This window comes from Eutrigla gurnardus (assembly GCF_963514095.1).
Source record: "Eutrigla gurnardus genome assembly, chromosome: 2".
Classification (NCBI taxonomy): domain Eukaryota; kingdom Metazoa; phylum Chordata; class Actinopteri; order Perciformes; family Triglidae; genus Eutrigla; species Eutrigla gurnardus.
In genome coordinates, this window is record NC_139916.1 from 11,306,349 (window position 1) to 11,378,288 (window position 71,940).

The window sequence follows — 71,940 nt, forward strand, 5'->3', positions numbered from 1 at the left end:
AAAAAAAAAACATTAATTCAGCGAATTGAGGCAAAATGAAGAATATAAAGTATAGGCAGAAAAAGATGACACTGCATAAAACTGGAAAAGAATGGAAACGAAGAGAATAAAACAACCGGGTAAAACACTGGTTTGACAGCATGTAAAACATCTGCATTTCAGGAGAGAAAGAAAGAGAAAATCTGTGGCGCTCGTCGACTTTTGAAACCGATCATTGTTCCAATCTCCAAAGACGAGAGCAAAACATTTGAAACGGCCGTGCAGGGAGAACTGGGACTCAGACCTCCTCTCTGTTACTCCTTTGCAGACATATTGAGTGTGAGAGGAACCTCATGGCACAGCGTCCTGCACCGCTGAATATGAATAAACCATCAAGTGCAGATACTCAAGCCAAGCCAAACTCAGCACGCAGGCATCACAGCAGAACAGGGCAGGAGGCCCTGCAGCTCTTACTGGCAAGCGCAGACGTACTCCACCCCCCCCCCCCCCCCCCCCCCCCCCCCCCTCTCTCTCGCCAGAAACCCCTGTTCCCAAAGTCAATGCCCATCAAAAAAAGATAATGGCTTTAAAAAAGATCCTGCTGTGAATTTTTTTTTTCCTGCTCTCTGATTTTCAATTATCGTTAGGGTGAGAGGACATGCGTTGTAGATACTGTAGGTCAGAGTGAATGCTGGTGAGGCTGGTGGGTTTTTTTTTTTGTTGAAGAGTTTCAGAGGTGAAACTGGAGATCTTGAGGCGGCCTGCTCGTTCTCCGAGGGCTCTGATGTTGTGATGATGATTGGACCTGATTGTTTGGTAGCTGCTGCTTGTGCTTCAAGGGCAGCTGTGTGGATGTCAGAGGGGTTTGAACCTTGGTCTCCGGCACAGTGAGGCAAAGCTAAACCCAAACGTGTGTTAAGGACTGAAGGATGATTAAGAGTGGCGTTTATTAGCCGGCGCTGTCTTAAGGCCAACCAGGTTGGACCGCTACTAAAGTGCATTAGGTCAAGTAGCCTGGCTAAGAGGGGACAAAAGTCACTTAACATTTCTCTTTGTTTTTCAGACAAAGAATTTGTATTAATATGATTGAATTAATTTGGTTATTACGGCAAAATACTGTATCTATTTGAAGAAAATAAACATCTAAAATTAATTAAATGTCCATTGCCATTTCCTTTTTGTGCCAGAAGATCTTCAAAATAATAATAATAATAATAATAATAATAATAATAATAATAATAATAATAATAATAATAATAATAATAATCATTATGCTGGAGCAAAAACCAACATAACAACAATAAGATTCCAACTACTGCTGTCACATTTTACAGATATGTTCATTTGTCTTTTATTCAACATGCAAAAGATGATTTCTAAAATTAAGAGAATGCCCAATGACGTGTTCAGGCAATTAAACATTCTAATATTCACCGAATTAATATATTTAACACAATATGTGTGTAGACAAAAAAAAAAAAAACTGAGAGAAATGTGATGGAAGTATGACATATTTAAGTTTTTTTTTTCTTCCTATTAATCATGCTTGTCTTAAATTAATTTTAAAGCAGTAACTTTCAAATACTTTCCTTTGCAACGTAACTGTAAAAGCAGCATTGAACCCCCTCATTCAGTGGACGAGCTTGTTATCTGCGCTGTGTTTAATTGCCTTATAGGTCTCGAACCTCTGGCCGCCACACCTTGGCAGCAGCAGCAGTGGAGTGCGAGCCGAGAGTTGGGGATCAGTGAAACATTATCCCCAGGACGGGAAGCCAGCTGGGGAGTAGAAAACAGGAGCGACTCGAGGATGTTCTCCCTGCTTACCAAACAGAAACTCAAGAGGATCTGTTCCAAGGGTGAGGAGGGAGGTGTTAAAAAAAAAGTATCAATATCCTGGAACTTCTCCCGTATCTGCAGGACCTTCTGTGTGTGTGTGTGTGTGTGTGTGTGTGTGTGTGTGTGTGTGTGTGTGTGTGTGTGTGTGTGTGTGTGTGTGTGTGACACATAGATGACACTTGATGTTGTCAGAAAGGTAATGTTTCTCTCACATTTCCTCAGCTTACAAATTGTTTTACACCGCCCATCAAAGTCAGTTCGGAGTGAGTTGTTATTTTTTACAGTGTGACCACTAATGATGGTCTTTTGCCAATAAACTCACTGGAGGCGGGAATTAAGTTAAATCTATGTTTTCTTTATTGTTTTGTCTGATGACAGGGAGGTCTAAAAAAAATAATAATTGAATTTTCTTGAGTTAAGAAGAGAAATACGCAGCAATGAGGTTTCAAATTCGGCCCAGTTATTGTTGAATTTTCTCCACAGATGTATTACTTCACCCAAATCCACATGTCACACGAGAGCTTTAACATCCAACTGTTTGCAAATCCGGCAATTATCCACTGTGAGTGTAACGACAATTTGACATCCAATATGCTAATAGAGGGGAATTACACCCGTCAAGAATAAGAACACTGATAATTAAACTGGTCAAAAGGTAACCGTGTCATCATAACACAAGAACAGAAGTCTTGTTATTGCAACCTGAGATGAAAAAGCCATGTAAAAAAAAAAAAAAAACTCTGTCTCTCTTTGCTGTCAATCTTTCTGTCAGGCCGACCTCATTTCTCACACTTTTCTGGACAGCCTGCCTCATCCACAAAATTAGCATCATCAAAAAAAAGAAGAAAAAAAAAAAAGACGACCGCAGGTGAGACCTGTGGCTGTCCGTCGTTATCTCATCAACCCATCAATCACGCGGATGCGCCGCCCCCCCCGAGGGGATGTTTGCCAATAGGCACACAGGTGAACCCTTAAATCAGCTTTAATTGGGCTGCATGACTAACAAGCGCGGTTGAAAGGTGTGGGAAAAAGTGAGACTGGAGTTGGGGAACTTTATGGGGCTCTGACAGATTTCCCGTCAACCACAAAAGGCAGCGAGTGATAATAGTCTCTCTATCATTGGTCATTAATGGTGTAATGTGTTAGATCCGGCTACACATGCTGCTGGGTTCATACAATCTAAATGTGTAGTCGACTACAAACAGCAGAGCGAGAAATCAAATTCATCCAAATAGTGAGTTTCAACATTTCTGCAGTCAAAATAACACAGCTGTCTTATCATCTTCGTGTTGTGTTTACTGTGCCACTAACAGAGGGCTTTCTCATTTTTGCCACTTTTGAATCTAATATACAAAACGCACACAGACCCTGTATACCTCCAACAACCTCATGTTGGACTGCAGGCAGACTGGACGCTACAGTGACAGGACAGGCTGGGTGAACTGCTGAAGCATGCTAGCCCCCAATGCTAATTCATTTTTATAATAACAACTAATATTCTGGCCAAGATCTTACAAATCGCACCTTTAACCTGGCTAAAGAAAGAAAATAAACAATGTCCTTACCATAAAAGTATTAATCTCGACCTCTGTCTTTTCCCTTTCAAGATATGCCACAGACTTTATGAATAGAATCATACAGTATCTGTTGTATTACATTCGATAAGTGCATTTTACTCCAAAATAAACTGAGAAAGACAGCAGCGCATGATGTTAATCTTATTTATACATCAGAAATTACATGTTTGAGATCTTGTCTTTCGGCCTGCTGACAGAATGACAGCATGAAGATTGATTTTTATTTAACTGACCTCTAAATGTCTGCTGGGCTCCGAGGAGCGGAAGGCAAGCATGGATGTACTTGTCAAACGGGGGTGACTTTGATTCTGGTATAAATCTGGCACATTTCTGTCTCATACACACCAGCAGTTTCTTTTTCAAACTATATTTTGGCATTCGAATGACTCTCTCAGCTGATCGACTATTAGCCCGTAGCTTCCACAGAGGAGCGGCCACCCTGCACAGGAGCAGCGATCTCCTTGGCTCCAGCCGTCGATACTTCTCTCAACTCAACGCTAGAAATTTATTGACAGCTTTTAAAAAATATTTACTGCCCCACTTCCTCTCCCAGTGGGCACCTCGCCTGTAATCTCCCGACCCATTTATTGGATCATTTGTCAAAGCCACGAGCTTTTCTTCTCTCTCTTTTCTTTTTGTCATCATCCCCTCCTTTCTGAAGGGGGGAGTGTATGCACTAGTGTATGGTGTGTGTGTGTGTGTGTGTGTGTGTGTGTGGGTGAGACAGAGGGTTCAATGGGCCTTGGAGATTAACTCCTTCCATGCCTTCCTTTTCCTTTTTAAAACAGAATTTACAGCTGATTAGCCTCCACTGTAAAGACAGGCCCCAGTTCCCCAAAGGAACGCTGCTAAACATTTATGCAAGGCCAGACGTAAAGACCCTTATTAAAGACATGTGTTCTTCCAAAGACCCCTCAGGGAGATATCCATAGAGAGGACTAAATAAAAAAAAACGCTGCAGCCTGAAGGCTCATTTCTAGCACGTCGTTTGAGAAACGTGTGTTGTCCTAAACTAGACACACGGATGTGCCAAAAATGATACATCCTACATTTTTTAGAGCATAAGAACATTAGTGTTCAGACAGTTGTGACAGCGAAAAAGAAGTAGCCCAGACTTCTAATACTAGAGGAATAGTTCCACATTTGGGAATTGCTCATTTGTCCGCTCATAAGGAATGTAGAGCGGCTAAGCTAACGGCTGGTTAGCTTAGCTTAGGAAAGAGACTGGAAACAATGGGAAAAAGGTTCACTAATGAACACATTATATTAATTTTGTTTAAATTCAAAGACCAAAGAGAAATTAAGGTTTGCAGGGGCTCATGTAACTTGTAATCATCATGACAATATTTAAAGTTTCTCCTGGCCAAGAAAAACCGAGGCACATCCTTCCGAAAAACCACAACTTCTCGTTTTTAAACTACAGTTTTCTACGTTTTAAATAAAGAAGATATTACGGTCATCCAGTCATCTTTATAGGCGCTAGTAGACGGGATTTTGTTACCTTCAGAGAGAGAGAGGCTAGCTTACTCCATTTTCCAGTCGTTACGCTAAGCTAAGCTAAGCTAAGCTAAACTAAGCTAAGCTAAGCTAAGCTAACGGGCAGTTGGTTGCAGCAGTAACAAACAAAGACTTCAGAAAGTGGCTAAGTCTATTTTACAACCTACAAACTATCACTTTAAAGACTCCGTGAAGTTGGGTGAAGACTCTAAATAATATTTCCACTCGAAATTGATTTTTTTGGACAGCATTCAAATTTAGCGCTGAGCTCATCGTGGCATAGCGGTACACAGAATCAGCCACTGTTTCCCCTCATGTCTGTGTAATATGAGTGTGTGCGGGAGAGAGAGAGAGAGAGAGAGAGAGAGAGAGAGAGAGAGAGGGCATGAGATGGTGAAAGTGAGGGTAAGAAGAAGAAGAAGAAGAAAAAAAAGCGAGAGTGCGTTTTGTTATTGCTGAAGACGTGTATGGTGAGGCGGCGGCTGGCATGGACATCCAGAACCTTAGCTGCCGTCGCTGCCAGGCCTCGGCTGCTACGTGCCGCTTTAAGTCTTCACCACGTGGCCACAGAGCACACGAGGCAGCCGCAGGTATGTCCCCGTCACCCGGGGGCCCGAGCCGATCACAGCCAGGAGCCTGTCAGAACCTTTTGGGTGTCCCGTCAGGCTGATGAGATGTGACTGCATCGGTGCTGCCAGTGCACATGCAGTTGTTCCATTCATATATATATCCTTCGCCTGGTTACAACCATCAAGGAGAGGACCCCGGATCGCATGTGTGTGTTGTATGATTGTCTGCTTATACAGACTGTGAATGTATACATACGGTATCGGGGCAATGTGTGTGTGTGCATGTATCCATTTATCTGTTCGTGGGTTTTGTGTCTGTGGGCGTTCAGAACTGGTTTGCAACAGTGGAAAATGAAAATGATAATGATAAATTGACTGATGGTAAAAAAAAAAATGTGTCCAGGTGTGTGTGTGTGTGTGTGTGTGTGTGTGTGTGTGTGTGTGTGTGTGTGCTGGGGTTTTGGCTCGATGATAAAAAGGTCCCAGTGCTTCATGTAGTTTGTGGTAAATAAAATGTTGAACTGTACACTTCAGTGGCAGCCAAACGGATTAAAACTGTCACTGAGCGGGCTGTTGCAACGAGGGAAAGGACTGGTCTGTTGGAGTAGTCATGGCAACGCCGCTCATGGTTCTGTTCAACAGTGAGATACAGACAAAGATGGATTTTCTTGCTGCTGACTCATCTCAAGCATTTCCCTAATCCAATCGGAATCATGTAATAAATCGTAATCCTCTAAATTTGGAATTTTATCCATATCATGTTATAAACAGATACAATAAAAAACGAAAACTCCGGTTCAAATTCCCTTTTTTATGGCCACACTTCACGGGGCGTGTTACAGTACAAGCTATTAAAAAAAAATCTGTATCAGTAATGTGGCAAAAGCTCCAGTGGGTTAATCGCACGTGCTGCTTGACCAAGAGGATAGAAAAATTAGTTACGGGCAAAATTTCCAACTGACATAATTTCAGCTACGCGAGTTTCAACATAAACAGAAAGAAAAAAGGAATGAGAAAATGATTGTGGTCGACTGGTGTGCGTGGTAACCCCGTTTGCAGTCTTGTGTTGGATCTGGTGCGCTTTTTCCAGGGTTTTGGATTTCTCATTATATGTTAGATACATATGGACTTGTGTATGGCTTCATACAGGCCGAGTGCAGCAGTTGTTCCCCATTCGACTTAAAATCACAAATAAAAATATTCGTTCATATAGCCGTTTTATTGAGGGGGAAATGTTGTGGTGACGGTAGAATTTGCAAATAAATTCAGATACATACGCATTGGTACGGTGTCACTTCATCCACTGCAGTTGTTACAGGATATTAAAGGTCTTTATAAGCCTATATACAGTATATCCCCTTTTATAGGATTTTAATGCTCCAGGTCTAAGCTCTCAGGACTAATTCATAATACTGGTACATTAAAAAGGGATGCACATGTAATGTGGATGTCAAGATCAGGGTTTAAGAGAATAGTCGATCAATCAATTTGTCCATAGTTAGAACAATGACAGCGAAATCAATTCATCCATCAATCAATCTGAAAAGTTTTCCGGTTTTCCCTTGTTTTAATCATGAATTCAAAATGTCTGGGTTTTGCACTGCAAGATGGAAAAAAGCAAGCACTTTAGATGTCACATGGATGCATTTATTCATGGAACCATAGTCGAGATTAAAGATTTATTAAAAAAAAAAAAGAAGAAAGGTCATTAGCTTCCTTCACAGCATGGCCTTAGTTAACAACAATGATCAAATTAAGGTAAAATCTGACAAAAGAAAAGGTTTCACCTCCTCACCAACCCATTGATAATTATAACTGAGTAAATATCCTTCTTCTCTGTTCCAGATAAATTCCTTCCAGCTCTGTCCAGAGAGATTTCAGGGACTATGCGGTTTGGTTTTTCTCCTTCAGAGGACTTTTTTGCTCGGTTGGCTGGAGGGCTAAGGGTCCAGCTCTATCAACCAAGCGCCAATGTAAACACAGCAATTCCTTCCCAATTAGAAACGCTAAATGCATTGGACTCGGTGCACAGCCAGGGCTTGGTCGGTGCAATTAATGCAGCCTTGGGTCTCCACTGGCTGCTTCGGATGGCTGGGATGGTTAAGATGTATACAGTTTCAGTTCAAGGCTAGTCAGTGGAAGTCTGATTGGGCAGGTTGGACTCATCATGGAAGTATAAACATGAGGTTGGATTGGCGCTTGGTGGTTGGGGTTTTCTTTGGGTCAGCCGTGCTGGGTAGCACCACGGCAGGCCAGGAAGATATGTGTGGTAGGGAGGTCAATCGGAGGGGGGGAAGGAAGCTGCATTTCAGCTGTGCAAACTCTTCAGATTTAACTGTAAAACTGGAGCGGATGGAGATCAAAACAGTGGAGATCTAATAAGTACTGGCAGTAACACGGCCTGGCTTAGGATCGCAGTCACTTCAGATGGGAAACCAGTCTGACGCAGGTTACTCTGCTATTTGTTCACTATATGCCGACTGCGACTTTAGTGGGATAGAAATCTGATGATAACGTAATGAAACTACAAATGTTTGTATTTTAATCTATTAGGTTCACATTCATTTCAAAAACAAATGAAATGATCTCTATTTTCTGCAATAAGAAAAAAACAAAACCTTCACTCTCCTCATTCTCAATGTTTTTGTCATTTCAGGTTGCGTCTGCTGTAATTGAGCTGTGACACCACATACATATCTCTATTACATGGATCTATATTAGTGGAGTAAATGGCATTTCTTTGGATTATATGCCAAAACAAGGATGAGTATTTGGATGTAGATATTTGTATTTTCACCTGATATGAGTTCCTTAAAACAAGACTTAAATTTGTGTTACAGCTGATAATAACTTGAAAATGTGTAGCACAGGAGAAAAAATACAAAAATGTGGCTCTGCAGTTTTTTTTTTTATTAAATGGCAGAACATGCGAGTCAGGGATAGAAGCCCATCGTTGTAGTCTCCTTTTGTCCTTTGGCCATTGTGCATTGTTGGTTCCTGAGGTGTTGGTTTGCACTCTCAACCCGGGGCGCTCCACTCTCTCAAAGACAGTTTGCTAACAGAGCTTTTACTCCATTGCCTCTAATGAAAATCCATACTAAACATTTAGCTCTGTGTGAGAAAGGGAGCAAATTCAATAAGACACATAACACAATTTATAAATTACAGGAAGAACCAATCGAACCAACAGGCAGAAATGGAGAAATGTTTCTGTGTTTATATTTGTTGGGGTTTTTTTGCCACATTTTTGGAACCGCAGTAGCAGCTGCCTGCGTGCGGTGGTTAACAGGGTGAAATCTATTTTCTCAGCCAAAATAAAGTCCAACGCTGTGTTTTTCTTCAGTTTTCTTTTCCGCACATGATGATCAGTCTTGCCGCCAGAGATGTCTCCACTGAGGTATTCCCCCAACTAATGGTCGCTCTTGGACAGCGCCATCGATAGTAAACTAATCTGCAGCCTGCAAGGCACAGGAAACAGATCTAATTAGCACTCATTGAACTATCTTCCAAGGAAACTTTTATCTTTAGACCACTCTGACAACAGGCCTGAAAGCCAGACTAATGTCACTTACTAGTCCTAGGTTTAATGGCTGACTGAAAAACATCTAATAGATGGATGGGCACTAAATGAGTGAAGTCATCAGTGTGAATTTTATTAATGTCTACCTGTATGGCTACAGTTTAGAAATTTAACATAATTATAGAAAAGCAATGACATTGAATAATCAGAAGTTATTTTTGTAGTTGCTAAGGGAGTACGCTGATATGACCATCTTTCCACATTCTTCTTTTAAAATGAAACACTTTCATATTGTTATTCTAGTTTTTATTGCATCTAGTACAATTCTAAATTGATTCCCATTCCTCTGGCAGCTCTAATGTTGCTGCTGGATCAGAAACCGATACACTGAAATAAGGGGTGATGCTTCCACACTGTGGCTAACGCTACAAATTGCATCTGAAGTTTTTGCTTATTCGGACCGCTAGAGGGCGACATCAAAATAAATCTGCACATCCCGCGAGCTTTACAGATCTCTCGTTGTTTGTTTACAACCTGGGTACTTCCTGCCTGTGACGAGTTTTGTACACAGTAAGCTAACTCGGTGATTCAACTCCTACAAAGTAGCTTTCAAGATGGGATGCGATGGTGGCACGATTCCTAAAAGACACGAGCTGGTGAAAGGTCCCAAAAAAGTCGAGAAGGTGCGTTGTGCCTATTTATTCTTTCTTTTCGAGTTCATGACGGCTAGCGATGTTGTCGTATGATGGTAATAACGTTAGCTAGGTGGCTAACAGAGAGACGTTCTCCTATTATTAGCTTATGGCTATTCGGCCAATATAAAACAGAGTGGTAAATTCAGTTATTTTAGGTAAGTTATATACTTAACATATAATATCTAAAGATATTAGCCGGTCCCTGGATTTATCTGCTGAGGCGTTGTGATGTGTTAAACGGAAGTTGGCTAACTGTTCGACAGCTAGCTAGCGAACGTTATTATTTAAAATAGAATAGTTAACGTTACGCTAATGATTATAAGTGTATTTGTAGTGGCCTAAAGCCGAAGGTTATTAACTGCTTTTCTGTGTCTGTCTGTGTGTGTGTGTGTGTGTGTGTGTGTTTTTGTGTTTCCACGTTTTTATACACTTGCTCTTGTGTCCAGGTTGATAAAAATGCAGAGTTGGCTGCCAAATGGAAATACTGTGCCTTGAGCCAGGAAAAACTCAGACGCCCCATTGTCTCCTGTGATCTGGGAAGGTAAGAGTTGGAGCGAACGTATTGTGTGTTCATGCATCAAACTAATGAGCTTGTCATGACCAGTTAGCCCTTGTCCATCTAGCTGTCCCTTTTTGGGCACACTTTATCCTAAAGGTCTGGTCCATGATATGTTTCAGGCTCTTCAACAAAGATGCTATCATTGAATATCTTCTGGATAAAACTGCTGAGAGACCCAATGTTGAGACTGTAACTCACATCCGTGGGATCAAGGTATGTTGACACTGAAGTTTATGACACCCCAAGTCAGAGCTATTGTTTGTGGTTGGGGGGTGTTGACACTTGTGTGTACTTGTATTGATATCATATTTTGATTGTATTGTATGTTTATCCACCTACTCCCTCTGCAGGATATAAAAGAACTGAACTTGACTGATAACCCTGAGTGGGAGGGAGAGAGAAGAACTACCAAGGGAGACAGATATGAGGACATCCACTGCGGCATGTTCATTTGCCCTGTTGTTGGTTTGGAGATGAATGGCAAGCACAGGTAACAAACAACAACAGCTTCCACGACTTAAGAATAATAATAAAAAAAAGGGATGTTATTTATTGTGCCAAGCACGATACATCCAGTATAATCAAAAAAGGTTCTATTTTTGATTAAAAGAACAATTTTGCGCATTCCAGGTGACTATAGTTTAGTATGTATCTACTCATCAGGTGATATTTTCTATCAAACAATGTAATAAGAATGCACCTCCTATACTTGTGTTGACAGTTCATTTTATGCAGGAAATGGTACATAATATAACCCAATCTGTCCATTTTCAGGTTCTGTTATCTGCAGACCTGTGGCTGTGTCTTTTCTGATAGGGCCCTGAAGGAGGTCAAGACAGACATCTGCCACAAGGTAAGCAATATTTCATTGTTATTTCCCCCCAGTCACTCTATTCCAACTTTTGTTGATAGGACAATGGTTTGCAAACTCTGATTTTTACTTCCTCTAAACCTCCCATTTACTGATGTCCCAATGTTTGGCAGCCATTCTGCTTCTTTGATTCACACACAGAGATCTCTAGCTATGAATGCTTGGTAAATAAGCAGCATTGTTATCGATGTAGATAACACACCAGCAGTCTGGCATTGGCATGTTGCTCAGATGGATAAGAATGTGTGGAAGTGTTGTGTTTCCCACGGGAGGCCTGGATATCATATAAATTGTGCCAGCTAGCCAGAACATTTTGACAATAAAAGTCAAGTTTGCACCCTTTACAATTTCCCCAAATATTTTTGTTTGCACTATTTAAGGTGTTTGGAAGACTGGAAACACTAACAATTGTCAAAATGTTAAGGAGCAGTACAACATAAGTGTACATATACCTGGGGAAACAGTCCGACCACAAAGGCAGGCTATTAGCAAAAACCCATAAAACGTATTCAAATTTTTGTTGCTGTTTGTAAACACACCATTCAAAATGTGCCCCTCCTCTCTGGTTCAATGAGTGAGCGGGGGGGGAGTGAGAGAGCAGTGGTAGTTGAGCAAGCTGGAGATGGACTGTCATTAGTGAATCAGAAGAATAAAACATTATTTTTGTTTCATGACTTTTACATTCTAAAGCACAAATAAACACACCCACAGCTCCTCAAAAATCATGCGGGATGGTGCAGGTTTTTGAATTAGTGCAGCCCAAGACACGCTTCATCCTGTTGTGTGTCGGGCCTGCAAGTTTTATGAGCATCAGTACGCCGAGGGGCGTGACAAAGCCACATGTTTGACCTGGGAATGAAAATAGGAAGAAATTCATCACGATCATGTTTAATGCACACTAGCGCCCGCCCAATGTGGTGATTTTGAGTTATTCCCTACCATTGCCTGAAAGAAACTACATATTTTATTTTCCTTATTTATGTGCATCTGTTTCATTTCAGCTCATTGTGAATTGTTTATTAGTTCCGCTCCTCTTCTGGGTTTCACTGAGGGCGGAGCTTAGCACTCGTGTGTTTGAGAGAGAAAAAACAATCAGCAGTCCCTTTTAACTTGTTGCACTCGCTACCAGTATTAGCTAATTTATTGTGTATAAAATGGCTTCAGATAGTGGGAATGACCTTATACCCCTCCAGTATGAGCTGTCAGTTCAAGCGCAGCATACACATGTTGTGAGGGTTGTAATCTACTGTCTCACCATCTGATTAATGCAGGCTTAAATAGTAGGAAATACTGCGCCCTTGACCAGATGTTTGTTGGTCAAGTGTCTATCTCCATTCTGCTGCCTCTAGATAGCAATTTGCCAACAATGCGAGTGACCACACCTCATGACAGTTGCTGGGTGTGAAACTGGACCCTTTGTCTTGTTTTTAAAAGGGAAGAAGGGAGGTTTTTTTTTTCAAGTTTTTTTTATTAGACAATAGTTTGACAAACAAGTGTTTTTTTTTAAATATTAAATAAAATAATATGAAATTCAAATTCAGTTCTTTATTCAATACATTGTGTAGTTGTCTAAACTGGTAAATCATGCACATGTATACTTTGCATTGTATTCACTGTACTTTTACTTTAACTGCATTGCTTTACTGGCAAGTTCTGTTGGTCCACACTGTTTCCTGATTATCAAAAAGAACCAGAAATGAGTCATTAATTATATAAATACACAATTGCATCTGTGAACATTAGCCGTGTTACAGAGGAAGTGGTCTCTGCGGCCTCCAGCCATTCTCGGTTGAGTTTTTTTCCTGCCCACATTTTTGACATTCACAGCCACTGAATGAGTGCAAATAATCTGAACTGCATGCAGCCCGACTTTTGTTGAGGATACCAACAGCAATTTCATGCTCCAGCAGGGCTGTTGAAGTAGCTGCTGCTTGAGTTGCTTTGTGTGGCCAGCAGCCATGATGGCTCTATGGAAACAGTTGCCTGGTTCAACACCTTGTCCCTGTGCCACTGCTCCAGGCAGTCCAGGGCCTCAGGAAAGGTATTGCTCTCAAACTTATTGGCAAACATGCTGTTCCTGTTGAGGATCCATGGCAGGTCCTCCACTCCATAGATACAGATGTCCCGTACGTAATGCCCTGGAACACAACAGCAACAGTTTTAGTCTTGTACTCATATATTCGATATTAGGTCTGAGTCTGTTTGGACACTCGTTTTATGGTTACGTAAAAATCCAACTATTTTTAAAAATCTTTTTAAAGGATTGTTTAGAACACAGACTAAACTTACTGAAGATTACGTCATATTGGATAAATCCTCCTATCTGTGACGTTATCGTCTTTTGTTGAGTCAGACTTGTGTTGCCTAAGCATGTAATTTTCCTGTAATCCTCTCTGGAGCCAAAAAAACAAATATAAGAGGAGGTGTAAGCAGCAGACACTGTTAATGTCATAGGAAGGAGAAAGAGTATGATGCAGGTTTATGTTATGGAAACGTTATTAATTAGTGCACGTTTATGTGAGCAGCATTGATTTTTGACCGCAAATTTACAAATTTGATAATTTGTTTGTAAATCGCACAAGACTAGTAGAGTTTAACCTAGACTGTAGATGTGGCACAGTAATGAATCAATAACATGGTTCCTCATTGATATACTTTCACTTCTGTACTGTACCTTTGCAGCCGTTGTGCGTTCTTCCCTCTTGATCCCTCCACTTGATTGCCCGGATCTCTCCTTCCCAACCTCCATCTATGTGGCTGCCTGGAGCATCTTCAAACACATAACCAGAAAGAAAATAATTGGAATTGTGTTACTTAACTGAAGTATAGGAACTGAGTGTGAGACAGGCCTGCATGCTTCCCATAGAAAAGCTTAGGTAAACGGCTTATCGGAGGTGGGGAAGTTTGTTTGCTCGCCAGTAAGCCAGCAACTGTTTCACTTCATAAACACTTCCTAAACTTGTCGTTGTGCAGCTTCTGAGTTTGAGTTATTTATTTATCCACATTTATAGTTAACCATCCTATCTCTAATTCGAGCAGAGCCACTTCCTGAGTGTCTCTATTGGAAGCATCCAAACATAAAGCCAAATGAGGATCATATAACCAAATCATTTCCTTAAGAATATCAATCTATCAAGCCTTATTTTCACACCAGCCTTAAATTCTCTCTCTCTCTCTCTCTCTCTCTCTCTCTCTCTCTCTCTCTCTCTCTCTCTCTCTCTCTCTCTCTCTCTCAGCCTGTGCCCCTGTTTCTTAAGATAAACTCTCTCTTGCATTTTATTGATTTCCCTAAGGGGAAACAAGCCCATTGCATTTCAACCACGCTCTTTAGTAGCACCTGGGGTCTAAACCAGATCATGTCTTTGATCAGTCAGCTCGTTGGTGAAGACTGCAGGATTTCTTAATAACTAACAGGCTTGTGTTGCAACAAAGGGTGCGTAAAATGTAGGGAACGATTGACCTCCTGAGACAATATTGTCAATGATCGATAAAGATATTAATAATGAGTATTAATGTTAATATAATCATATTTTCCAACTTTCCAGTAACTTGTCTAACCTGACATCAACAGAAAAATGTTCCCGTGTACAAAAAGTGCTATTTTGCCTTCTAAAACAGAGCAGGTCTTTTTCCATTACCCTGATATTGCTTTCGATCACCCAATTCATGCAAATATGAAATCCTGCCATTCAAAGCTCGGTCAATGAGCCTTGAAAATGTAGGGAGCAAATATGCTGTTTGACTTTGTTGCATTGATTGTGTTCCTGTCTCCAACATCCGCTTTTGTTTAAACATCATAATCGTGCTAGTTAATAATTAATAGTTTTATTCTAGGATTTGTCCAACACAACGTCTCACCCACGTGGGTCCATTTGAAATCGGCAGTTTACCTTTGATGTGGTTGAGTGTCACCCAGTAGTGCTCGTCTGGACTGAACGTGTCTTTGGACCACTCCAGGAGGTCCTGGGCTATCGGGCTTTTCAGAGCAAATTCGACAAAATCCCTTGTGAGAGCATAGTAGGCTGTACCAAAATAAACTTGGAGATTGTGCGGAGGAGGACCTTTCTTCAGTCCCAACCCTTCCAGAGCTACATGGGAGCCCCTTATCTCCCTGTGCTGGAGCTGTGTCCTGTGTCTCATAGACACCGGCTGCTTGACCCCAGGCGTCATGTTTCTGTCCCTCCACTCTTTGCTCTGCATGTACCGCACCAGCTCCAGGTTACTCTTGACGGGGAAATCCTGTCCACACAGATTCACCACCTTCCTCCAGCCAATGCTCGACTTTGCCAGATCCGCCATGCAGTTAAAATCTGCCTGCAGGCGGGAAAACCCAGCGTATGTCACTGTCTCGCTGCGGCTGGAGAGGAAGGTATTTTTAAAGCAGCTGACCAGCTTCAGTACCGCCGCCTGGTACTCCAGTGAAGCCTTATTATCGACATGAATGCAGTAGACATTTTGGGGCATGTAAATCGCCCGCAGCAGGCGCACAAACAGCTCCAGTTCCTTGTGAACGGTCACAATGAATGCTAAAGGGTAGTTCTCCTCCTCACGACTTAGAGGTCTTGTGATGAAGTGTAGGTCTCGGGTCAGATTGGAACACTGCGTCTGACGATTGAGAATGTAGCTTTCCACCTATAGACAGAGAACAGATGAATTAACATCATGCCTGTCATCAAAGCCAAGCCCCTTAGGATAGCAGCAGGCCATCATATGATGCCATGCGCCCAAAAAAATACTTGAATCAACTTTCCAGTGCAACTACTTGAATAGCTGTTATTTAAAATCACGAGGTGCAAAATGTTGCCAATTGCACTAATAGCCGAATCCGAGTTCTTTTCCATCCTGTGTTCATGTGAAGCGTGAGAACGAGGTTGGACCGGCGAGTAGGCGGTGTTACAGGAAACGTTACTGTGCTTGTTCTATTTGGCCTGTGGATGTGGGACATCGCTTGACAATCTGGGTACATTTATGCTAGTGAGTCAAACTTGTTTCACTTCATTTGCTACTGAGCAAATAAACAGCTTCACTTGTAATAAACAAAAAAAAAAATAGGATCTTTACCCACGTTTCTCAGTACTTAAGTATTATGTATCAAGATACCTGGCAGTCACGGCGGTACCACTCCACTCCTTCCTCTAGTAAAGCTTTACATTCAGTGGAGAATGGCCTGCAACTTGGAGGCTGCAGCGGCTTGGGCTCTGTTGGAATCCTGGTCCTCATGTAAATCACTGAACAGATAATGACACTCATCCCCAGGCACAACAGGAAGCTGCATTTTGTCCCCTCAAACTGGCGCATAATAGCCCCGCTTCACCGTATCCAAACAGCACCACCACGGATAAAACTGCACAAAAAACAGACAGATTATACAGGTTATTTGCAGTAGAGTCTTGGAACCCCGGGGGATATTAAATAGGGTTAAATATGTGGGTTAGTGCTAATTGAGGAAACCAGTTTTTAGATCAAGAAATGTCGTTTAGCGTACATAATGTGTTCTATTAATAACTGATACATGATATGTGAAGCATAACTGACAAACCATTGTGCCTGGTTTGTCTTTCTGAAATGTATATAGGTTCTTCATTTAGTGAGTATTTCAATTCGTGCGAGTATTATGCATTGAAACTGATGGTCAAATGATAGTTGGATAGAAAAGGTATTACTTATAACTTTGATAAGCAGTTATCCAATGAAAATAACAGACAACGTCTGGTTAAAGTGTAATTTCTTTTGTGAATACATATTTTGCAGACAAGAAAATATCTTGAGATACAAGCATTGGTGAACGGGAATGGCTAAAGATTGTTATTTTATAGATTCAAACAACACTTTGATATTAAATTTCATTCAGTGAAAAAACAATTGACAATTCATGTTCAGTAATGATGAAAGCTTTAATTGAAACATGCTATAGAGACTCACTGATGAACCTTTGGCAGACCATCTGACAACTCAGGAATTCTTCAGGAGCACAAGGTACAGCAGATAGCAATAAGTAAACAAACAAGGTTTTTTTGTGAGATTTAAAGATAGGGTTCAGACTGACTGGACATTAGTTGAGAGAAAAGCAGCACCTCGGTAATAAGTGTGATACCCTGCAGGCTATCCGTTTGTCACATAAAACACTATTCCTAAGAACCTCAAATGCTACTTAATAGTATTTTGATATAGAGATATAGAGGCACAAAAAGCCAGTTTCCACCCATGAGGCCAGAACAGAACAGTTACTAAAACAAACTTTGGGTAATGGCAGCTGCCCAGGGGTTGCATGAGTATATATTGTTATAAAGTTGTTGTTGTTGTTCTCAAAATTCTGCACTTTTGAATAGTTAAGTGAAACATATGCTACAACTGAAATGTTGCCATCAACCAGAGAGCTGTTGAGGCTCTTCTCCATGCAGAATACGCTTTCTTGAGCAGACGAGGGACTGTGGAGTATTCAGAGAGGAGAGCGATGTCTCTGAGGACATTTCCTAATCCCATGTCGGCGCAGTGTCCTCATTTGAGTCCCCTTGCTGTTCTTGAAAACAACAACCAAAGATACCCTCGGCCACACAGCATGGAAATAAGGAATAGCTGGTTTCCTGAATGTTTGTACTTGTTGTTTTGTTTTACGTTGTTTAAGATACTAATCATTTCATATTTTGTAACAATTATTGACAGCTTATATTTTCAACTTGTATTTTATTTTTGTAGATCAAACAATTAAAGATATCAATGCGACACACACATACACACACACACACACACACACACACACACACACACACAAAGAGGCAGATACGCTATGTAAAGACAGAATGCCAAAGACGGGGCAAGGTGAGCCAGTTACCTTGGAGGCAGGTCAGTCTGTGGTCCGTACGGTGGCGAAGTAAAACATTAGACATCAGCGCTCGTCCTGATCGTTGATGCATTCACAGCTACTCCAAGCTTGTTACAACAATCCACCCAGAGTCCTCTGGAGAGCACAAGTCATTTCCATTGTCAGCTGCAGGAGTAGTAGTTTCTGTCATACGTTTGACCTCAACTCTATTGACCAAGGACTGTTCCCTAAAGAGAGTAGAAGAGTGTTCTCTGAGCCTGTGACACTGACTGAGTGAGACAGACTGCTTTGAGGTTGTTTTTTTTTGTTCCTCCTCCTGTTGTATTCATAGCTGACTAAGTCGCTCCCCCCACATCCCCACGAGACAGGTCCGTCCTTGCCTGGTTACCAGTAGCGGCACCCATGCATACACGCCTGACGCACCTCACACCTCCTGCACACACACGTTATCTCTAACAGTTTTTCCATTCTCCTCCCACATACAGTTTTCTGCTCACGGGGGTGTAGCATCCTTGTTTTTTCTTGCTTTCCATCGCAGGTTGATCTTTTTTTCTCTCTCTTCAGTTCCAGTTCATCTGCCCAGATGGAGGCGCACACAATGTCTCGCCACAGTGTCTCTCTGCCGAGCGCCGTCTCTCTCTATCTCTCTCTCTCTCTCTCTCTCGTTCACCTGCTTAAATGCTGAAGTGAGATTCCTGTTGACGTGTTGCTCGCTCACTTGATGATACGGTTCTCGGCTCGCTGTGGTGGCCTGTTTCGTTTGTGGTAATGGCAGAGTGACTGACTTCAGAGCAGCACCCGCACGGTTTGTTTGCTGCTTGGTCAGCTTCTGAGATTATCCCTCTTGTGTTGAACAGAGCACATGGCCGGAGTTCACGCCCACTGAGCCCACATTACAGCAACACAATGGATCCCCTGCTGGTTACTCAGGGGTTTAATATTTGTGTTTATGTGGGTGTGTGTTCCCTTTCACTTTGAACGTGGTCACGCTGCTTATGTTAGGACTTTTCAGTGATATAAAAGATGACAAATTGTTTCCTAGTGGGTTTCATACCAAAGTGCCTCTGCTATGTTCCTTTTCTGTCAACAATTTACAAGCCGTTTTGGATTAATCAAATACAGAAGCATATCTAGCGTTTTAGTGCTGAATTAACATGCAAACGGGAAGCTACTGTAAGTCAGTTAGGTCTGCAACGAACACATTTATTTATTTAGTTAATCAATGTACTTTATTGCCATGGTTTCAGTTTATTTTTAAAGGGGAAAACTCAATTATAAATTCCAATGTTATTTTCAGGGCTTGAACATAAGATCCTTTCTCTCACACTTCAGTTTTGGCAGTTTCTGGATTCGTTGTTCATGCATACTCATATTTTTCGACTGCTGCAGTCCATAGGAATAACGTATGTTGTTTGCAAATGTAAGCCCCCAGGATGCAGGTAAAGCACTGCAGTGGCGGGGTGATTAGCTGAGCTATATGCCACTTGGGTGGATAGAGGGACACGGGGGATGGGAATCAAGAATGAGCTTCCATTGAGAATTCTTCCAAGTTGTCTGATTCCTTGGAACATGCATGCACAATGAATAACGGCATACGCACAGCGTATCACGTTTCAGGTCTTTTGGGACTGAAGCCATGCTGGAGAGAGAAAAACGTGCTTAAAACCTTAAAGGGACGCACCCTATTTTTCCGTTATTTTAATGCTACGCTGTGAACAACAAATCTGAAATCAGCAGAAGGGAAACTAGGTAGTGTCAGCGGTTAGCCAGCGCCTTAATAACGGAATTAACAGCTAATGTTAATGTTACATTTTTTCAATATTATGATGCATAGAAGCTCTATTAAGTAACTTAAATAAATACAATTGTTTGGAGGAGAAGTTATCACGATATAAAATAGATAATAGAGATAATTATGACCTATTATAGTAATACCAACTCTAAGCAGCTTATAATACATGACGAAGCTACTGTCAAAATTTCAATCTATTCAAAATCAAGTATTTAGATAGAAATACTATAATTTATTTCCTAATCTTTGGAATTATCTGTTTTTTATGCAAATAACCACGGCAGGCTTTATCAAACTTTTTTGGGTAAAAAATATGTATTGAACGTTGAATGGTGTGTAAAATAAAAACATTTGAGATGTTATTATTGATTTCACACTTTGTAAGTGCATAGACAATGGCACACTGAAAAAAGTGGATTTCAGCACCCGGTTAAGATGTCCAATAATATGGTCGGGTCTAGATGTGAAACCTAGATTTACAAAACTCAAAATGTTTTGCCAATCTAGCTAAGCACCCAATAATATACTGGTCCATTAATGCAGATTTAACATTACACAGTTGTATTTTTGTCAGTAGAATAGACAACATTGTCAAAATGTTTGAAATAGTTAGGGTATCCCTATATGTCTTTAACGACGTGTGTCCGTCTGACTGAGTCTGAGAATTTGCCTGCCTGAAAGTTTGTTTTAATAAACCAAATGCAGCCTGCATGCAAAGTGAAGAGGGAGGTCATGTGACAGGGTGATGTTTTGGATATTTATCTTTCATATTTGTGTTCAGCCTGATTTTGCGTATGAAAATAGGTTGATTCATTTTACTATCTGCCATTTCGTTCTACATATTCTTGCCTCAGGTGCCTCACAAACCCTTTTTAAAGGTTTTCATCAAGCATGAGAGCCAAAGCATTGCTTTGCAAGTCAAAATAAGACTTCACTTCTGTATCTATCGCACGCCTGAACCTTGTTAAACGCTGGGTTTATATACCATCTTTGATGGTATGAGCTTATGTGCTTCAGAGAGGCTTGCACTTTACTGGCACACGCTGTAAATCAGGGGTCCTCCCCCATCTGTAACCTATCGCCCACTTCTGATTGTTAAACAATGTAATGTTCCTAACTGAATAAGCGAAATAACATGACGTATAAGGAGAATAAATGAAATGTGTTATTCCATTGTCGGCTATAATGACCAAACTAAAGTATGAATTCAGGGTGCATATTTCCACATGCTTTGGAACCGTAACAGGTGCCATGCTGTCTCCCACATTTTTTTTTTTAATTTGTAAATCACCATTCACATTTTTATTTCTTATTTATTCTAAACATTAGGCAGTCCCTCTGTGGCCTGCTGGATGAATTTACCATTATTACATTATTAGACAGTCTTACAAAGATAATTTTGTTCTCAAAAATATGAACTCCAGAATTGGAACCATGTTTCACCCAATGTTTTAAGATATTGATGTGTTCTGATGTGGTAAATTTGAAATCAACACCATGATATTCTCCAATATCATTGCATTATCACAAAATATATAACCAATGTATGCATAATCATGTGTAAAAGGGTCAAATTAATGTTCATTACAATCAGCTTTGTTCCATTGTTGTACATCTTCTTCAAACACAAACATAGTGCGTACTTCAATCTTCATTCATTTGTTTGATTTCTCAGTCAGTCAGTCTCTCTGACCACCCTGTCATGTTTGTGTTTCAGTGTGGCGACTCATTTAAATACGAGGACCTCATTGTGCTCAATGGCACCAAGGAGGAGGGAGAGAAGCTGAGGGAGAAGATGGAAGAGAGGCGGAGCAAAGCCAAAACTAAGGTGGGTTTTAATGTTTACAGAATAATGGCTAATCTACAATGATGATGTGATAGAGTACGTTGTTGTCTGGGCTGAAGAAACTTATAAAATACTTCATTGCATTCTGTTTTTAAAAGTAGATTATTTGTGTTCGATAGAAAAAAATGAATCATTTTTGTTAACTGATGTATCCAATCATACATACTGTTATATAATATATATATATACATATATATATATATGAAGTTTAAAGTTTCCCCTCCTGTTTTTAGAAATCAAAGAAGAGCAAAGCAGCAGGAACAGTGTCCACGCCATCGGAACCAAAAGGTTTGTGTAAAAGTGGGTAGAGGAATCACACGTCATGTTGACACAGATCTCTATTTCCATAAACAAAACCAAGCGGCGAACAAAACCTTTAATTCCTCATTAGGATAATGTTTTCTTTAAATGTGCTGTCGTGGAGTCAGCCTTGTTTTTCAAACATTTAAGTTACCCACAAAATCTCCGTAATTACCTTTTTGTATTAACTATTTAGATGGAAAAACACAATAGTGTTGGCTTATACGTGCAGAATGTCACACCATCATGTGCTATGAAACTTAAGACGTGGTTGATGTAAATAAGTTGCCCAAAGCCCTCAGATGAGTCACATGGTCCCACTGAAAATGTGTGGGATTTGTCTCTTCTGTTCTTTTCCTGCAGGTTAATGTTCGTTTGGGTGTTTTCATGAAGGCGTGCATAAAATGCTCTTTGTTTCAGGCACTATAATGCACTGGTGTCACCAGCAGAAAACCTACTTTTTGTACTCCCATGAACAATGTCCCCATTACACAACGTCTTCTGTTTTGTGTGATGTTGCAGTGAAACGTCAGACGTGATCTACTCTGGTCATATTTCATAGGCTCACTTATTAATTTACTGACACTTCTTACATTTTAAGCTTATTACAGGGTTCCTGGGAGTCAGGATATATTTAAAAAAAGTATATTTTGTTTATCATGTTTAAAATGTATTTGCCATTTATCAAAATGCAATATTTCCCACGCTGTACTTTTCTTTACCGTGTTATTTCCCACAAAGGCGACATGTTTTTACCGTTCGTTATAGGTCATCGAAATTCAGCTCTTAGTCAGTGAAAGTCTGGGAATTTGACATTTGACTTCAAGCCGGAGTGTGGGTGCAGTGACAGAAGGCTTAGGGTGCTTTCACACCCGTAGTTCGGTTCATTTGGTCTCGACCAAGGGGAAAAAAATACACATTGTTGTGTTTTAGTTCTGGTCCGGTTACTGTCCACACTCACTTTTTTTATTTTTTTAAACAAGCAAACAGTAAACATGCGGTTCTACAGACCGACAAATAACATCGTCAGGACCCAAATTGTGTTGACTGACACAAGAATATGCAGCACAACGCTTGTGTTATGTATACATTGCCATGCATGTGTGTTGCCATGGTTACTAATTCATATTTAGACCTGCAATTTGATTGTTCGGTAGACACCAGCCCAAGCGAACAGTAATAACCATTAAAGTGGACCGGAATTTATTTTTAACTGAACAAAAGAGGTTAGGTGTGATGGCAGTTTGGAATCTTTTTGTGTAATGTGTGTTACTCCTATCACTATTTGTATTTTCGTTCTTGTGTCTTGGGAATAAGTACATGCAAATCCTGTAAGTGTTGATACTGGAACAGGTACTATGTTTTTACAGTTTTGCATTCTTTTTATTCATCTTGGATCAGAGACCTCCAGTGTTCTGTGTCCTTAGGAGAACATTGGTTTGGTTTCCTGTTTAGTTCTCCAGAAGAGACCAGGCCTCTCACCTCAAGTGAACAGGATGTTTTTCTGAAGAACACCATGTTTCTATGCGTTTCTCAGATCAAAAGATTTCAGTGTAACAGTAAAAAAAACAAAAAAAACAAGCCGCAGGTGCTGCTTTTCTCTTCCTCCTTGTGTAAAGCTTATTTTAGATTGTAAAGGTTTACTATCAGATGAAACTTTGATTATTCCAAACTTTTATTTCCATGTAGAAACATAGGCTCCAGTTAATGAAAAAAATCACATTCATTGTCTTTATCAAAAATGTCTGACTCTTGTTTCTTCCTGCAGAAGACACACAATCTCCACAAGTTGACCCGACAGGAAGCTCACTAGAAAACGGTGATGAAAGCAGCCAGTCAGGTAGCTAACCACACGTTTTCTTTGATACATTCAGACAAACAAGCTCTGAATGTAGCACTTGAAGCTGCTACATTCAAAGCTTTATCGTTGATTGAGAGATTGCGTCCCCATGGCTCCACAACATGGTGACAGCTGAGCCGGCGGCCAGCAGCTAACAGCACCAACAGTCCAAATTACGGCAACAGTACCTGTGTTTGAATGTCACTACATGACAGCGAACACAGAAGAGGAGGAGAAGTTTGACTTCATTCTCTGCTCAGGATGCCTTAACTTCGCTATGGTTTACATAGCAAATATTTGCTTGCTGCTATTAGATGTAAATGTATTGCTCATTTACCCAGCAGGCCTGTTGTTCTTAGCGTTTTCCAGTCATGTGTTCAGCGAATATACACCTCTCCAGTAAGATAATTGGATGATAGAACAAAATGAACATAAACATTATTATTTAACTGTATCAGAACAGAAGAGAGACTGTTTTTTTTTTTTAAATATGATTTCTACTTCTTTGCCTCATTTTTCTTCTTATCTTCATCCTTGCTGTTTTGTTTACCACGTTATTTACCATTTTCCCCACCTAGATGTGGCCGGACCCTCCGGATCCTCCAGCTCCTCGAAGGGCATCGATTCTACAACATCCTCCGCCGCCAAAAGGTCCTTTCAGGAAATGAAAGAGAAGTCGGAGGTCTTCAAATCCCTGTTCACCACCCACAGCTCTGCCAAGCGCACTAAAGATCAGACATCCAACTGGGTCACCCACACCCCGTATCACTTTTAGTAAACTATCACAGTGAACATCACCATTTTTAGATTTCTCCAGATATCCCCACCCATTACTGATTAAAAAAAACAGTTCTCCAACAAACACATTACTCACATGACCTTTAACAATGCTGTTTCCCGTCTTGTCTCTTGGGTCCCCCAGTAGCTCCGTGTTTACAACTAGTGAACATCTTTAATGACTCCCCAAGCTGTCCTGATTCTTTGTTTTGTAGCTTTCCTCCCCCATGTATTCCTCAGCATCTCACTGTTCTCAGTCACAGGTGTTCTGGGAATTCATGTCAGGGTGACACTATCATCTCTGTCACTCTGCTGTCTCCTAGTGGACAGAGTGCTGTTTTTTTCTTTTTTATCTCTACATGGTTGGAAATGTGGTGTCAGACTCTTAAAGCAGCAGCTTGGCCACACTTTGTTATATATTGATATATTTCCCACGTAGCGGAGAACATTCCTTGTATCCATTACATTAGTTATTTGTTTTCTTGAGAAGTTGTTAAAATTAGATTGACAACGTGAAGACAGTTTAAAGCATCGTGCTTATTTATAGAAGCTTCTGACACGAGTCGAAAGGAAAGCGGGCACACAGCAAGAGACAAACATAAGAAGCTCTAATGTAACAAAATAAGGTGCTTTCAACTGTCTGTTTTTCTCTTTTTTCAAAGACATTGGCATGAAAATTGAAAAACGGCTTGCAGCTTCCAGTTTAATAGCAAAATGTAGTGAAATTGAAGCTGATTTTTGGCCCACATCTTCATCCAGGTTGCTTTTTTTAATGGGTTCTTCCTGTTTGCAATTAGACCATCATTTTTATCTTTCTTCTGTTTGCATGTAACGAGCAAATACCAAAATAAATTTCTATTCAGTCCTATCAAGGTGATTTGTTTGTTTGTATTGCACAGCAAGATTGCCTGTAAAAGGAAGCCTGCTCACACAAAGCTCTAAGTGCATGGAAGAGCAGTAATCACCTTTTGATGACAGCAGCAACAACTCCCTGCTGTGCCCTTCAAGGGAAACTTCACACCACAAACATCTGTAACTACAGCAAAAAAAGGGCAAAAACTAAGTAAAAGTAATGCATTTAAGATGTTACTTGAGCTCTGCGGTAATGTGAGCATGCGGCCACTAGGCGGCAGCAGAGTCGTCTTTATGACACCCTTTGATTTACAGACTGAATTGTGGTCGCAGGGTGAAAAAAAAAAGAACTAACAAAAGGGAGTCTGGCTGCTTCTAATTAACGTAAGTTACACCATAAATAATCCAGTCATTGTGGTTAAAATTTAAATAAACAGTGCGTCCCCTTGTCTTCATCCAGCAGCAGTCTGACATGTTTTTTACTCGTTTGTTGTTGATTTATGTCTTTCTGCGAAAGTTGGATCATTAGGTTTACTAAGAACTAATTAATCGATAATAGGTTGTTTTCTTTTCTTTTCAAATTGACTTCTTGTTAGTAACCATGCTACCTATTTACCTTTGAGCAGCAGCAAACACAGCTTCATCTTCTCGCGGCCCTTTTGGTTTGTTTGATATATTTCAGTAGCGTTTAATGGCTTTATGTGGCATCAAAAATCCATTTTTTGACCTGAGTGGAAATTAAAAACGATACATTTACTCAGCCATAGCGAATATGATCAAGAAGATAGAATACATAATTATGGGATTTCCATGTGTTGAACGCATATCTGACCGTTTTCACACAAAAATATGCTGAATTTCTAATAAATTGCCATGGCATTTATATAGTATGCTTGTTCAATATTTATTTCATTATGACAATATATAACAAACATTTACAGTTGAAAACCATAGCCCTAAAGGTATAAATAGTTTGTATGTAGTTAAATAGTGCGATTAGATTTCTTTTCCTTCCGGGATATAAAATAATTCGCACAGCTGTGTTTTTCAATGAAGGCATAATAGATTCACATTGCAAATAGTAATTAAAATATTCTTTTTTTTTTTTGTGTAGAACTGTGGACGTTTATTATAGGCCCGAGACACGCATGTGGTCGTCTCCATTATATGATCTAATTGTTTGACCCCGTATTGTTGGATGAGGCTTTATTTCGTGGCAGGTGTCCGGGCTGCGGATCAGAAGGGAAGATTCGTATAAGCTACATTCTCAACCACATAGCGGAGACACTTTGATCTGATCAGTAGTTTAAGCCAAAGTATTCGGGAGATCAGATAACGAGAGCCGTTTTAGGCCTTAAAAAGCTTCAGTGGCTTTTTGAAAGCAGATTCTTTCGGTCAGCCTGGGGCGATGTGGCTTTGGGGGGGTGGAATTACCTCATCTTGTAATTTCCCCGCGTCTTGTTTTCACCTTTCCTTACACTTTAGCCTCTGTGACATTGTTTCTTTTTTTCTCTCAACAATAGCAGGTAATTATGGAATCATAAATAACTATCTATGTTACAGGCCCCATCCTGTAAACCCGAACACTTTAAAAAAAAAGGAGAATTTTCAAACAGTTTGCGCGCTCTTTTGTCTCACCTTAATCCGATTTAATACACATCGTTATATGAAACTATCAAACTGGAGGGGGTTTCACCCAGGAACAGTTAGATGGATTGTTTTGATTCATCCCCACTCAGGTGTATCGCACTGTGAAGGCGCATGCGCGTTGCGCGTCCCTCAGGTGAAGTCGGCAACAACGTGAACCTCTGGTGGTTTCAGTCATTCGCTGCGTGTCAGTGGGATTGCTGTGACCGGAGCCTCGCAGATGTCTGTGCTGGAGAGGATAGACTGGAGGGTGAGTTCTCTGCTCGTATACAGCTGACTTAGTTTAACCCAGCCCGCATCATGTCTATCGCCTTTGCTGCTGAGCCTATATTTGTTTTATTACTTTCCACCATAATCACCTGTTTGTAATAACGCAGCGCCGTCTGCGCTTTAGTAAAATAAATAAATAAAAGTGATTAATGTCAATAAGACCAAGGCTGTATTGTCTCCAAAAACAGTCGAGTTATTAAGGCTATTGAATTACAATTAAAAAAATAAATCTTCAATCAATATCAAATAATAATTAGGCATATTGGTCGTTCGTGATTTCTACAAAATAGCCACACCTGATAAAAAAATATATATATTTTTACAGTATGCGGATTAATATGGGATATGTGGTGTTCTGTATGAATTTATTTTTTTAACCTTTTAACTGGCCTTTCAACATAATTTAGTACAGTATGGACAGTAGGCCTACGTCTATCTAAACTAATTGAAAAATCCGCCAATTTAAATCACTGATTTGCGTGACATGTTTTAATCTGTCCGTGCGTGGATCCATTTAATCTTTACACCTGACTGTCGCCACGGTCGCCTGTCATTAAAATGACAAGCTGGGCATCAAATTCGTTCAAAAACATCCACGTCAGGTCAAGCGTGGCTAACTCCCTTAAGGTCTGCTCTGCGTCTCCGCCGACGTAAAAAATAACATTTAATCAGCGCGCATTTCACTTCGCATCACAACAAGTCAAGAAAAAAAAAAAGAAGGAGATAATCCTCAGTAGTCCTGTTATTCCCATGGACAGCCGATCATCACAGCTTGGGCTGCGCGGACGCCACAGGCTCCTAAAATGCAAAGGTCTGTCCATTAATCTCACAAATGATACATCGGACATTTAGTAGGCTACTGGTCAAATGATACCCAACCAATTAATCCAGCACTCCAAGTAATGCACACAGCATACGACATGACTTCCTGCTGAGGAAGGAGTTATTTTGTAATGTATTGAAAGGGTTAAATTAAATGGACTAAACGTAACAAAAATAATGGACACTGAGGTCATTAGAATTAAAAAAAAAAGAAGAAAAAACATGTTTTATTCTAACGTTTGGCGTTTGAATGCATATAAACTACAAAGCAGCGTCGTTGCAGTGAAGCTCAACCGAAAATGTAAATGAAGTTAAGAAATAGCCGTTTGTTGAGATCTCTTGAGCTTTTTTTGTTGTTTGTTTGTTTGTTTATTTTTGAGAGAATGCTGCTGCTAAACCCTCGGGCTTATTGCGGTTTGAAACAAGCCTCGACTGAGAAACGCCGACTTCACAGTGTCGTGGGTTTGTTTGAATGACAGGTATTCTTTTTGTGTATTCAAATCTGAGAGTCGCGTTATCTGAATGATCTTGCTGATTTGCAACTCAAAAAGGTCACCGAATTTATTTTCAGTCGGTGAACACGACGAGCACAAGGATTTGATCAAGTAAAGCGGTGTGTAGCTATACACGCGAATATCACCACTGCAAATAATAAAACAATAGGATAATAATAATAATAATAATAATAATAATAATAATAATGATAATAATAATAATAATAATAATAATAATAATAATAATAATAATAATGCTAACCATAATAATAACCATCATCATCATAATAATATAACAACAATGATGGCAATCCTTTTACAATAGGAATCGTGAAAATAATAGGCCTACTTGGTGTGGAAAATTGCAATTAAAACACCTGAAAATAATTGCAGTTATTTCATTTTTTAAATATATTTATATCCTGACTTTAACACCAAAAACACAACTAATGGGATTTATTTAGCTCTGAAGTGTGGTTGCTATTATGTACCACGATCAAACACAACACGGCGCTTCTCTGCTGTTAAATTAAGAACACCACCATAAAGATTCTACACCTCGAGCCGAGCACCGTGATTGGCCGAGAGGCATTCCACCGAGCGTCATAACCTCCCCGTGATGCACCCGGTAACTATAGCAACCCGTCCCCGCAAAACAGCATTTAATCCGAGTCCTGTTGGTTCTGGCACAAATCGTGTTGTTTTTTGTTGTTGTTGTTGTTTGTTTTTGGACTCTGCAACAAGTGAAATTATTATTATTTTTTAATAATAATTGGAGGAATATTTTATGAACTTTTAATTTGTAATCTTTCGTTAACCCTCTTCTCTATGTCTATAATTATAGGATATTATATAATCCTGAACAGAGGCCCCCAGGGGTTCTCCCCACACATCTAAAAAAAAAACCCGTCTGAGTTCAGGAGCTAAAAACAAACACGTAAAAGAAAACAAACTCGTCTGTGACACGAAAAAAAAGTTACGCTCTGGGTTAAAGTCAACGAGTTTGAATGCCTGACGCCGCGCAGACGGACGGGATTCTGATTGGATGGACGCGCCGCCAATCAGCAATATTTTTCATTTTCCCCTTTCCCGACGACGTCATCATGCCGGGTGACGCCCCCTTCTTCGGAGTAGTAGAGCCATAGTGCTCCCGCGTGCGCCAATAAGACTGAACATCGTTTTTTGTCCATGAGAGGGAGTCGCGTTTCTTATATGCACCGCTGTCGCCCACTTCCACAACACAACTCCGGCAAACTGAGAGCGGACAGGGGGGGGAATATTGCTTGACAACGATTTATTTTTTTCTGTTGGGGAAACTCATATCTGCGGTTGAATCGTCCGTCGGTCGGTCAGTTCTCCCCATCAACCGTCACCCGCAACTTCGCCTCCTCGCAGCAGCTGACGACGGTGGTTCATGGTCACCAGGAAGCGCTTGATTTTTTTCCCACACCTGGATTAAACTCGCATGCGACGAGATATATATATTCACACGAATATATTATTTTTTTCTTCTTCTTTGACTGTTTTTGTGCGGACGGAGCGCCTGTTTTTTCCACCTCCAGTCAGAATGCTGTGGAAATTAGCCGACAACGTCAAGTACGAGGACGACTGCGAGGTGAGTCTCGATGAGTTTGCAAAACGACGGGGAAACGACCGAACGTCGGAACAAAAAAAAAAAAAGTTTGGGTGGATATTAAAAGGTAGATGTTTATCACATGATAAGACGAATGAAAGATCATAATCGGTCAGCAAAACAGGCGACAAAGAGGAGGAGGAAAAACTGCTGCAAAGTCAGTTTGGGGGGAAATAAAAAAAAGTTGAGACGCCAGCTGTAAAAAGCAAAGCTGTGAATAGTTAATATTTCGATGACAACAACAACAACAAAACAACATTGATACACCCAATAATAACAACCCAATAATATGTATTTTTCAAATGTAGTATAGACTATTTATTACGCTATAATTTGAGTTTTTTACTAATTCATAACAGGGTTAGGGTTATTAAATAACCAATTTAATTAAAATAAAACAATAACAAAAATAGTCTATTTTCTTTCCTACAATAATCATAATAATAATAATACAATATAGGTTAATATTAAATACATTTTTCCCGCTCTGCTCTGAAGCATTCGGCTGTCTTTAGTGGACATCATGACACTTGATTCCCCCCGAGGGACACGTCTCCGCTACCTGCCAGCTTGTCGTTGACCTGTCTCTTCCGTCCCCCAGGAAAGGCACGACGGCAACAGCAATGGGAACCCCCGGCTGCCTCACCTGCCGGCGGTCAGTCAGCACCTCTACAGCCCGTCTCCCTCTATCTCGCACACGGCCAGCACGGACTTCCAGCCCCCGTACTTCCCGCCCCCGTACCAGCCCATCTCCTACCCGCAGTCCGGCGACCCTTACTCCCACCTCGGCGACCCTTTCAACATCAACTCCATACACCAGTCTCCGTCTTCGAACCAGCAGCAGTGGCCCGGTCGGCAGGCCCAGGAGGGGCTCGGCGGCCACGGAAGGAGCGGCCTGGCGAGTCAGATCCTGGGCCTGGAGGGCTCGTCCGGGGTGCGGAGGGAAGGCTTTCGCCGGCCGGAGCTGCTGCCCCAGCACGTGCACAGCATAGAGTCGTCGGTCATCGGCGACAACATGGGCATGCACGACATGGGCCACGGCCTGGAGGACGTCCAAGTGAGTGGATTTACCTGACATGTATCGCACTTTAGAGGACAAGGTGTGTGCGAGCTCGCTGAAGTGTGCGCGTGAGCGTGCACGCTGCATGTGTGTGAGGTAGCCAAGTACCATAACACACTATGAAGTATACAGTAAAGATGAAGTTGATATCATACACCGACATTATATTTATCACAGGAGGTTCATAACAATCAAAGGGCCCCACTTTAACCTCATTACTAATACAATAGTAGTGTAGATGTCATTCCCTGTTCGATAGCATAGCTTTATGTGTTCTGTTTTGCATGAAAGAGTAAATAAGGAGTCATTTGCACAGGCATTGAATATTTTGAGATATATTTTTTTATATATTTTTGCTCTATAATTGGTGTATTTAAAAAAAACAATGCATACGATAGCTTATTGTTTTTTGTGTCCTTTTTTTATCAGCATGTGGATGACCACAGTGTTATTATGGCAGACCAGACAGTCATCAAAAAAGGTGAGTTCATCGCATGCTTTACGACTAATCTAATCTTCATCCACGGTTCTCTTAATTTGCCGAAGAAAAACGAGTTTTGGAGAAATGTGCTGCCTGGGGTACATGTGCCTTTTGTTCAACCGAATAAAGATGCAGTATTTCCTGGCAAAGGGCTGGGATTTTACTGTAAGGGCCGTACTCTGCATACTTGGAATTGTCATAACAGTAACTTCTATATAGTGGCATGTCAGGGCACTCAGTGCTGCAAAAAAAGGAGGAGTGTTGTATTTGTACTTGCACTGCATACAGCGATAATCCTCACAGCCGTGAGATGCACTTATCTAAGCTGGATGTGATCCACGGCCCATTCTGTTGGTGAAGGTGCTTGAATGGTTGCCCAGTGGGGGGGGAAAGAACTGATCCCTTTAAAAAAAAACAAAAAAAACTAAAGACTAAAAAAACAAAAAAAACGACAAGATGTGAAAATTGAGCAATCCCACAGCCTCCGCTGTCGACTGTGAGAGAAGAGGAAAGCGTTGGATCCTCTTTAGGCCGGTTTAAGCTCGCAATTGCAGCTCTTTTCAGTTCACGTTAACAGGAAATTATGAGTTGATCTCGAAGCAGTGTTTGGCTCAGCAGAACCAGCTTTTTTTGCGGGGTGTGGCATTAGGCTTGCATGTGAAGGGCAGTTTAGTTATTTGTCGGGACATGAACTGTTTTTGAGGGAGAACTTATTCCCGCTGTTTTGTCACCAGGGCTTCATTAAACAGACTTTGAGTCAGAGAGCGGCTTGAGCAACAGTATTACTGCTTCGATAGAAAGATAGATAGATAGATAGATAGATAGATAGATAGATAGATAGATAGATAGATAGATAGATAGATAGATAGATAGATAGAATCATTATTTTTCTATGACATACCATTTCAATCACACAAATCCAAGTCTTACCATTCATTTTGAAATTGTAAACTTCACGCTTTAGTCTCTCATTACGATGCCAGACCAACAACACAGCAGCGTGGCTAATTCGATGACATTTATGTGATACTTAACAGCCAGTGTGGTGTTGTGCTTTGTCCGCAAAAAAAAAAAAAGCATTGTGTTACAATATTACGACGCACGGTTACAAGCAGAAAGCCATTTGCACAGCACAATAAACCCAACGAGCCTCCATTTGTTACGGAAATAAGTGACGGCTCATTATGTCGTTCCCATGCTCAAGGGCACGCTATGGGAAATCTAGGTTTTCCACTTGTAAACAATGGCATGTCATCCCCAGCCATGTGCCCCGGAGGAGCCTTAAAGCTCCCATGTGACTCTGTGATTTTTTTGTCTCAGTATTAGGACTACGAGGTGGCAGGAACCTTGATCGCTTACAGAGGACTTATTATCAGGGGGGCATTCTTGCGGGTGAGGATGAAGATAGCTCTGTTTTTGTAGTTGTGCTGTACTGTTTCTTGTTTGTCCGATGACTGTCAGTGATTTTGTGGGGAGGGGGGGGGGGGGGTTAAAAACGAACTCTGTCTAACTTTAGAAGCAGCAAAAAAAAAACACACACACACACATCGCTTAGAAAAGCCTTTGAAGGCAGATAATAAACTGCACTGTAGGTGTATCTGTGGCTTAGTCGAGGGGCTGTATGTGTGTACCTGTTTGTAGATGATGGTGTTTGGCATGAGGGCACTTTTAGATGTTTATCCAAATGTTTGGAAAACCACACAATATTTCCAAAGTCCTTTCCTGCAGCAGACACTGGTTCGCTCAGTCGTGCAGAGCTGCATCAAACTCTTCCTTGTGATTACGTACAAGAAAACACAGATTCCCGTTCCACAGCAAGGATTAGGATGATTAGAGTTTATGTACATACACAGAAAAAAACGCAGATATAAACAAATCCTGTTGCACAAGCAGAATCTTTTTTTTTTCTTTGCTTTTGTTCTTCAGCTCACTTATTTCCCCACTCTGCTAACCTTTCAGGGCCTGTCACTCTCCCCAAAGGCAACGCGCTGGGTCTCCCTTTCCAGAAAGAGTCCCTGCTGGGGATGGTGTCCAACCCCACGGAGGTGTTCTGCTCCGTACCGGGCCGCCTCTCCCTGCTGAGCTCCACGTCCAAGTACAAGGTCACCGTGGCCGAGGTCCAGAGACGTCTGTCGCCACCCGAGTGCCTGAACGCGTCGCTTCTGGGAGGCGTTTTACGCAGGTCAGGACCTGAGAAAGTTGGATTTAATGAGATTTCCCTGTTGCTGTTGTTCGTCCAAAGTCTTCAAAAATTAACAGTTGTTTCACAAAAAGTAGCCAAAACATCATTCATTTTCTTTGTTTTTTTTTTTTTAAATATCTGTCATCTGGTGAGGTTGTCTGCCTCAGATATGAATAATCATCAAACTGAGGAGCTGCGGCTCTGAAGCTCTGTAGACTGAAGCTCAGCAGCCCATGGGAAAGGCTTTCAAAAAGCACAGCTTGGCTCTGTTGCTCTGGCTCATCATTTTTTTTTAATGTTTTTTTTTTTTTTGTGTGAAGTTTCGTGACATTCTTTGTGTGGTCTGCAATTTTGGTTCTCTTGCTTCCTTCGGGGATACGTCACATCAACACAGTTAATACCAAATCAGAAGCTTTGTGCTTTGTGTGTGTGTGTGTGTGTGTGTGGGGGGGGGGGGGGGGGGGGGTCTGAGAGAGTGCGTAGGTTCATCACTGGCTGTGTAGTTGACCTTATGGCACATATGTTAGTGTGGCAGTCTGCTGGGGGGACTGTGAGGTTACAGTATGTACCCGACAGCCCTGACCAGATCCGTTTTTTGTGCTTGGAGTGCACGTTTGCCACTTCCCATGTGTGCCTGTGTTAATGCTGACACGCACACACGCACAAATCACAGACATTTTTAAGTAGGTCATATAGCACTAGGAGGGGGGGTCGTTAGCTAGCAGAGCGATGGGGATCGGGGGGGGGTTATACACACACACACACACACGCCTCCCTAAAGATGCTCCCTCTCTCACCCGCCGCGGAGAGGGAGAGCTTGTCCTCCAGTCATGCGTAAAACCGAATCGGCCATCGCAAGTGGGGAGTTCAAGTGCTCCTGCAGACGCGTGTACAACTGATTTCTCTGCTGCGCCTTTCCACTGGAGGCATCAACTGTGTTAGTGGGGGGTTTTTTTTAGGTCAGGAGTGCCTGTTTGTGTGATTTATTGGTTATCAAGAGGGCACAATGAGAGGACAGGTTCTGTCTGCAGTCTCTGGATCTTGGCTGAGAGTGCAATAATCATACAAATCTATTTTGTTCGTTTCTCCTTATTTATGGGTTATTTGCCCTCAAGCAGAAACTAATCAAAGGAAAATGATGTTTCTGCAATAGACGATAAGAATTACATTTTTATATACGAGTATCAGTGTGTATATGTATATATAATATGTACTTTTTGTGTTCTTCTGCAGAGCCAAATCAAAAAATGGAGGTCGCTCTTTGAGGGAAAAGCTGGATAAGATCGGGCTCAACCTGCCTGCAGGAAGAAGGAAGGCCGCCAATGTCACTCTCCTTACCTCACTAGTAGAAGGTATGACGTGTCCCTTAGTCATGCTTAGGGCCTTTGCAGGTGTAATTGCTGCAGTGGCTGGGATGTCGCCGCCGCGTTAGTGCACAGACAGCAATCTCATTTGCATGCTATGTGCTTTGTAGGCCTGAGCACTGTACATTATGTCCAAACACTATTCGTTGTTGAAATTCTGGATCACAAAAACACAGCGTGGATAACGTTTTTGCTTTCTTGTGGAGCTTTGTTTCAATTTGCACTGCTGTGGTTCCCATGGCGATTCTGTCCGTCCAGGCAAAATCGGGTTTGCTAAGCTAGTCTCAGTCTTTGATATTCTTGACTTAGTAAACGTCTGCATGACATAAACGGGGCCCCCAGGATATCTCATACACCATTTCAGCACCAATTCCCCCACATACGGTTGTATTATTTTGTATCACACAACACACGGTACATCGTCTGACACACGCCTCCTTTAAATACCTGCGTCACGCCACATTGACCACAGACCTTCTGCGATTGACTACCAGGAAGTAACATACTCATAATGACGTCACGGCGTGTCACCTTCACCTTCAATACTAAAAACACAGCTCATACAATAGCCAGATGGTGACGCTTCGTCTACCTTCCGCGGGGCTAAAAGGTAGAATATTTTCCTCTCGCTCCCTACACGCCTAATTTTTATAAATGGGTTGATGATTCTGTGCAGGAGAAAGGCTGCAGGCTTGTGTTATTTAGAGACCTTCAAAGCTGAATTAAGCCTTGTTATCTTGTGTTCGACCTGCCGGGAGGGCCCGCTGACCTTAAAGATTGTGCTTCTGAATAGCCGCCCGCATCCTCAAGTGATGTGCGTGTCTATCAATAAACGGTGCTGTAGGCGCCGTGGGCACTCTCTGCTAGCATTTATCCACATAAGCCCATTATGACCATGCGAGTCAAACCACCCTCAAGATGGAAATATATTCATCTCACTAGTTCCTCTTTCCCCCCCCGAGCTAGAAGACTGAGCCCAGCCGATTATTCAGTAGTTCAGCTGCTTCACTTCATGTGCCTTGATGCTTTTGTGCATCAGGTCCAAAAACGGATTCGCTCGTATAATGCTCTAAATTGATAAATTGCTGAAGCCGGGCCCCTGCTTACCATTTGATCTTTTGCCCACTGTGCCGGAGGACATGCAGCGATAATGACTGTCTAAATAATAATATTCTTTATTCTTTTTTTTTTTTTTTTCCGTAAATACACAGTCTCACTTTGAGACCTAGAGCAAAAGTGTCAACTTGAGTGGTGTTTTTTCTAGACTTTGGACTTTGAGGTGCCTTCTTCTTCTTTTTTTTTTTAGCTCACAAAAGTTTCTTTTCTTCTCCCTCTTCTCTCAGGCGAAGCCGTTCATTTAGCGAGAGACTTCGGTTACGTGTGTGAGACAGAGTTCCCTGCGAAGGCAATCGCTGAATACCTGGGCAGGCCGCACGTGGAACGCAACGAGGTGAACTCTCGCAAGAACATGCTCCTCGCTGCCAAGTAAGTGTCTCGTCTGTACGGGTGCCTTTTGATTCGTGTAAATACACCTCCAGCAAAGTAGGATGTACCACATCTAGTAGTAGACTGAGTTTCCTGTGGACTCAGAATGAAGCAGCACACAGTGCTAATGGGTGTTTTTGTTCTGTTTTTTCCCCCTTTCAGGCAAATTTGCAAGGAGTTCACCGACCTGCTCACTCAGGACCGCTCGCCTCTGGGAAACTCTCGGCCGGCGCCCATCATGGAGCCCGGGATCCAAGGCTGCCTGACCCATTTCAGCCTCATCACCCACGGCTTCGGCTCTCCGGCCATCTGCGCCGCCATGACCTCGCTTCAGAACTACCTGAACGAGGCGCTCAAACAAGTGGACAAGATGTACCTGAGCTCTGGGAGCGACACCCAGGGGTCCTCAGACAGTGGGAGCAAATCTGCAGACAAAATGGACAAGCACAGGAAATGAGAGCTCAGAAAAAGGAGAACCCTTATGAACTAGAGAATCCCAGAGTCCCTTAATCTTGCCGCCCCCCCGTCTGCCCTTTTTTGGACTTTTTGAAAAAAAAAAAAAAGATATTGATTGCTAAGTATTGTCATTTTTGAGAGCTGAACTTGTGGATGAGTGTGTTTGTATGTGTACTCGCACTGTTGAATTTATCTCATTTTTTTTTTGAGAGAGAGAATTTGATGATTTATAAGAACTTGTCACAGCTTGGCTAAAAAAGAGTCCTCGTCGGTACCCGTGGTGAACGCCCATGTACTGGTCCTAATGGGAGCCCACCTTAAAAAACGCACCACCTCACGCTAACCCCTATGCAGCTCCACACGGCCACCGATGTGCTGACGCTACAACTATGGGACCTGCTCTCTGTTGACAAGGGGAGGAAAAAGAACAAAGTGCATTGTGTTTTTTTTTTTTTTTTCTTCCTAAAAGGACATCATTTCAAGATGAGTTGCTGTGGCTGAATTCCTCTCAGCCCCCCTCCCCCCACCACCCCACCCTGCTCTGTCTGGAGGCAAATCCACTGATTTCCTGTGTCTCAATGGACTTGCAAAGGACAATTTTATATGAAAAAGAGAGAGAAGAAAATCCACTTCATTTACCGTCTCTTTTTTTTTGTGCTTGATTTGTACAACCACTTCAAAAATGGATCCAGTGTTATTGTGCTTTGTTCATGAAAGATGATTTGAATCTTATGTAGGCCTGAATGAGAAACGACGATTTTTGGTTTGTCAGTCTGTGTTTGGTCAGAAACCAGAGACTTTACAGCCTCTTCAGTGTTCATGTGGATTACAGTCATAGCAATGCTTCCATTGTTACTCTATCTTTTAAAGCTGGTTATTTTTTGTGACCATGTTAGGTATTCAGCATTCTTAGTTACCACCAACCTACCAACCACTTCAGTCTTGCCGGAGTGTATGCGTGTTGTGAGAATGTGTGTAAAATGTACATATTTCTTTCTTTAAAAAAATGTTTTTAAATTAGACATTAAATTCCAAACATAGAATTTTATCCAGTGTCTTGTCCTGGATGTAAATATTTTCTAATTTATGTTGTAATTTAATGGGCTTGTGTAAATAATGGTATCATTCTGGTGTATGGTTTGGCTTTTTATGATGATGTGTTCAACTTTTATAAATGGGTTAGTTTTTTATCGAGTAGAGGTTAGGAAGTGGGCATGATATACTTTTTTTGAAAATATGTTAAAAGAAAACAAAAAAACTAACGAAAAGAAATACTGTTCAAAAGTTTCAGGAAAAAAAATAAAATAAAATGAAAGATTCAGGCCTGATTCAGTGAGTCAGTGATGTTGCCTTGGCCACACCAAAAACAAATACATATTTGTTTTTTTTATTTTTGCACTATTGTTCCGTGTCCCTTTTAAGCTGTAGTCCACAGACGATGGTTAAGTCATGTGTTGGAAGAGTTTCCTATTAATAAACAGCCAAGAAACATCCCCAAACTAATGGGAACAGTGGCCATCATTATCTCTTCTCACTTAGCTTCACAAATAGGCTGTGTGGCTCAGTGAAGGCAGAGACCTCAAAAGTACATCATGTGATGGACAAAGATGCACAGCTGAGAGCAGACAAATGACTTTCTATGCTTTAAAAAAAGAAACTATAAATACATACTGAAGAGAATGAGCCAAACAGCCCATCCGTTCACATCCCATCGCTTCACTTTTTCCACCGTTTCCCAGTTCTCGGTACTCGGAGAAGGTGTGTCCCCACGTGTCGGTCCGCTTCGAGTTTCAAGGTGTATTTCTACTTTTGAAATGCAGCGCTGCAAGTTTCACTCTGCAGAAGACAATTCCTTTGATGTGTGTGTGTGTGAGAGAAATGGTGCAAAACTGCAGATGGGATTTACATGTGGCGCAAGGTTGCTTAATCATTACTTGCCTAGCCAGTTCCTGCTAATTCATGATTCATCGCCAGTCTGTTTTTTATGCGTTTGGGAGCTTGTGTCTGGCTAAAAAAAGAAATTAACACCAAACCAATTCTGATAGAATCACATGTTCGATGGCTGGGTTTAATAGTATGTTTTGATTTGTAGTCCGTGACATTATACTTGATATATTTGCCTTAGCATTTCTCCTCATATGTGCCGCCTAACCCGTAGATATGTGTCCAGCTTTGGAGGTCAGCAGGTGAAACCAGTGTTTCCCAAAAGGCCAGACTGTATATTAGAGAGGCAGCAGCAGCAGCAGCAGTAGTGTACCATACCTAGCGTTTAAACAAGTATCAGCCTCTCCCCTCAGAACCTGTTTAACCAGACCTGTCAACCTGGTGGCTCACTGCCCTCGCAGCGGTTGACTTTAACTGCCTTCTGTTACTCGTAGCTCGAACGCTTGGTCCTGAGAGAGTAGGGAGGAGGAGGAGGAGGAGGTCAGAAAAGGAGAGGGAGGTATTGGTGAAGGTGGAAGGAGGGCGGCGGACTTTTGAGTGTCTTTGATGACCGGTTGAACGCCGTTGAGACGACAGCCTTCCTGTGTCTGAGGCTTTGATTGGAAGTTATTTGCTCCGTCCTTCCTCTCATGACTCTCTTTCATGTTGTCACTCCGTCTGTCACGTCGCGTCGGCTTTGTTTTGGCAGCCGAGAGCTATTAAACGCACGCATTTCACTTTCCTCACCTTTTAGGAGAGGAGATCCCCTCTGAGCAGGTGTGTTGCTTAGAGCTTTTCAGATGAGTTTCTTAGAAGCAAATCTTCCCCCATAAAATGACCGTTTTAACAGTCATCGCATGTGACCTTAAGTTCTTAAGAAAACGTCTCACAGAACTGGTTTGCATGCATTTTCCTTTTTTTTTGTGCCAAAATCAGACTGTTTAAAGCACTTCCTTAATCTCATGCACGGAGAGTTGCATGAAATGTTTTGGGAAGTAGTGAGCGTTTGACAAGATAAACAAGACTCGAATTATACTGCAAGAGTCGTGTGAGAGTTTGTAAACAATTTGTGGCTACTTTGTTTGTCACCGAGGTGTGCAAGAACTTTTAGAATCCAAGATAACACACTCATTCATAAAGAAATGGTAATATTAGTGTCCTGTAGCTTTCAATATAAGGCAAAGTAAACCAGTTACACAACTATAATAAATAGTGTATAAAATAATCAAATCGTGATCCTACAAGACGGTTATCATGTTTTTAATCAGACCATAATGCACCTGCTTAAAATGTCTCACGCCTTATCACATGTTTTTCAAAACACGGGCCGCATGGTAACTGGTCAACACATTTTCCTCAACTGTGAGACAGTGTGAGTAATTCGCCTCCGACACACCTAATAAAGCTGGGAAAAGGAGGCGAGCCTAGACTCGTTCGGCGTGCCCGTTACCTTCGCCTCTTCCTCTTTAATGAAAAAAAACAAAACAAAAGAAAACCAGAACCTCATTTAGGTCTTTTATTTTCAGAGATTATATCTGACGTGCTAATATACACTTTTGATCTCATTAGGACGCCCAGGGCTACTTGTCAACTCCAGATTCACTGAACTGTAGTCGTATTTCATGCCAGCTCTGTCTGAATGACCTTTTCTATGTAGGTCGTGTCGAGTCACATGGCAATGCTGACAGGAGAGAGGAAAAAGGCGGCAAAAGAAGTAACTATCATTTCAATCTCACTGTATATTCTTTTTAACCATAATTATATCATTAACTAGAATGACTGCCTGGATGCTTCCACCAACCAGTCATGTTGCAGTTTATTTCCACGTTTGTCCAAAACTATCATCAATATATCATTTTTATGCTCAATAGACATTTGGTGAAATTGTGTGAAAGAGTTCACAGTGACCTCTGACAACTCAATTTAAAATCAGTTCAATCTTGAGTCCAGGTGGCTGTTTTCGCCCAATTTGAAGAAATCCACTCAAGGCGTTCCCGAGATATGGCATGTGTCTTGACCTTTGAAAGATCCTGACCTTTGAATGCTAAAATCGAATCGGTTCATCCGTGAGTCCAATTGGATGTTTGTGCCAAATTTGAAAACATTTTCTAGAGTGAGAAATCGTGTTGACAGGACGACGAGCTGAAACCATTGATGGCTCCGGCCACAGCTTCGTCACGGACGCATTAAACAATTAAAACCAAGATGAAGGGACATCAAGACAGAGAGAATATGATATATCAATTTCTCATCAAAAAAATATACTAATTTGCTGACTGTAGAAATGTCATCGCATTTCGCCCGACATGTTCCCAGATTCTGAGCACTTTGCTCTCACCCCTACCATTTAGTCCAACCACTTCCCTTCAATGACTGCCTTTTAAAATCTGTTGTACATTAAGGCTCATTTGCAGTCAGACTAATCGCTTGGTTGCAGTTCCCAACCACTGAAACCACTTTATGAGTTAAACCATAGTCTTAACATCCCATGTCACAAGCGACAAGTCATACAGACGACAGTTGATTCTCATGTGTAAATCAGGAGTTGAGGTCATTCTCGGCTCAGTAAACACAGGAAGCAGATGATCATTTAAATCCTAAATACGTGTCTCTCATGTGGAGAAAAAAAAAGAACAGGCATGACCTGATCTCCCGACCCTGTCGGACTACGGGAGCAGTTTTACTTGAAACACGTGGCTTAAAGTTGTTAACAAAGCAAAACACTACAAAATGATTGGGTTAGGTTGAATGAAAAACATCTTGGTTTGGCTTCAAATGGCTACGAAATTGAAACAAAACTGCAACAAAAGTTCTTGGTTAGGTTTATGCAACAAACACTTTTGGTTACGTTTAAGCAACAACACGACTTGGTTATGTTTAGGCAACAAAGTTGGTTCTGGCAGGAAACGAACAACAGTGTCCTGGGTGAAAGCACATTCACCACACTGACCTCCTCCATACGCAGACTTATCTGACACATATTTTTGATGCAACAAAAGCAAACGTAATGCATGATAAATAGTTTGTTGTATGGGAAAGTACGTTTTAGGAGACAGGGCTGGATCTCCAGCTGATGAACTTTTTGGTGGCTCTCAGAAATGAGATGAAGTGAGATAGATGACTTTATTCATGCAATATATACCAATAAAATGTTCAGAAGAGCAACAAGGAAAAAGTAGGAGAATATATTCAAGAATAGATCAGTTCATTTAACTTAAATAGTAGCCTACTCAAAATCACACTAACTCACACAGGGAATGGGCTCTTTCGTGGCCAAAACAAAGCACGGTTAGCTTTGCCATTAGCTTTAGAAACAGCCAATGTTCTCTTTCAAAAGAAAGACGTGACTTAGGGAAGCTTAAAAGACAAGTACATTTCTTGTTTGTTTTTCCCCATCATCACATGATGATTTATGGATTGTCTATCTTCAATTAGTTATGTTTTGTTGATGTATCTGTCTGATTATTGCCGCAGACACAAAAATTCATTTCTGAAAGGATAATGATGAATTTATTTCCATTTTAGGATAAAATGTCTTTCATTGAGTTCTTGGCGAACGATTATGATAAAAAAAAAAAAAAAAAAAACATCTCTACATCCTACCAGTCAGAAACCAGGGTAAAACCTGTAAATTGAGGCCCACGATTCACGTGGTTTCATTTCCTGTCTCTGTTATTGTGGCGTTAGCAATACGCTGCACGACATACTGTTGTATTTCGCCGTTAATAGTCTGCAATTTATAAATACTGGTTTCACACGAATGTGTCACAGTGTTTTGGTGACTAAATATATTGGTGAGGAGTTTCAACCGCAGTGTTGGCTAATGCTAAAAATGCTAAGGCAACCATGACCGTTGTCACAGTAAACCCCAGCTATCTCCAACAACAACTATCCAACGAGCCAATTAATCACGGTAGGGTATTGATTAAGTTCGCTATGCTTCGTTTAGAATGTTACTGTCTATTAGAGGTGACGTTAGATTGTTTGGATGCTGGCTGGAGTCGTGCTAACGCTAGCTGCAGGTGCACTACCGCTAGCTACCGCTGCGGTGCTAATGGTAGCTACAGCTGCTGTGGAGGGTTTAGCTTTCAGACTCTGATAAACTCTTGAGCTTTTAGATTAAGCGCGTTGTTTGAGTTCTAGACGTGTTGACTTCTCCAGCTTTGCATTTCACATCACAATACTGCTGCGAGTGATGACCATCTGTCTGTCTATGTCGAGTCTTGAACGCGACCGTTTCTGCTCGATCTTATTACCTCGGACAACTGCGCAAGCAGCTTCACGAGCAACGCCCCCTAGTGACGTAGTACACTCGACTGACCAATGGTGCAACTTGATCAGCCACTTAACCACTACTGTTTGTTTGTTTCTCCTCATCACATGATGATTTATGGACCATCTATAATTTATTGTCATGATGTTCTGTTGTTGTATTTGTCAGATAATTGCCACAGACACAAACGACATTTGTGAAAGGACAATGAACATAACTCATTTCCTTGTTTGGGTAAAATGCCAGAGTTCTTCTGAGTGGATGATTATGATTAAAAAAAAAAAAAAAAAACGGTTTCAGGAGAGTTTTTTTCTGTAGTAGACTTCATCAAGTTTGAGACAGGACACAATTCTTTGTTTTCAAAAGGCTGAGCCACCTGTGACTACTTGGGAACAGGGTGGGGCCATCAATTAGTTGATTCATTATGTGCTTGTCGGTTACCCTCTGTGATGTCTCTATTTGTAATTTTTCCTTTTTCATACAAGTTGTGGTCATTGGCAATCTGGGCTGAAGATGACAAGGAGGGCCCAGTAGCAGCTTCTTCTTCTTCTTCTTCTTCTTCTTCTTCTTCTTCTTCTTCTTCTTCTTCTTCTTCTTCTTCTTCTTTTGTGTGACCAGGCACTGTGGTTAAGAGTGGGGCAGCACCAAATTCATCCTAGGGGGTAGAGTTGCCTCGGGAGAGGAACAGTGGCCCAAATTTGTATATTCTTGACAGAGTAATATTTGCCGTTTTCTTAGGTTTCAGTTGGAATGAATCCCTTAGGAATTGACGTTGGTAACTTTGTTACTTCATGTATTTTTTCCATCTTATTTGCTCTTTGTTAATTTTCCTCTGACTTTTGTTCTTCCTTTTTGTTCAATTGTGCTGTTTGTATTTGTATTTTTTTTTTTTTTTGCATGGGCTTCTGCCTTGTGAGACATTTTTTTCATATCAACACCTTTTTTCCACTCACATCCAGTGCCAGACTGCCCCAATAAAACCCCTGATTTACACGCGGTCATATGATAGCACTTTTACAAAGTGCTTTTCAGGAAGAACAACATAGGAAAGGGGGAGATACAGGAGATGGAGATAGATATGAAAATAGCAACTAAACAAATACATTTTAATGTATCCATTTCAATTTGTCAGAAAGAAGAAATTCCAATTAAGAGGCAAATAAATATATATTTACATAAATATGTCATACATGTATTTGCTTCTCTGGGTTAGTATTGGTTTTAGTGTTTACGTGTTATTTTGAGGAATGTTTGAGTCGCGTCTACTCCCAGTGTGACTCGCTCCTGTGTGGCATTAGACGCACCTGGAGTTAAAGTGAGTGAACTGTGCTGGTATTTGCCCGCTGTGTCTTTACAACAGTCAGAGAACTTTTTCTTTTCAGGACGATACTTGCCAGCCTTACATATGTTCACCATGAAGCGGTTGTTTTAGCGACACCACCTTATTTATAAGAAAACATTTAAGAGATGAGGGGGGGGGAAAGGTTCAACCCAAAAAATAAACGTCCACTTAGGCCAGTAATTGCTGCCATTTAAAAAAAAAAAGTAGCTCAGTGGAACTCTAAATAATACTTCTGGTGACACACTCTTAGATGAATCTGTAGACAATGTTGGATTAAACTTAAATTAGACATAACTGTTTCAATCATATAATCTGAGAGAGGGAGAGGAGAGAGTGTGTGTATGTGTATGTGTGTGTGTGTGTGTGTGTGTGTGTGTGTGTGTGAAGGTCGGGGTGGGGTGTAGCTGTGTGGGGAACGTAGTTCAATAATGAGAGCATTAGGCAACTATGGTAGGGGGTGAGCTGTGTGTGTGTGTGTGGAGGAGGGTGGGGGGTGGTGCGGCGAGGGGGCTTGGTGGGTTGCAGCCTAATCCCTGGGGAAAATGTGGAAGAAATTAATCTAAATTACAAGGATGAGGCTAGTCTGGAGTCTGGGTCTGGAAGGGCTACAGAGGGAATAGAAGGAGGGTGAGAGACACAGAGGGAGGAAGAGGGGAAACAGCCATTACTGCTTTTTCTTTTTCAGAATTTTGGTCGCTGTGTGTTTTTTTTCTCTCTCTCTCTCTCTCTCTCTCTCTCTCTTTTCTTTTCATTTTCCTCATCCTGTGGGAATGAAGTGGCCTGTCTTCCTTCCTCCTTGGCTTGCCACCCAGACACCCCTCCTTCACTCGCTCACGCACAGGCCTCTTACCAATTAGTCAGCAGCGTAGCCGGCGTGGACAGAACTTCAGGGACCTCTCAATCCCTGCTCTCTCCTCCCTGTGCTATCTTCTCACAGACAACAGATGTCTCGGTTTCTCAGGGAACATGCGTCTCTTTGCTCTTGGAGCCCTCTGCTCCAACCCCCCCCCCCCCCTCGTTTTCTCCAAACCTGCCACATCCCAGAACTCTTAGCTAACAGGAAAGAGATTAGCTGTCGCCAAAATACGACGCACACATACGCGCTTGCTCGCACACAAACCCCGGTCCAACACCAGGAAGAGCCCCTTCTTCTTTCTTATTTACCCTGACATGAAAACAGATAAATTACACAGGATGGTTGCCGCCGCTGATCTATCTAATGAAAAGCATCTGGCGTCTCCCCCTTGCTAACCAACATACAAGCAAGTCTTGTTCACCTACCTAGGCCCGAGCGCAGTAATGGGAACAAGCTGTTTGGTCAACAAACAGGCATGTAAACACAAATGTACCGAGCTTTACGACACACAGCACTCTTTACTCCTTGAGCGGGGCACAACAACAACACAGATCACATGGTGTCACCGCTCACTCAGGTGTTTGTTTCTCAAAAAGGGTTTAGCACAAATAACTGTTAAGCCTATCGCGGATCAATAGAAAACTCCTAAGTCTTGAAAAAGTAACATTTGTTGCTCATTGTCAGTGTTAATGGGATTATGGATTAGCGGAGGGATTATTGATCCGTCTGTGTCTCGCCGTTCTGTCCGGTTCTTCGTCTCATCATCATCATCGGCCTACACATGGCGGATTCCCAAGCCCGCAGTGAATGGTGGCTGTCTAAAAGCCGAGGGTTTAACGCCACGGTAACGCCACGTCACATCGGCGAGGCGTTAAAGAGTTTCCTCAGAAACCACCTGCTGCCATTGTAACGCCGTTCTCAGATCATGTCTGGTTTGTTAATTCAAACAAAATGACTAAAGGAGATCACTCCACTGTGGAGGACACGCTGCAATATATGGTTTCTCTCAGGAAATTGCAGAGCAGAGGTGAAGCATCTCGTTTCTAGCACTGCCTTTTATAATGACTTTTTGTACTATTTATCGTTTTTTGTTCTTGTTTGGCGTTCTGTAGACAGAAAACGAAGAATTTCATTCTACAGGGAAACACGTTTCTTTACTGTGCATATGTTAATAAACCCTTTGAATCTTGAATCTAGCACGTCTCATCTCCTGAACACGGTTTCCATGATATCTTTGACAAATCCGGTCAACAATCATGTCTTCTGGGTTTCACATGGGCCAGAAACCCCCTCACCCTGACCTTCCTTCACCGTTACACTAATTGATTTTGTGGGTCATATACATTATAGTGCATTACTTTGTTGGAAGTGTAGCTATGAACAATGTATTGGATCAACGAAGCAGTTATTGTCGCTCTTTTTTGCCTTTATCTTTTATTTGAGTGTCAAGCATATTGTGTACAAATTACATGCAACTTCTGGGAGGGAACAATAACAAATCACAAGACTTGACCGCAACGACAGGAAAAGCAGCATATGTGCCGCTTCAGTCATGCATGCTGGCTGAACACGCCGTCCGTCGACGTTTAATACACAAATCTCACGGTGAATCATCTCCAGCCTGTACATCATCAGGCCGGACGGTCGCATGTGGCTTCACTAACGTCTATCACACATCACACAGAGATTGGGCACGCCAACTCCCGTCAAGACTCGGTTTACTTTATGATCCTTCACGATCGCTCAACAATGAAAACGGCTAGTGGGTCTCGTCGTCCTCGGCGATGAGGGGGAAGCGTTTAAAACTGCAGAGTGGGAGTCGTAAAAAGCAGGGAGATGGTGCGCTGAGCGTTACGCGTTCATGTGTTTGTGTGATGGCCTCGCTTCAGAGCAGGAATGCCCATCGGCAGCCACCAGCCTTTATGGTTCAGCTAAAGGTAAAGCTCATTACTCCGGCAGTCCCTAACCAGCTGTACGCCGTGGTTCAAGCTTCGGGCCTCGGGCGCTTTGACTTCCCACTAATAAAGATAGCAAATCAGGAGAGGAACATGTAGAGATGTGGGATTCTGCAGAGAAAATGCAAAGCAGTAAGTACTGCTAACACTCAAACTACTACTACTGATGATGATGATGAAAACAATATTTTAAAAATAAAAAAAATAGGCATAAAAGCACATAACATTGCAAGAATAGACATCAAAATCATTTTTAATTTGTGTTTTCAAGACGTTTTTAAAACTGAGGAAGAGCATTCCAGAGTCAGGGGGCACCGAAGCAGAAGCTCTGTCGCCCCATATTAAAAAAAAAAAAAAAATTGAGAATGGTCCGGCAGATGCATGAAGAGGAAGCCAGTGTAAGTAGAGTTAAATTGGGGTTTTATGTCGAGGAGGTGCGTGTGAGGATACAGGACAGAGGGAGGATGAGAGGCTTGAGTTCTGAATAATTTTCAATGAATAGAAGCGATTGAAAACAGTATACTTGGAAAAATGATTTAAAACTCTAGGCACACAAACTAAGTTAAAGGGGCAGAAAAAAAAAATGCGAACACGGTAAGGTGCGTTTTAGAGGTAGGAAATACCCAAATGAAAAGATACATATCTGCCAAAGCAAGAGAAAATAGTAAACATGTGAAGCCAAAGCTGCTTTGAATGGATTTCTTTGAAAGCAAATGCTTCCAGTATGGAGTGAATCATTGTAAAACCACATTCATTTCCTGCCTGTGTTTATCCAAAGAGGGATGAGATACAAAGCTGTCCAGACTTGTTTGCAGTGTGCTTTGCAGAATGGTGTGCAGAGCGAGAGAGAGAGAGAGAGAGAGAGAGAGAGAGAGAGAGAGAGAGAGAGAGCGAGAGAGAGAGAGAGAGAGAGAGAGAGAGCGAGGCCATACTTAAGCAACTTGTAGTAACACTTATAGGAAGAGTAGTGTGACGGCCTCGTGGCTACTGGTTAGAAATGCATGTATGTAAATAAGCGTTGTTCAGTCCAGGCTTTTTATTGTAGAAATAACATAGAATACAAAGAATACAAACAAAGCATTTTTCTTCCTAAATTTGAACGAATCTCTCATTTTTTAATCAAAGACACGGAGACGTTTTCTCCTCTCTCCTCTGCTTATTCCTTCACTTCCCGGCAATTTATCCACCCCATGTTTGGCATATGGCAGCCACAGACTTGCATGCCTCAATTATGTTGGACGCTATTGTGTTGGAGGGAGGGAGAAAAAAAAGGGAGTGATGTTTACAGTACCAACCCGTGGCATCCGGCCACCATGCCGTTTCTGCATAACGAGCGAAGGTGGTGATGAAAGGTGTCAGTGTCCACTGTCAGATTGGCGTACCTCCTCTCTAAACAACGGGGAGAGAGAGACAGACAGAGAGAGAGACAGAGAGAGAGAGAGACAGAGAGAGAGAGGGGAAGAAAGTGAAACAGAGGGGCTAGTTTTCTGCTGTGGTTTTGGTTAAGAGACAGATGGTCTGAAGGACGTGGAGAGAATTTTACGATCTGGTCCAACTATGAAAAGTTAAAAAAAAATCTCAAATTGGAACACCATCGGTGGTGATCATTTTTTGTTTATTAGCTGTGGAGGAAGGAGGCATTAAAGAGTCTTATCAAACTACAGTGAAAAAATGTTGTGCAAGTTTATAGGAGGAAACGAGCAATATGCTGATGATCTGGATGTGGAACCGGCATGAATGAAACTGATGTCTCCAGGCTGTATTTGTGCAAAGTGCGTACTATGAGTGATTGTGTTTGTGTGTGTAATTGAATTCAGGCAACACACATTTAGACAAAATCTCAAATGTTTGAACTGGCTGTGATGGGCTTGTTTCCTATGTTTGAACAGTGTCAGAAAGTGGGGAATCCATTCACTCTAAAGATTATTATCATCACAAAAGCACAAAAATCATTCTGTTAAAAAAAATCTGTGTGTGTGTGTGTGTGTGTGTGTGTGTTTGTGTGTGTGTGTGTGTGTGTGTGTGTGTGTGTGTGTGTGTGTGTGTGTTTGTGAGAGAGAGCATTATATATGTTGTGTACACTAACATGCACCTGCCTCTCCAGGATATATAAAAAGAAGATGAGCGTGACTGCCATGGACAATGTTTCTGCTGATGCAACGGTTGCCAGAGAATAAACTGGCATGTCAAAGGAACAACAACACACAAAAAAAAAGGAACATAAAGAGTGCAAAGGGAGAAGGAGGGACAGAGAGAGGGAGAGACGTCCCAGATGTCAGTGATATGAGGGCGATAAAGCTCATATCTCAGCATGTTTACACTCAGAACTGCTGCTCTATGGCCTTCTATCTGATTGTTTGGTGAGAAACAGAGGTGTCCCACTTATCAAGGCCTCATTTCAACACCCTTCAAACCGACCACGTCATGCGTACACCTTCAAAAAACACTGTGCAGGATGTGACACTATACTTTCTCATACCATGAGTGTCAAACCTGAGACTATTAAAAAAAATAGTAAACCCTCCTAAAAAAATGTTTGTTTGTATTAACAGGAAGCTCTGCCAACGCAGGGAAAGAAAAATACGATTCCGGTGATACATTTCATCATTCATATTTAAACAAGGATCTGTCACAGAGTTGGGAAATCAAGACACAAGGAGCAAAAAAAAAGTGGTTGTGCGATTTGCACATCCATCCTGGAAGCACCTGTTTTGGGTGTGTGTGCATGTGTTTGTGCATGTGTGTGAGTGAGATGAGACGCTAGATATTTAGTAACATGCCTTTCATGAAGTGAATCACAAGTATCTCACAACTCACATCGCAGGGAGCAATCTTTCACAATATTGCCATGTGTGCGATGTAATCGTAAAATGGACTCCTGTTAACACGTAATGATACTTATCAATGTGCAGTATCTGTAGAAATGAATGCAATTCAGGCAGAAAAAACTTTTATAATGAAACTAGAGCATGGCGATCTTATTGTGTGTGTGTTGTCTTCATCCGTGCATGCATGAGTGAGTATGAATAAGAGCGTCAGTGTGTGATTGTGTAAGTATATAAGTCTGAATGCATACATGCGTGTGAGTATACTTGTGTGCATGTGTGCTCAGCGCTTTGTGCAAACAGACGGACAGAAGTCTCAAGCGGGGAGAAAAATGTGCAGCTTGAAATATCGGTCTTGTTCTGACACGTCTCATCATTTTCTGCTCTACACCAACCGCCCGAGTCAAAGCACAGCTGTCTACCGAGCAGCCCGACAGTAGCAGCAACATTCACACCGCCGGCTCATCACAAAAAGACAACTCGCAAGATCTCAAAGCTTCTTATTCCATTTACATGGAATCAAAATCATTTTATTTGGATAGTACCGGAGCTTCATTTCTCAACAAAAACAAAAAACAACTGGATATGGCAAAAAAAAAAAAGCACAAGTCTCAGTTGAAAAATATGACACCGAAGGTCTCTGCTTTGGGTGGAAGTAATACCAGAGAATATCACTCAGACAGCCGTCCAGCGACAGGCAGGAGGGGGAAGAAAGAGACTCTGTTTTACAAAGTATCTGTTAACAGTTTTTGTTTATCTGTTTTGAAAGTCCCTTTGGAGACTTTGGAGACAAAATAAAGTCATTAGATTGGGGGGGAAAAAAAATAGAAAGGGGGAAAACTTTCCGTATGCACTGATTTATTGCAGATGAAGGTAAATGTCCAAAGGGAAATAGGTAAATTAGCTCTCTAGAGAAGCTGAGCTTACAACATAAGACCATTTCCTCTATTCACAGGTCACCAGTGCCGTGAGCTACACAACACAGCCCCCCCCCAAACCGTCCTCTCTCCTTACTTTACCTCTAAGGGGGAACATTTTCTTAACTGTCTAATCTCCATCTGATCCCAATTTCCTCTAAGTGTCCCCTTGAAAGCAGTTTCCTAAAGAACTTAATCTGTATCCCGAGACAAAGTCACGTGCACGCTCTCAAATGTTTAATCTGATGCCTCGTTTAAAAAAACCCCGCAAGAGGTCAAATCTGAGGTGATATTATGGTGTTAGAATAATGATGATGATAATGTGGGACAGTGTTCACTTGCTCCTCTTTGGTCGGGTCAGAGGTCGCGGCGAGCTACAGAGCAGCCGGTAGGAGTCTTGCTTAAGACGCTCTGGTGGGATGTCTGCATCTTCAACCTCCCCTCTCTTTCTCTCTCTCTCTCTCTCTCTCTCTCTCTCTCTCTCTCTCTCTCTCTCTTAAAAACAGCCAGAGCAGTTCAGTCTGCCGCCACCGGAGCCACACACGTGTCCTTTCTGACCTGAGATCAGATCCCACCAGTACTTTCAAAAGTCAAATATGGTTAGGCACTTCCTGGCTTCTCCCACTGGCTCGGGATTAAGTTCTGCCAGCTCTTCCTCTTCTGTGTAATTATCGTTCTGGGAAGATGCCATGATAAAGACATCGGTTCACCCTGGGCGAGGCTCAGAGCAGTCTGGTTTGTGAGGTTGGATTCCCTTACAGGGGATCCCCTACAGTTATAGGAACAACATCACGGCGGTGACACCGTCAACGTCTGCAGTAATTGAGTTGCATTTGATCACAGGATTTAACTGCTGCTGTGATATGTGTGGTCAAGCAGTGTTCACCGTGTACATCCAGTGTTCAGGCTTTAGTTCAGAATCCGGAGGGGAAGCAATTGTGGTACAAATGGCTTTCACAACATTTAAATGTTGAGAAATATTTGCTTTTCTATGAGTTTGATTCATTACTGGAGAAAACACAAAGCAGCCAAGGAGAGTTATTGTGGTCTCCTATTGTCCACGTACTTCCCCCCTGAATTGAATTGTGTATTTCCTCCTGTAAATATGAGATTCAGGTATGTATGTATGTTTCTTCTTTTGCCCACACTGCAGAACAATGACCTTTGGAGATTGTAAAATTAGAAAAACAAAACATCTGTAAAAAAATATTCAATTTTATATACATACAATTTATATCTATGATAAACATATGGTGCCTTTCACAATGTCTTACTATTAAACCTGGTTATCCTGATAGACAGGCACTGCATTGTAAATTAGTGGAAACATTATAAAAAACTGCATTTTCTGCAGGTGGAGAACATATTTGACGGTCTAGTAAAGATCATGTGACAAACCAGCCGGCTGAGCCGCCGTTGCTGTGAGATTAAAGATCAATCACTATGCAATATCTCATAATTGACCTTGTCATTTACTGATGTTTATGATTGTCAGATGAGATCCACACTTTTCTCTGCTCCCCCGCCTCCCACACTAACTCCCAACCGTTGGGGAAAATAAGAAACAACAAGGTAATTAGGAACACCCTTTTTATTGGTGAACATACCAAGGAGGCGAGGAGTTACAAGGCATGCTATATAGTGCTACTGCTGTTATGCATGTACATACATGCACATAACCAAAGAAACGATGGAATCCAAGACATGGTCATAAAGTCAGGCCATAAAATGCCTGTGTGCACACAAACACACGAATGCATAAATATTCAGGGTTGGGTAATAACAGTATACTTTCATAACGTATTATTTTGGAGTCAACAAGTTATATTATATTACATTAATTACAAAAAAGATGCATGATATCAGAGCACACATATTTTTTAAGTGATGCCGTGTAACATTTGAAAGAAGACATTAAACATTCTTCCAAGAAATAAAAAAGCGATTATTACTTTAAATGACTTTGTAGGCATGTTATGCCTTATTAGATAAGCATAGGGAGATGACTGAGGGAAGAGAGAAATGTGGAAAGAGCTGAAGAAATGAAAATTCAAACTAGGGACATTGCGTTCATGCACATGGATTCAAAGCCACTAGGGTCCCAGCCCCCAATTTCAACAGTATGAAAAGTATGATGAAAAGTAAACACACATCAGCAGGAAACAAGTTTGCTGTTTTTTTGTGGTCCCAAAAAAGCATTTCCCCTAAAAAAGAAACATCTGTAAAACTATTGACCTGGAACTACAAATAAGGTCAATTATTACTCTTTGCCATATTATTTTTCTTTTAAACCACAGAACTTTCACATTTGTAAAAAAAAAAATCCCAAAGCCTAAAAAAATATTTATTAAGAGTAGGAATGTGTGGGTGAGGCCGGTTGGAGAAACATTGCTGCATAATGTGCAGAAGTAAGACAACTTTTCGGGGGTGATGCTTGGTGACTGGGCATTTTCTTTAAATCAGGTATCCAGTTAATCATGTATAATCATTTCACAATCAGTCACGTTAACTCATGGTGATTTCCTTGAAGCAAATGACCAAAAAAATATTTTTGTGAAATCGAGGGAAAATCCATTTTGTCATTAATCCTGGAATCACTGTTAGTCAGCAAAGATGTATCATCGTCCTTTAAAAAAGGTGCAATGTGTAATATCTGCCCACATGCTCCAAACACATAGGGGGCAGTGTTTCACCTCTACTCCTGGGTCCGAACGATCTCAGCGCTTATATATATAAAGTCAACTACTCACAACAGAGCAAAGACACACATAATACTGCAAACTGCTGAAACTCTGAGAGCTACTCAAAATAACAAAATTATATTATAATTGCGTTTGGGGTTGGCCTTTTTTTACCATGTTTAGGATTCCACTCACGGCTGTATGGTCGGTGCATAATTTACACATTGCAGAATCACATTGGTGAAAGCAGAACAAAAAGAGTGAATTTAAATAAAACGAGGAACCGAACAATACGATTACATGCTTTAATTTTTTTATCATCTTTTTCTATAATAACTCGTTTAACATATCAATTATCTGGAGTCTGACAGCAACTAATCAGGTTTACTGAATACAAAGTAGCCGTATCAATGTAAACCTTCATCTTCATATGCTTCCAACCCGTGACGATGACATCACAGAGCAGTTGTTGGCATTCATCTCCTGGCTGGAGCTCACACACACACACACACACACACACACACACACACACACACACACACACACACACACACACTGATGAGGGCAACAGGTAACAGTGAGTTAGGCCGCTAACAGACTGAATGTTAGTGATCTCCCTCTGCTCAATCTACTGTGTCACACTGAGCGGAGAGGAAACGTAGCAGTGTGTGTGTATGTGTGTGTATTTCAACTTGCACATGTGGTCACATACATGTGTCAATGTGTGTGAGGTGGGGTGGAGTGGTGGTGGTGGTGGTGGTGGGGGGGGGGCTTAGAGCAGCATGTACACACATAAACATCCTCCAGGCAATGGGAGTCATCCTGGGAATATTTATCTTTGCTGGTAACGCAAAGAGGCAGCCAACCTCTAATCTGGCCCTCAGCTATTTTCTCTGAAATCTCCGACAGGGAGGGAGGGGGGGTGGGGGGTGGGGGGGTGGAGAGACAACGGAGTCAGTGGGGAAGGAAAGAAATCTCTACAAAGGTGGAGGGAGAATAAATGGGAGAGACAGGGCTTGTCTGGTGCTTGTGCGCTTGTATTAAAAGTGTGTGTCTCTTGACATCCCCGTGTGTGTGTTCGTGTGTGTGTGTGTGTGTGTGTGTGTAGAGATTGTAGGTGTCCGTTTTTTATTTCTTTGTGCACGTGTGTGTCCAGGCAGGTCAAGAGGGGTGGCCAGGGGCTGGGTGATGAGGCGTGGTAGGGATCCTGTGTTCGGTGTGTCTGTGAGGCAGAATGAGGTGGGTGATGGAGGTGCACACGTGTGTGTGCGTGTGTGCATGTGTGTGCATGTGCGTGTGTGTGTGTGTGTGTGTGTGTGCGTGTTAGTGGCCATGCCCCGCAGGCTGAGCTGGATCTCTCAGTGTGCGACTGATTCGATGTGAATGGCAGCGTGCCGTGTGGGTCCATCGTGGCCAAATGACTTCTGACACTCCTCGCCTTGTTCCTTGACGTCTGAGGAGACAAGACGACACACACACACACACACACACACACACACACACACACACACACACACACACACACACACACACACACACACACAAACACACAAGAATGCTAGATAAATAACTAGAACACCAAAATTAATCTCAACGCACACATAAACGGATACATATGGACACACAAAAAAAGATGACAAGATGTTTCACATTTTGTCTTCAGTGTCTTTGAATGGAATGGAACATTGAATGGAACATTGAATGGAAAATTGAGCGCTTCAAATTGAACGTCTCCCAAAGTAGGAACATGACAGTCGGTTGTTGTTTGCTTTCATTTGCTTGTAGGTCTCTATCCTACATGTGTTTTCCTTTAACATCCCTGACCTAAACTAGTCAGGGAGCCTCGGGGAGATGCACTGTCATGGGACAGAGTGCACACAAAGGGAAACAAGACTTTTGCGCTGCACTACTTCACTGCTCCGTCTTCCCACGTTTACAGTCTACCTGCAAATATGGGCGTTTACAGCAATGTGCGTCGTTCACTGCTTTGACGACTGCCACCGTGACCACACACACGCGTCCAAACTACTCGTCTGGGCAGTCAGTGTGTGTTCATTTGGGTCCGTTTGATACTGTCATGTCACATACAGTCTGCTCGGTGCTGCGCTCGTCCTTGCCTCGGGGCTGAACTCATCCAAGACAAGCACTTGATTTGACTTGGGCCATGTTTTCTGGTACACCACCACGGCTCATGAACGCTTTGGATCTCAGCTACGACAGACAGGGAGCACGTCTTCGTATTATAATGTCCAAAGAAATTACTGAGGGGTTTGTGCATCCAGGCTTTGACAAAAAGGGAGGCATGGGAATGAATGAACAGCAGCAGAAAAAACACTACAAAGTGTACAAAGTAAAGTTAAATACATCATTTACAAAGCATGATATACAGAAAATCATTATCTCCAATATACAAGTATATACAGACTTTTTCAAAGCCGAGCGTTGAACAAAGTAATCACAATATTTCAATAATTCAAGCGAGATCTCATAACATGATGATTCATAATTGAGCTGTGGTTTCACGGCCTATACTGGTGATATTCACACAAGTTGATTGTTACTGATTACTTCATCCTGAAAACTATTGTTTTGTTATCATCTAAAATATGAAACAGTTAACTACAGCTGGACTATGTAGGTCCATCCCCTAAAGTGAGTCACAAAGGAAAATAATAATGAATAAATCCCCATTATACAGCCTGGAGAGTTTTCCTATTTGTTGGCATAGTCAAAGTGATCAACCGGCTTTACTGTGGGCTTGCAGTTCTTGTTAATTTTTACGCTCACTTGCTAAGTGTTGTTTGATCTATGGCGAAACAGCAGCGATGAGCATGCCGAGGCCTGCAGGCTGCTTATTGTGTCACACTGCAACCTGAACAGAAGATCTGGGTGATTTAATATGTGAACGAAGGTTGCAATGCTTCACTTAGAGTCGCTACCATCCGTTAGCACAGCAGCCGTAGCTAGCGTTCTTACAGCAGCCATAGCTAGCGTTAGCACGCCTGCAGGCAGTGTCTACACAATCTAACTTCACCCCTAACAGACAGCATGACTCTAAGTGAAGCATCACAAGCTTCATTAACATGTCATATGATTAATTGGCTCGTTCCATACGTTGCTGTTGGAGATAACTGGGCTTTTTACCGTGATAACTGTCTTGGTTGGCTTAGCATTTTTACTAGCATTAGCTCAGCCTCGCCAACATATTTAGCTACCACAACACTGTGTGACATTTATTAGCATCTCCGACACCTTTGTATGAAACCAGTATTCATAAATTGCAGACTGTTAACGGGGATATATCACAGTATGACGTACAGCGGGGCTAACGTCACAATAACAAAGACAGGAAGGAAATCACGTGTTGACCTGGGGCCCGTTTCACAAAGCAGGTTCAACAAACTCTGAACCTAACCCTGAACTCTGAGTTGACCAACTCTGAGATGGGCAACTCTGAGTTTTCGGTTTCAGAACAGCGGTTTTGAATTAGTTCAGTCAACTCTGAGTATGTAAACTCTGAGTTACGCGCGTGCCTGCCGACTCTACAAAGCCATCATCAATGGAGCTCCGATACTACGATTCACCATGGCAACTGGGAGAGCGTTATTAGATATTACCGAGTGTTTATGTAGAAAACGAGCTCATCCTGAGAAAGCGGAGCACCGTAACTGCAGCAAAGTAGCGATAGTTGGCGTGGCAGACATTTACTGCCCGATCTAATGTGTATAACTGAATGAAACAGTCTATTGATCTAAAGGTAATAATTCTTTATTTTCAGACTTGAACAGCGACACTGTGGTGCAGGTGACAGGGGTTCAATTCCTGTAGTTCACAAAGTAGCGCAATGATTGAATTATCATTTTCATTGGGTGTAATCCCCCCAGGCACAGAAAGAAAGTGGCTTCAGTTGAAAATTAAGCATAGGAATATTGCGCAAATACGTTGACTAAGGCATATGATTTTAATCATATTTCACATATTAAACAGTAAATATAAGCAGGTATTTCAACAAAGAAATGTACTTAAACATTTCATAAATCTCCCGTTGGCAAAAACGCTAGCTCCGCAAAGAATCTGGTTGCGGATTACGTCCGCGATATGAAATGTTGAAAATGTCGGAGAATATTGTTTAGATAATATCTAATGTGATTGGAAGGAAAGGTAATCAAAATCCTCTCCCGACGCAAAGCTGCTAGAATCACTTTTATTTCCGTATCGATTAGGTTGACGATGAAAGGACGGCACATTTTTTCAGAGTTGGTTCAGATTCCGGAAAAAGGCGGAGACATGTAAGGAGAAACTCAGGGTTTGTTGTAGCAAACCTGCTAGCGAGCAGGTTAGGTTCACGGAGTATGTTACCCGGGTAACTGACTCAGATTTATGCTGAACTGGCTTTGTGAAACCGAAAAACCAGAGTTTCCCTCATCTCAGGGTTAACTAACTCAAGGTTTTTACTAAACCTGCTTTGTGAAACGGACCCCTGGTGACTGACTGACAGGCGGCAGATTGTAGAGATGGTTCAAGTCGAGAGATGGGTGGGGATTTATTCTGTGTGGTGTTGTAACTAAATAACTGATGAGGTTGAGAAGTTTGACCACACACGTTCCAGCCAGATGCGAGGTTTCACGTAGTCTTGTTGATAATATTACCCCATGATTTTCTTAGTAATGCACTGTGTGTGTGTGTGTGTGTTTACCAGCAGGGTGAATGGAGTGTGAGTGCATGCTTTCTCAGTCAATCAAACCCCTTTTAACTGTATTCATTGAACCTGTTCGCACACACACAAGACCACATTCCCTGTGTACGTGTGTGTGTGTGTGCCATACAAAGACGTGTGCATGGGTTGTATTTTCCTGCCACATCTGAATCTGAAGTTCACCAGTTTCCTTCAGCGTGTGTGTTTGTGTGCACGAGTGCAGGTGTGCGTTTGTTGACTCCGTTCCCCCTCTGTGAACGCGGAGGAATTTTATACGGTTTGAGCAGCGAACACAAACATCGACTGCATGTTGTTTTAGAGGAATTAGCACTAGGTGGTATGGCATGACTCACGAAACAATCACACTTTTAAAAAAATCTGGTAATCCCATAAAAGATACTTGGCGGAAAAACAGCACTGTTGTCAATACTCACAAGTTAATGCTTTGCTAAAAACGAAAGTCCTCATTGTAATAAAAAAAATCTCTCCAATAACAACAACTGCCAGGGAGAACCGAATGACATAAGCCCAGATACATTTTTCTGTGCAAAAAAAAAAAGAAGTATAATAAACAAAATAAATACAAACAATATATAAATAAACTAAATGAGTCCTCCTTGCTCTCCAATCTCAGTGACTGCTGTGTCAAATAAACACATTTCCTTTTGTAACACTTCGTTCAATTTGTATCACTCTTACTAGAGTGGAGCGATAACACAGGCTTGACAATTCTCATTTTACCCGATGTAACCAGCATATTATGCAAGAGTGGATTGGGTTGTGTTGCATCTGAGGGCAAATTACATACTTGTCTCTTTCAGTGAGTATCATCCAGACAAGCACTATACATGGCTGCCCTTCCCTCCAGCTCACTGTAACCGTTCTCTGCACAACGGAAAGTAGAGGAGGAGACACAGACGTAGAGAGACTGAGAGGGGTGTAAAAGAGATGGAGGAAGAAGTGTAAAATGTAATCAGAAAAAGTTCATCACTGTGATCAAAACCTAAAAAAAACATTGATCTCATCAAAGTAACGTGGACCGTATTCACAGAGTACAACAAGTTGCCACTAATGATGTAATTCTAAAGGGATTAATGAACACCTGAGATGTCTGGCAACTGGGAAAGTGCAGCAGTGTTCACTGGTTTCTAGATTTAGGTGCCGACCAGTGATGCTAGTAATGTAGACTGGCCAGCAATCACAGAAACGGATGAAATCAGAGCCATTTCCCCACCGTTACTATTAGCTTACTATCAATAAATGTAAGCAAATAAATCTAAAAAATGACCAGCATGTGAATAGGCTACTGCAAAAGTAGGCCTTCAAACATTTTTTAAGATATACATAGTAGGCCTATAGCTTACGATGTCTTTACTCGAGGTGTTCATTACATAAATTGGTATTCAAAATGAAACCATGTCTGAATAGAGACTAAATTCTATTATTAGGCCTCCAGATCTCCCTGTCAATTCTATTCCGATTATCACTAGAGTGCATTTTCATTTTGTTTTTTCACACAATCACACCTCTTTAAAATAATTTGTCATATCTACTCACAAAGGTGAAACGGTTTCTGTCCCTTTTTTTCCTGCCAGACATTTTTGGACTAAGTTAGCAGCTCTCTATTCTCAGAACGTTTGTTAATACCAGATTGTTTCAGACTTAGTGAGAAACATGTGGCGCTCTAAGGGATAATATCCGCTCTGTTGCTGCTGATGTCATTGTCAAACTTGCTCCCCTTCCCATCACATGCACGCACGCACACACACACACACACACACACACACACACACACACACACACTCCCCCACATCCCTCCAGCCTTCTGTCCTTAAGTCTCTCCTTCCTCCCCTCCTTCCCTCCCTCCCTACGCTGAGCGCCCCTGGCCCCACAGACGAGCTCTGCAAGGATTAATTAACCAATTAGGAGAGGAGCCCCTGGGAGGCGTTTGAGGGTCCCCTTGTTGTCATTACACACACACACACACACACTGAGAGACACAGGCCTCAATTAGGCGGTGCTGTGATAGGCGTCACTGACTGGAAGACGCAGCTCTGGCAGCGGTGCTCATCTCTCCCCCCTTGAGTGACTGCGTAGGTGAGTAACCTTTTAATTGAATTATGATTATTATCTTGATGTCCACTGCTTCTGCCCTCTCCTCTCACCCCCGCCGTTAACCCCTGAGGTGCTGCTTGATGAAATCAAGCAGAAAACCTCATCTCTCTCTCTCTCTCTCTCTCTCTCTCTGTGTTCATTCCATGGTTCCGAGCTACAGGCTTGAAAGAGCTTTGTGTCTGCGAATGTACCTGAAGGGAAAGTCTGTCTCACACTCCTCCATGTGATCTTGTGGGCGTGGGGGGATGGGGAGAGACAGTGATGGACAGATTACAGGATGCATGAGAGGAGCTGAGGAACTTCAAATGTAAAAAAAAGAAGAGGTGTAAAAGAAACACCTATATCATAACATCCATCCCTTTAAACGTGTCAGGTTTTGAAGGGTGATGCGCTCTCTTTTTCCCGCCCCTTCCGAGTCGACTGACAGGAGCTGGGATGCTGGTGGACTGTGGGCCATGAGGGGCCGCGGTGCAGTATGCTGTGTGTCAGTGCTGACTGGCCTGATTAGGACAACGCTACATCGACAGCCACGGACGCAGCAGGGGGAGAGAGAGAGGGGAGGGCTCGATGCTGCCGGAGACGTAGACGTAGACGAGGGCCCCCCGCTCACCCATCATTCCCTCATTTGTCTGCTCACTTGGCCAGCCATCACAGTTGATCTCCACGCCGGCATGTGACCCGGATCGGACGGCATGCAGATATGTTTGTTAAATGAAGACCTGACCTCTTTGGTCCAGACGCTTAACCTGTCTGTTGGCGTGCTGACCCCCCACGTTTATGTGGCAAAGAGGAGGCCCCGGGGCCGGTCCATTACGCCGGCTAATGTCTTCATACATAATGTCCAGGCCCTATAGAGCCAGGACACTCTGATACAGTCCATTATTGGAGAATTGCACCTGTCTTTACTTTCATGCTTTTTAAAGAATGCCTTTGATCAGGAGACCCCCGAGAGTCACTTTTCCACTACCCATGTACAGGGAGTTCCATGAAGTTGGAATAATTTGCAAATGTCTTGTCTTTTATAGCGGCAAACAAATGTTATGCATGAATTCATTTCACCTGGGTGATTGGGACACATCATGTAATCATTGCACCTGGTCAAAAGTGATGACTGATGCATTTAAATAGGAATAAATAGAGGATTGTACCCTGAAAACAAAATATTCCAACTTCATGGGCAACAATATATATACTTCTGTCACAGTGCAACAAAATTGACACATTAAAATCCAAAAGCTTAATTTCAACAACTAAAAACAAGCAGCAAGTGAGCCTCATCAACTCAGAGTAACAATTACTCATCCTTGAGGCCAAGCGTCCCTTGATATACAGACAACTTTGAACAATATAAGTAATGTATATATTTTTTTGAAACTGTACATATTGATCTCATCCATTCGGAGCCATATAATCTTAAATCCATATGTGCAGTTAATTAATGTCATATGACATGTCAGGGTCTCAGTGTTGAAATGTGGGGCTGCCATGTAGCTCCAGAATTCTGTCATGCAAGCTGTTTATGTTCACAAATTATTATTTTAGTGCACTTTTCTGCCGGCATCATAATTGGCTCTGCGTGAACACGTAGGGAAGGCAAAGTAACTTACAGCATGTTTGTCTCACATTGTGTTATAAATAGGAAACTGAAATGCGATTCTGCCACACATCGGGGGGAAACGACGAAGGCAGCCAGAAGGTCTCTTCTTCGTCGCCGAAGTGATCCGACTCTATCTCCTTTTCCATCTGTTAGTGATCTCCTACAGCATTGTGTGCTGTGAAGGAGCACAAGGGGAGAAGAAAAAAAAAGGCGAAGGAGAGGAAAGGAAAGTAGAGGTTTTACTGCATCCCGGTACATCCTGCCCTAATGAGGCCCCCCTCTCTGTCTGCCCATCTGTCCCCAGCGGGATTGGCCGCACAGGGCCCCCATGTTAGTGAGGAGGTATGTTTGTGTGTGTGTGTGTGTGTGTGTGGGTGCAGGGGAGATGTGTTTTGGGAAGCATTTAATTCAGTTAAGGTAAGAGCACCCCCTTTAAAAAGGTAATGACGGGCAGATAATATCCTTTTGTCCATTTTTATTTTTTATTTTTTCGCTTCTGTTAATTGAAGTTCCTTGAAACGTGGAGCCGGCTCACGTTAGAACAACACATGTTTAGGATTCCCCAGCATCTCATTTAACTCCCTCGGTAGGAAGGGGACTGAGTCATCCATCCCCCCCCCCCCCCCCCACCACCACCACCACCACCACCCCACCTCTGATGACCCCTCTCCGTGGTACAGTCTCATTAGCCCGAGCTGCAGCGGCTTGTTAACCCCACTAATCGAAATGGGAATGAGCATAAAAGAGCCCAAGAATTTACTGCCAGGTCCACACTTCAAAGGGACAGTGGGGAGGGGGGCATCATCGCGCAGACGGAGCGTGTGCATAGGTTTATGTGTGCACTCGGAGGTGTGCGTCGGTTTAGTTTGATGAGTTTTAAGACAATTTGCGCCTCAGCTCGCACTATGGACAACAGACAACAAATGTAGCAGTTTTTCAACTTTTTCTGTCTTTAAATCGAAACTCGTGGTTTGACGTTTTTCTCAATCCGAGGAGCGATCACCACAGTAGGTCGGCTCCTGTGTCAAATTCCCACAGTGCTTTAAATAATGTATGTGTAACGGAGGCATGCTGCAGCGCGCCCTGCTCTCATCATCTCTAGCGGCGCTGCCAACACCGACAAACTCCCACGTAACTATTCCCTCCACTTTAGGGGCCAATTTACACAGTTGAAACCAAAGGGACTGTTGGCTTTTCTGCAACCATTTCAACAGCTTAACGAGTTACGACAGTTAATCTTGTACCTTTATTTTACTCGTTTATTTTATTTTTTTCAATCCAACTGGGCTAATCACCAAGAATGTTGCCATGAAAAGCCCAACCTTATTTTGGTCAAATAAAACACCCACAAAGCTCGAATGCCAAGAACACTTGTTATGATGGTGAAACATTTTGTGTCGACTTAATACAACAGATTTGATGACCACTGTATGTTTGGAACCTGTCTCTGCCCATAAAGCTACTCGGATCCGTCAGCACACCCCCTCTCTTCCAAATCCATTCAGTCGGCCGGGCGTGGCAGTCAACACTTGGCAAACTCCGAAATCCCAGAGGTGCAGAAAGCTACTTTGTCAAGGGGAACATGTAATCCATTTATTCAGTCATACGTGTTTATCTTTTGGATCCTTTGTGTCACTTACACTGTGCTTGTTTGCTTTGGGTCATTTTCAGTGTCAGCACAAACTTCTCTTTTTATATTATCCAAACAAAGTGAGACACTGTGGTTTGGTTAGTTTGGGCCCCGGAGAGGGATTTGGCACATCCAGATTCGTGGATTCACATCACAATAGCCGGTATGAAATCTGTTAATACCAACCCCACTCTGCGCTGCTGTGACTCGGGCGCTTTTAGATTCACTAAAGCTTGAGCTCAGACAATACGGCGAAGCAATTCTTTAAGGACGATTAGACGTGTGTTTAGAAAGTCTGCCTCCTTTATACTGATGGATAGAAACAAATCAACACTGAGGTCAATCGTTACGGGTAAAAAATATAATATAAAGTGCTTTATCCATATGCTTATATCTTATAAATTCATGTATGTTGTGTGTGAAATAACATCAGGCCTGTGCATTTCTGCTCCTCCGCTCCAAAAAAAACGTTCAAAAAGCCAAAACTTGGTCCCTCCAGGATTCTTTGCAGTTTGGTTTCCATCCTGGAACACAATGACTGATTAAAATGTATTTGTTTGATGTACACTGTGAAAAAGACAACAGTCGGATGCACTCGGGGTGTTTAGCAAGAGGCGAGCTTTGAAGGGGTTTTGCGTAAATTTGGCTTGTGGGGGGAAATGACGTATGGAGAGAAAGAGGCAGATGGAAGACACAGTGAAACACTTGTGTGTGGTTTAGCCGGTACTGGTTCTGTACGCTGCGCCTAATTTTCACCACATGCTATTTACCCACTTATATGAGCTTCACAATAGGAGCGTAGTTTTACAGCAATACTAAAAGTATTGTTATGGAATTATTCACTTATGTGTGTCTATTACTAGAACACTGCAAAATACGTTCTACGAGGCTACGACATGTTTTTAATTATCTAAAAAAAAACACAAAAGCAAAAATGTGTCACCCGGGTTTCCTTCTTGACGTTTGTTGAATGGAGTTGGAGTTTCTGCATCGTGACTTGGACTTCCTCGCGAAACACATCATTCAAGTTGAGCAACAGTCGTTTTGTTTCAGTTCAGAGAGACTCTCCGAGAGTTCACCATGAACAGAGCCTAATCTGATCCTCATTAAAAAAAAACTATGCTACATGAGATATAAATACATACAAAATGTCCAACAAGTTGTCATTTTTATTTAATGACTTTAAGTAACATGGTAATTTATTCAGCTGAAATTAATGGGATATATTGCATTCAACAGAACCTTATGATGTTTATTGACTGCACACAAAATATTATCCAATCAATGAACTCGGTTTAGAATCACCTTAATATACGGTGTATCAAAGAGAATATGACCAAGTTTACATCTGACATATAAGCAACAAAAACAAGCTTTACTGTCATGCATTTAGGTTGTTTGTACCATTTATGTGTAAAAAACATGTTTTTTTATAAAACACATGATTCCGCTTGACAGACCATGATGAATAGCATTTACTGTAAGCCCTTACTGACATCAGTATTAGATCACTTGTCAACAAAGAAACATTATCTGTAAGTAGTCAAACCAAAATGGCCCTAGTTCTTCCAGCATGAGACCAGAATGGGTATTCTTAGAAGCCGATGTCTTGGTTACAGGTCTTTAGAGGCAATCATGTGGCCGTAAACATTAAACCATGAAAGATGTTTTTACATCACTCTGAGAATGTTGCAGTGCGGTTTTCGGAGGGGATCAAAAAGGCAAGCGTAATGGCCGAACAGATAGAGCTGATAGAGAGAATATTAGAAAGAAGGATGTTGATCATTCCTTCCATTGTGGGCTGCAAGAAAAAAGGGGGTTCACTGGAGGACAGTGCAATAAAACACTTCTAAACCAGACCTTACACATATTTTAGAGGGCTCATATAACTGGTACCATGCTATATTCATTATCGCGTTTTTGTTGCGTCAATGTGAGCTTCCATCGCTCTTATCGGAAGGAAGCCACACATATATGTGCGTGAATATCAGCCCGTGGCCGCGGCTGTCAGGTCAGGTAGGTGGTATTTGAATAAATTGTGGAGACGAGGAAGCAATAACCATCAGACGACTTAGCCGGTGTTGGAAGTGACAGCCAAAGAAAATATGAAGGGAGGAAAAATGTTTTTCACACCCATGTCTGAGTCTTATGATGAGTTCAGTGTGCTCTAGGGAAAAAAGTGTTGTTTTCAACATTCACAATGAGAAGACTGTTATTATTTTAAAGGCAGAATATGGATTAACGACAAAGTGAGTGGAATGCTAAAGTAACAAATTAAGTCTCCATGTATTAATGAGAGGAACAATTGCAAAACAAATAACATATATATACAAATTAACCAAGTCCTGAACATCTTTCACCATCTCTCGCTCCTTCTTTCTCCATCTAAAAAAAACAAAAAAAAAATCTGTCATTGCACTTGTCACTTTGTGGCACGTCAAAAACAGAGAATGTATTCAAGCCTTTGGCAAAGTGTGACCTTTTAGGGGAAGCCCAGGCGCAGTTTCCCTAATTAACCCGTCCTCCTCATGCATGCAGACATTCATATCCACACACCACGATGCCTTCTTCATTAGACAGACACGGAGATCAACAGATTAATTTAATCTGCATAAATGCAAATGTGCTTTCTTGGCGTCCTGAGCGTGCATAGAGACGGTTCGTGCAGGATGTACAGTCAGACTTACTGACACAAGCATGTGAATTTCACACAGTAGGCCTAGCTATAAAAAAAAAAAAAAAAAAAAAAAATTGGTCTGTTGTTAAAAATTTCAAAATATGTTTTTGTCTTTCATAGCAATTTAAAAAAAACCCTCAGAATAGACTCATTAATAAGATCTATAAGCACGTTAATCATTAGTTATTCGTTATTTCTTTCTAAACACAGTCATATGTCACGCACATCAGCCAGGCCCATCATTAATTATTTTGAGACAATGAACACTCGAGGTCTACGTCAGCAGCCCCTCATTAAGACATTTAAAATACCCTCGTTATTAGAGCAAATTAACCTAATTCGTGAGGTTCCTATAAGGCGCTTTGGCAGTCGGAGATCAAAGTGGTGACAAGTCTGAGACAGAGTCCAGGCGTGACAAACGGGACAGGGCTGCGTCTTCCTGCAGTGCTGCACAAACTCAACCGTGAAAACCTTCAATTATTAGACATGCAAAATAACTAAACACATGTTTACTCTCATAGACTGCGTCCACACAAAGAGGGGAATTTTTAAGTGAAAGCACATGTAATCTGCATGAGTATCTTCAGTGAATCTGTCAAACAGACTTAGATATTTTTATTTGGTTAAAAGAAAAAAAAACTGTGGGGGAAAAAAATAATAAAAAATTGACTAAATTTGAATTTATTGCATCAACATTATGTAAAACACAGTGGTAAATACTTGCTTGGCATTTTGGAGAGACATTAATTAATTACATTCAGTGAATGGTGAAAATGTCACTGGCTGTATTAACGCAGTCAGTTATTCTTGGAAATCACAAGGAAATGTGACACACATTGAGATGTAAAAGGCCATAAAATACTGGGTTCGCTTCACTTCAAAAGTCATCAGTGGCACTGAGAAAAACAGGCATTTGATTATCAAATGAGGGAAGAAATTAATAATAATATAAATGAGGCCTTAATAGTTTACGAAAAATATGCCACAAGACGACAGAAATAAGCTGTGAAAACATATTTCACACCAAGTGTTAATAAAACAAATTAAAAGAGGAAGAGTAAAAAAAAAAAAAAAAACGTTCATATACACCCTTTCATTTATTTGTTTTTATGTAATCAAATTAAGAAATTCACAGAATTTAGAATAATGCATTTATTATTATTATTATAAATAAAAGAAAATAGAAGTAAATTACATTCATTTCAGTGACTGCATGCAAGTCTCTCTCTCTCTCTCTCTCTCTCTCTCTCTCACACACACACACACACACACACACACACACACACACACACACACACACACACACACAAATGTGTTAAAGAGCTCTGGTGGCATTTAGTTTTATGAAGCACCTGAGTGACAGTGATACCTAAAAGCCCTTCAGCAGCAGCAGCAGCAGCAGCAGCAGCAGCTTCCCCTCCTTCATGTCCCGTGTGGAGTGGTGCCACACTGGCCTGCGTTTAACAAGTTCCCCCCCTCGCTTTTTAAAGACATGTTTAAACAAACACAGCTCTTTTCCGCATCCCCCGCCAGCCTCCCTTTGAGCCCGGCACAGTGTGAAAAGGTGGAACCGGGCTTTGGCAGTTTGTGTATGCCACAGTAGGGAGAGGGAAAGCAATGGAGCGGTGGTGTGCACGCTGTCTGTAGGCGAGGCCTTCGGTAGATGCATGGGATTTCACAGACGGACCGGAGCTGCCCCTCCTGGAGAACAGCCGTATCGGGCTCATTAGCCTCCTCGGAAAGCGAGATAAAAGAAGGCAGGGCAGCAGCCCCTGTTGCAGGTACAAAAGAGGGTCTCCGTGAGTCTGCGTATCCCCACTGGGGCGCCAGTGAAATGGAAATGCAGTAATTGCCATGATCTGATGAATGGTCAGCTCCTCCCAGGCTGTTTTGCCCCCCCATGTCCTGCTGTGATCACATTATTGGAGTTACAGAGATCCTTGGGAGAGAAAAGAAATGCAGAGGTTGGCCCTGGGGAGCTGATCTTTCATCAGAGCTGAGTCGCAGCCAGTTGCTGTTTGATATTGTCTCTGCCCTAAACATGAATATAAAACATTGCCCTCCAGGCACCATTTAAAAAAAACATTTTTTTGATTAATTTGGGCCTTGAATTGATTGTTGTATCTGAATTTTGGCCAGCCTTCCTTTTCCATCCTTTTCATCCTGCATCACATGCTATGTGCAAAAAAAAAAAAAGAAGAAGCATGAAAAACCCTGTGATCTCACATGACAACAACACAAACTGACTTAACAAGCGATGTCCAGTACTTAAAGCAGTGGCAACAACAAGCCGATGCCGCTATTTCACAATTAATTTGGTTCACGGAGCCGATTGTGCGCCTTTTCCGAAAGGCCAGCGTGAGATCATGTACATTTAGGAACACAAACCGCCCTAATTGAAGCTGTTTGGTCGTCATTTACCATCGGACTAAGACTTTAAGGAGTGTGAACAACCTCTCCGTACCCGACAAAGCCTTTTTTCGTACGTCATGTTAAACAAGATAGACGTGCCTGTGAGTTTCTTCCCCTCTGTTCCTCCGGCACGTCACATTTACCCACTGCACCGAGGAGCTACAGGCTTTGTTTGCAGTGTCCCTGCCCTGAGACAGAGCAGCTCTCCTGGACTACACTAAACTGGCTTGGCAGCCGGCGTGTGTGTAGTGCCAGGCTTGAGGGAGAGTGTGTGTGTGTGTGTAAAAATCCATGCAAGTTAGCAAGCGAGGGGCACGGAGGGCTTGAGACGCTTTGAATCATGGGCATGCATGTGCTCCCATCTGCGCGTGCTCATGCTTGTCCGACACCCACACACACACACACACACACACACACACACAAGCGAGAAAAAGGGAAAACAGGGAACACAAGTCGGGGCGGATGAATCCTCGTACCACCTCTTTTGGCACTCATCAGTTCGTGACTTGTGAAAAGCGCCAAAGTGAGGATTGTAAGTGAGCAGGACACTCGTCACAGGTCCGCCCATGAGACTCAGTGACACCTGTCATCACAGCTTACTCTGAAGACCTGCTACACACCACCTCCAGCCTCGCCCCGCCTCGCCTTCTCCTGCCGACAAATAGGAGGCGGGAGGGGAGGGGGGGGCGATGGTTGGAGAGGGTGGATTTATAGATCTCCTCTTTCTCTGTTCTCTGCACTGGTGGCGAGGTTAGAGGGCACAGAGCAGGCGGCGAGTGGAGAGAGGAGGGAGAGATGAGGAAAGTCTGCCCGGTTAGCGTTTGTCCTTCAGATGAGCCTGCTTCTCTGGCCCTGTGGCTATAGCTCGCCTTCCCGCCTGACTGCATACTCGGGACAAAGAGGCTATGTGTATATGTGTGTGTGTGTGTGTGTGTGTGTGTAACACGGGACGCTCCAACTACTTAACAGTTTCACTTTGTTAATGAGTCTATTTCCATGTTCATTTTAAGACGTATTCATGGAGATGAATGGAATTCTCAGTGGGAAGTTTCATCCTATTTGTTATCATTTCAGCGTGGAAATGTTTGTTTTCTTCTCCTCCGGCTTTATTGCTCGGTAGTTCATTATTGCATGCTAAACAGCACGGGAATGGTTGTGGGCCGCCGTACGAAAAAAGTGGGAGAGAAAGTAAAAAGGGAGAGATAGAGAGAGAGAGGGGGGGGGGGGGGGGGGGGGGGGGCTTGTTTGGTTGAGAAACCATTTAACAACTTCCCCTGGAAATTGAAAGAGGAAATAGTTTTGGGCTGGATTGCAGTAGGGGGGGGATGAAGCCCATATGAGTACCAGATGAAGAGACTAAGCAGCCAAACAGGGCTGACAGTGGGAGAGAGAGGGAGAGAGAGAGGTTGGGGGTCTTTTGATGTCTTTTCATTTACGTCTCACAACAAAACAGAGGAAAAACAAACTGGAAGGATTTTTAAAAACAGTGACAAAATGGAGAGAATTAGAGGAAAAGAGAGGACTGGGTGTTTATGAGGTCATTTACCAAGCTCGTGTTTTCAACATTTCCTCCCCACTTTAATTTTTCAGCTTTGTTCTACTTTAATTACTTCCATCCACATCTGAGAGCGAGAGTGTGCATGTTCGTGAATGTGTGTGCGCAAGCCATAATGTGTGTGTGTGTGTGTGGTTGTGCATGGATCCATGCGCTTGTCACTGCAACCGTGCATATTGCAACATAGACAGAATGAAAACATGCCCACTTAACTTGCACATTAACCCTCGGATGTTCCCACAAGCTCTTACAAATTGCCAGCTCAGGACATAAAAGGATTTCCGGATATCTGCTGCCGCGACGGCCACAAGACAACACGGTGACGTCTCCACGCAAAGGTGATGACATCCTGACAAATGATCACCCGAACGGAGCGAGCCGGTCACAAGAAACTACTTTATATTTGACATTTCAGCGTCGGACGATTCTTTTATTCTTGTGTGATATTGTCGGATGATGAAGTGTGGAAAAAAATACACTATTTGATGAAATAACTAGAATTGTCTCCACCTCCCAAAAGATGATTTCCTTGAGTGGTTTCTGCTGAGAGAGAGGTGCACATTCCTCTTGCTCATCTGTTTGACATTTATTTGAGCTGCGAACTTGTAATTCTTGAGAAATGCTTGTTCACTTATGTTCAGTCTTTCTTGGCACACACATGTTTTCTTTCTGGGGACTTTTAGTCCCTGACCCTCCTGACCCTTTTAGAAGTGCGCTTCCCCTTTAAAATGTCTTTGTGGGTACTTTTTCCTGCTTTAATGATAGTCATTTCCAAAGAAGGGAACGTTTACTTGTTTCGCTCCCTCACTAACAATATTTATGTTTTGCTTATGCAACGTGAAAGGCTTCATGTGATTAATATCTTTTGTCAAAGTACACGTGACTACCAAGTGGCTCCAATTAAGGGGAGATTAATGCAACCTGGGTGAAAATGGCATTACTTCTGGAGATCCCGCCTGATTGGCCACATACAGGGTGTAAAAGGTCATGGAACTGGTTAGTCTGTGTTTTACACTCCCACAGAAAAAATGGAGGAAACAACTGTTTTGTGTCCCAGAATGTTGTTTGTCATTGTCTGCAGAGGATACACCTTTTTAAAGGGTATTGATACGCATTTGTTCTCGTCCATTCTCCCCACTCCCAACAATCCTCAAGTACACCATGTAATGCATTTGAGACTTAAACATCTTACAGTAGGGGTCTAGATAACTTCCAATGAACACATTTGTTACACTTTTATAATTAATCCCAGACTGTGG

At 42.0% G+C, this 71,940-nt stretch overlaps 3 protein-coding genes across 5 annotated transcripts; 2 read left to right on the plus strand and 1 right to left on the minus strand.

Annotated features, from left to right (window-relative positions):
* The first annotated feature begins 9,518 nt into the window (after nt 1–9,518).
* On the plus strand, nt 9,519–25,349 carry rtf2 (replication termination factor 2). The gene is made up of 9 exons (XM_084022694.1): nt 9,519–9,661; nt 10,120–10,214; nt 10,352–10,445; nt 10,583–10,722; nt 11,007–11,085; nt 21,436–21,546; nt 21,798–21,852; nt 23,633–23,704; nt 24,283–25,349. The coding sequence occupies exons 1-9, from the start codon at nt 9,593–9,595 to the stop codon at nt 24,477–24,479; spliced, it is 912 nt and encodes a 303-aa protein (XP_083878820.1). The 5' UTR covers nt 9,519–9,592; the 3' UTR covers nt 24,480–25,349.
* gcnt7 (glucosaminyl (N-acetyl) transferase family member 7) lies at nt 12,565–18,684 on the minus strand. Its single transcript, XM_084029432.1, has 5 exons — nt 17,936–18,684; nt 16,204–16,447; nt 14,994–15,735; nt 13,778–13,873; nt 12,565–13,241 (listed from the first exon to the last, which is right to left on the minus strand). The coding sequence occupies exons 2-5, from the start codon at nt 16,399–16,401 to the stop codon at nt 13,000–13,002; spliced, it is 1,278 nt and encodes a 425-aa protein (XP_083885558.1). The 5' UTR covers nt 16,402–16,447; nt 17,936–18,684; the 3' UTR covers nt 12,565–12,999.
* Nucleotides 25,350–27,167: 1,818 nt separating the features above from the next.
* tfap2c (transcription factor AP-2 gamma (activating enhancer binding protein 2 gamma)) lies at nt 27,168–38,548 on the plus strand. Of its 3 annotated transcripts, none has more exons than XM_084039537.1 (8): nt 27,168–27,230; nt 30,801–31,256; nt 31,689–31,740; nt 33,061–33,132; nt 33,700–33,922; nt 35,156–35,274; nt 36,630–36,771; nt 36,934–38,548. In XM_084039537.1, exons 1-8 carry the CDS (start codon nt 27,201–27,203, stop codon nt 37,226–37,228), a joined length of 1,389 nt encoding a protein of 462 aa, XP_083895663.1. In that variant the 5' UTR covers nt 27,168–27,200; the 3' UTR covers nt 37,229–38,548. The 3 variants fall into 3 exon arrangements, with proteins under 3 accessions (XP_083895663.1, XP_083895661.1, XP_083895662.1); XM_084039535.1 differs by lacking the exon at nt 27,168–27,230 and adding an exon at nt 29,822–30,181; XM_084039536.1 differs by lacking the exons at nt 27,168–27,230; nt 33,061–33,132 and adding an exon at nt 29,826–30,181.
* Nucleotides 38,549–71,940: the final 33,392 nt, after the last annotated feature.

Coding starts and splice junctions, on each gene's coding strand:
- tfap2c (XM_084039535.1), top strand. CDS start 30,032: ATGCGACGAGATATATATATTCACACGAATATATTATTTTTTTCTTCT. Junction 30,182..30,800: donor AGTACGAGGACGACTGCGAG/GTGAGTCTCGAT, acceptor TCCGTCCCCCAG/GAAAGGCACGACGGCAACAG. Junction 35,275..36,629: donor CCTTACCTCACTAGTAGAAG/GTATGACGTGTC, acceptor CTCTTCTCTCAG/GCGAAGCCGTTCATTTAGCG.
- gcnt7 (XM_084029432.1), bottom strand. CDS start 16,401: ATGCGCCAGTTTGAGGGGACAAAATGCAGCTTCCTGTTGTGCCTGGGG. Junction 13,874..14,993: donor GACACTCAACCACATCAAAG/GTAAACTGCCGA, acceptor ATGTGTTTGAAG/ATGCTCCAGGCAGCCACATA. Junction 13,242..13,777: donor AACGCACAACGGCTGCAAAG/GTACAGTACAGA, acceptor GTTGTGTTCCAG/GGCATTACGTACGGGACATC.
- rtf2 (XM_084022694.1), top strand. CDS start 9,593: ATGGGATGCGATGGTGGCACGATTCCTAAAAGACACGAGCTGGTGAAA. Junction 10,723..11,006: donor GAGATGAATGGCAAGCACAG/GTAACAAACAAC, acceptor GTCCATTTTCAG/GTTCTGTTATCTGCAGACCT. Junction 21,853..23,632: donor CACGCCATCGGAACCAAAAG/GTTTGTGTAAAA, acceptor TTCTTCCTGCAG/AAGACACACAATCTCCACAA.